Source organism: Nannobrachium achirus, assembly GCF_963921795.1.
Source record: "Nannobrachium achirus genome assembly, chromosome: 12".
Classification (NCBI taxonomy): domain Eukaryota; kingdom Metazoa; phylum Chordata; class Actinopteri; order Myctophiformes; family Myctophidae; genus Nannobrachium; species Nannobrachium achirus.
Window position 1 is genome coordinate 12,266,035 of NC_137832.1, and position 72,089 is coordinate 12,338,123.

The window sequence follows — 72,089 nt, forward strand, 5'->3', positions numbered from 1 at the left end:
ACGTGAACTGAACGTAATTGTTTTCGCTTGATGAACGATATTGTCGAACGCGGTCATTCTGACGCCCGTGAACGACGTTCGTCGGCGTTCGTCGGCGTTCGTCGGCCGTTCATGCGGCGGTCCGCGCCTCCGCGGTCGTCTGTCCTCTGCTCCTCTCGTCTCTCTTTTCATTCACATGCTCCAATAGTAGGCACTGCACGATGCTCCTCGTGAACATTCCTCCGTTGATATGCGGTGCTGTCTGCACTCTGCTGCTGCACTGTTAATCTCCTCCTCGTCTCGCAAGCCTGACTGACTATACGTTGTCCTATGTGTGTTGCACGGCGAAAATAGCTGATCTGCAAGCTCACAACGCGTCGCATCCACGAGACAACGTGAGCTTGTAGATCAGCTACTTTAACCAACGCGGAAACATGCTGTGCACGAGAAACGTCTGCCTTCTAGTGGGGTTCCTTGTACATGTAATTTTTTGTTTTTTTTCTAGTGGGGTTCCTTGTACATGTAATTTTTTGTTTTTATTTCAAATGTGTGTTAAAGTTTCTTTCACTTCCAATTTGTAGGTTATGGTCTATAGAACAATTTTGGTTAGAGTGTCAAGACAGTAGATTGAAGAAAAATATATTTTTTGCCCTATTTCCAAAATGACCAAAATCGGAATTGTGTTTTTTGAACAATGTCTTAGTTTTCCCACAACTGCTGTGTAATATATATATATTTGTATTGCTATATCAAGTCAATACTGTGTGGGGAATCAATTGGAGTCAAATATTTGTTTTGAATATTATGATATTTCACACAATGAGACAATAACATGGTTATTACATTCAGCCCTTCACAATAAGACTGGGAACTAGGCAGTGGGCACATAAATATTGTGGGCACCTCAATGTTAAGTTGGATGAAATTATTGCTGTGTGTGGTTCTATATGGGCTGAGTCAATAATTTTGACAAATAATAGCATGCAGCAACGTCTAAACATTTATATATATATAGACCTTTATATATATATATTTTCCTTTTTTTTTTTCTTTTTTTTTGAATAGCCAAAACCATGAACTTTAGTTCATAATGGGGAATTATGAACTAAAAATGAACTAGTTCATTTTAGAAGTTCTGAACTTGAACTTGAACTAGTTCGTTTTTAAAGTGAACTTTCCCAACACTGGAAGTGGAGCTGTGTGTGTGTGTGTGTGTGTGTGTGTGTGTGTGTGTGTGTGTGTGTGTGTGTGTGTGTGTGTGTGTGTGTGTGTGTGTGTGTGTGTGTAGATCATGTGTACCGATTTTTGTGACATTTGAAGAAAATATGTAGGAAAAGGAGCAAAAAGTGTGTTTTGGAGAAAATTCAAGATGGCGGAAAATCTATCCAGGCGCAAATGGGCGTGGCCTATATGGGGAGATGCGTCTTGACCCAAGGAATCCAGGGAAAAAAGAATTTTAATTTTCCGATCTACGGTTCAAGAGTTACGGGGCAAAACGTAAAGTGGGCCGTTATAGCGCCACCATGAGGCCGAGTGATGTAATTATTTTTCGATTCATTCTTAAAATCATTATGAATCTCCTCTCCGAGGTTTGAAACTGTAGCTCCTATGGTTTACGAGAGAAAAATACTTGAAAGTGATTTCTTGCATTGTCCCATTATAAGTCAATGGGGACAATTAAGCGTCGTTTTTTGCCGATTACGTCGGCATGGTAAGGCGGATCGGAACGAAAGGTAATAGAACACCATTCCCGGCCGAGCCGCACATTTTGATGTATATATTGCGCGAGTGGCGTAAATGGTGCGGCACTAGTTACGCGCCGAAGTCAGGCTACATACACACAGACACACAGACACACAGACAGACACACACACAGACCCACACAGCCACGTATAGGGAGCTGCACACAGCTCCAAAAATATGATTTTTCGTAGTAGTGGGAACTGCTACAGTACGTGACCAATGTGAACAAATGTTCATTAGTGTGGCTGCCCAATAGGGCAACACACTATAGTACCAGTAAGACGCCCTAAGGGTGAGAGGCGACCGGCAGGACGCGTGTTATTGCCCTATTACGCTTATTACACTATTACACATATTGGCCTATTACACAATTCAACTAATGGAGCGCAGGAAGGATGACGTAGCTAGTTCAAGGGGCAGATCTCAGAGGTTGGCGGCGCGCCCCAGGTGGGCGGAGTCCTATATTCCGCCCCCCCTATATATCAGGGTTCTAACCTGTCCCAGGGTTCAGTTGCCAGACTCGGCGCTGCAGGATGCACACAGGTGCCACCTTGTTGCTGCAGGTAGCCGTGCTGCTGGCAAACCGCTCGGAGTGGGTGCCTAACTGGCTGAGTATTTCTGGCTGTTTCTGCTATTTACTATCGCCTAATTCATGTTTTTAGCTGCCAAACCTAGAAGCTGTGATCTTGGCCAGGTTGTATGGGAAGTTTGAGATTGTTATTCTGGTAATCGCTGAATTTTAAACTACTGTTTCAAGGTTCATATTGAATTGCTAACGTTGTTGGTGCCCAGCTGAATTCTGTACTTCAGTCGTTTGTTGCTAAAGCTAATTTAAAGGTGCTACGGGTTTTGCTAACGTGCTAAAAGTAAACTCAGGATCATAGAAAGTTGGCTGTGGCTACGGGCTAAATGCCAACTTATTTTTGCCCTGGTGGGCCTTTGCTGGGCGACCATGAGTTAAGGTAATCTCAGTCGTTGGGTTTGTCGATAATAGCGACAGTGCTTTGCAGCGGCGCGGGCCGTATCGGCTAGCGTGGAGCAACAGGTTTAATGTATAGTCAGCTAGGTGCTAGCTGGTGGCTATTGTTAGCCGGCTACTTCGGTAAGGATGCTGTTAGCTAGTAAAACTACGTGCTAGCCATGTCAAGGCATAGAGCGGCGGCCCGCGTGAAAACGTGGCCCCCGTAGCAAGTAATGAATCACGCCAGGAGGATTCAGTTTGTAGGTTGCGGGTGTCTGTAACGGCAGCATTTACCTAGCATCCGAGCTAGCCGAGTTCACGTCAAGCGGTGGTTTACGGCAGGACACTCGTCAGTGCATGCTAAGCATTGGGGATGGGAAATGTAGTTCTCTAGCATGTCATGCTTCGGGTGCTAGTGGTTGCACATACACAACATGTAGGCAACATGTGTTTAGAGGAGCGCTAATAAACATCAACCTCTGTAGTTAAAGTACGTTGTCAAGAGCGACCTATTGCATCGGTCATAACCGGCACACCGCTCATGAGACACGGCGACGGATATGTACCGCGCTCCGCGGGAGGTTTCAGTAAAAGACGTGAGTCGCCTCTCTTGAGAAGCTGATAAGGGTGTATCTCTGCTCGACCGGTGGGTAACCGCGAGGCTGAAAAACGTTTCACTGGTACATATTTTGTTCTGATAGTAGCATATTGGGCACACTTCTGCTGGTATGGAGCAGAGCAGTAGAATCAGAGAGTGGTGTCACCGCGGGGTCAGAAACAGCGCTGGTCACGTGGTTCATTGTCACTTTACACCTCATAGACTTCAATGCATTTTGTAAACTTTCGGTTGGCCGTTTGTCACTATACGCCAAATAGATGTGTGCGTAGAAGACCTGGCCCCATGAAGTGAACGGGAGTGACGCAACTCTCCATTCTAGGGCCCTGGTATGGAGCAGACACGTGTTATTACTGGAATTTGTTTGTCACTCAGCCCCCTTGCTGGGGCACTCTGGGCTTCTCTTTCAGTTTCAGCATCCATCAGCTGCAGCTTTTTCCTCGCATCGCAGGCTGTTAGCTGGGGTTTGATAAGTTCTAAGTTGTCAGTGGCACTGCTTTACTAAATGCTAATAAAAATAGGCCAATTGTAGCTGCTGCCGCAGTCGGATAATGTCACGTCTCCGTGGTTTCGGCTGAGGCTAGCTCAACTCAAGCTGCTAAGGCTGCTGTTATGGCTGCTAATAATTACAACGGATGCTACTGCTGTAGGATGCTGACATCATGTTTATCTGGGCAGTTCGTGCTCAGCTGCCACGTGGCCAGGTTATAGGGACATTTGGGATTGTGGATTCTGGTAAAATTTGCGGTGTTCTAGTACTGCTTCATCAAGGTTGTGGGTCTCCGTTTCGTTGCTAATTCCCAGCTGATTTCTGCAGCGCAGTACTGCTGATCCAAGGCGACAGTTGTTGCTGCTAAGCTATTTAATGTGTTTGTGCCGCTGTTGTCGCTAAGCTAACTTTATGGTGCCTTCGTGGGCCATTGCTTGCTACCGTTCGCTAAGGTAATCTCAGTTGGTGGTGCTCGTACCGTGTACTGAGCGGGTTAAAGCGGTCGTGTCATTAGTAGCAATTAGCTGGTAAAACAGCTCGCTATTCATATTCAGCTGCTGTAATGGCTGCTAATAATTACAACTGATGCGACTGCTCGTAGGATGCTGACATCATGTTTATCTGGGCAGTTCGTGCTCAGCTGCCACGTGTCTGATACTAACATTATTCGTATCTTTACAGCTCCCGGCTAAAGCACTTCGGGTCAGCTGCTTCACCAGCAAGTTATCGTTTCTACGGCATGTTAAGCTGCTACCAGTGTTTCAGAAGTTAAAGGGATTTAAGTCAACTAAGGTTATAGTACTGGGTCACATAGCACACCGTACGTTCTAGTGGTGTTTCCGTAGCCGCTGCACTTGGCTACAGTATTGTTTTCCTTCAGCTCATGCTAAAGCTAATACATGCTGGTTGCTATTCATCCTGTTTATTATTTCAGCTTCAGGCCGGAGCGGCTGCAGGCCCACGGCTATGACAGCGGGTTATCATGGCAGCTTTGGCTGCAGGTTCCACTAATCATGTCATGTAGGTTGTGTTTCTAGCTTTGTCTACTGCTGTGTGTGGCTGGGAGTCCAGTCGGGAGTTGGTCGGCACCACGGAGGGCATGGCTGCGACGGCCGCAGCTGCTTCCGCTGCTGCCTTGGGCCAACCGGCCCGCCAGCCTTCCTGACTTCCCGGCGGCCCGCGAGCCCACGACGGAGGCGCGTAGGGCACAGGTTCGTCTTCCGGGGGGAGCAGCACACCGACACCGCCGTCATGCCGCGAAAGAGCCAAGGAACGCCAGTTCTAGCGCCAGCTCTCTCTCTCGCCAGCGACGGCTGCCCTGGAAGCACGGTGGAGCCAGACTCTAGCAGGTAAATAGCAGCGCATTTGCTTGTTCGGTTCCGCCAGGGTGCAGTCGCTCTAAGCTGGGGAATTTACGCATATCGGTTGGGCCACGTTTTGGCATGGCTTGACTTTAAAAGTCAAGAGGTGGGTTGTAGCGTTTCTTATGTGTGCGTCAGCGGACTCTGCAGCAGAACTAACTCACTTTTCCGTCCTGTATTTCCATGCCGAAACACCTGGCTGTCCACCCGATGTCTGCCCCAACGACCCTCTGTTCCATGACGCACGCCTGGTTCGCCGCGAGACTGAGGGAGCAGGGCCAGAGTCAAGGCGTCGCGCTATCTCTCTACACGCCGCATTCCCTGGCGCGGAGCAGCTTCGGCGGCGGCGCTCTGGCGCGGAGCACCTTCGGCGGCAGCTCTCCTGGCGCGGAGCACCTTCGGCGGCGGCGGAGCTCCCGGCGCAGAGCACCTTCGGCAGCGGCGCACCCGGCGCGGAGCAGCTTCGGCGGCGGCACTCTTGGCGTTGGAGCAGCGGCGGCGCTCCGGGCGCCCTCGGGCCTCAGCTGGTCGTCAGCAGCAGGCGCCCGCTGCATCGGGTTCAGCAGGCTGGGATCCTCCGTGTGCAGCGGCGGAGGAGCAATCAAGCGGCGTGGGAACGATATAAAGCAGCCCCGTGGTTAATGGACTGATGGGGCCGAGGTACTCAATCAGTCACGCGTCCCGCGGAGGACGCTCAGGTTCAGAAGGTTACACTATGCGGTTCTGTTTCGGCCGTGTGTTTTATGGCTGCCTCTCACATGTATTTTAATATACAAGGCAAGGGGTCTTTAAGGTTATACCAGTATAGTTTGCTGTTCTGTCTCGGCGTATACCTGATATATTTGTGTGTTTTATGTGCTGCCTCTGCTACGCTTCACAGGTCTTTAATTAGCGTTATATTTAGTTTGCTCCTGCCCACTATAGCATCGCTAAAAGTACACTAGAGCTACCTTTCTTATCATTGGTTGGCTTTAGGCAAGCTGCTAATATTTAATACTTTTGGTACTACTGCGTATTTCCTTGCTTGCTCGTTCTAGTATACAATAGCGCTCTAGAGTTCCACACAAATCGGCCTGTTATAGCGCCACCATGAGGCTGATTTAAAAAATGTGGGGCAGAGGTTCTGAATTAGCATCCAGGGAGTGTGTGTGCTCAGTTTGGCAGCGATCGGGCCAACGGCGCCGGAGATTAGCTGGTAACAACCAGGCCACACAAATCGGCCTGTTATAGCGCCACCATGAGGCTGATTTGAAAAATGTGGGGCAGAGGTTCTAGATTGGCATCCAGGGAGTGTGTGTGCTCAGTTTGGCAGCGATCGGGCCAACGGTGACTGAGATTAGCTGCTCACAAACTGCGAGGACGCACGGACGCACGCACGCACGCACGCACGCACGCACGCACGCACGGACGGACGCACGGACGGACGGACGGACGGACGGACGGACGGAGGGGAAAACATACTCTCCCTCAGCCTTCGGCTGGTGGAGACAATTATCTCTGTATAATGACCACTCTATAACGGACCGATGCCTAATCAAAGGCTCAGAACACCTGCTGCACTCAGGCTGCACTGCGTGAGTCTTGTGCTGTATTCAACATGTCAGCCATGTAAACAAACACACAGATTTACTAAGCGTTGCTCTCAAGAATGTTTTTGGAGCGGTGAAAGCGCTCCCAATAGACAGGTATGTCCGTGGGTATGTGGGTGGCTGGGTGGCTGGCTGGCCGTGTCCGTCCGTAGCCTGGCAATACCTTGAGTGGCCACACACAACACACTAGTTAAAGGAGGGGCGCTGTTTTGTGCAGGCCAGGCACACTCACCACTCACTCACAGGCACAGTTTACACTCACTCACTCACTCACTCACATAGGGTACAGCTGCTCAAATTCACCGCTCCACTTCGAACCGAGGTTCGATTTTTGAAAAACATTTGAAGTGAGAAATAGACAATGCAGTAACCAAATATGGTTACTACAGGGGGTCCTCCAAATTCTTGCGCGAGGCGTTGTGAGCTTGTAGATCTGCTATTTTAGGCAAAGAGGTTTGGTGTAGAGGGGTAAAAGAGCAGACTAAGTACAGAGTGAAAGGTCAAGTTTATGAAGTATTATCGGTTCAAGTTGTTAAATATCTGAAAACACAAATTGACATGAATCCAAAATACACTGATGCCAAACGATGAAACTATATGGAATCTATGGAAAGGTTGTGGTGGTCCCTGCTTCATCTCTCTCTCAACTAAGGGGTCCTTGGCCTGAAAATGTTGAAGACCCCTGGTGTAAAGAGTTTTGTGAGCGCCCTATAGTGACCCGCGGTTCTCCCTTCTCCCCTCCCTGTGCAGGCGTTCGGCCAGGCCTACTCCAACCAGCGCAAGATGGCCGAGGACGGGGAGAGCAACGAGGAGACGCTGCTGAGGGAGTCTGCCTCCAAGGAGGCCTTCTACATGGGCCGCCTGCTGGAGCTGCAGTCCGAGGTGAAGCTGAGCCGCTCCGTGGCCTCCAACACGCAGGCGGAGAACGACAGGCTCAACGCCGTCCTGCAGGAGCTCAGAGAGGTACAGTACACAGTCTGGACGCGATCACAACCATCTTTATTGTCACATCACAGGTTTATACGTTTGTTTGTGTGCAAGCTCCACCGCTTTGTTGTTTCCAGAAAGGGAACGAAAACAATCACACCTGTCCACTCAGTCACTCTGTCTCGACACTTTATGTATATAATATATATTTTAACCTAATTGCTCTGTATGGCTGATTCTCCTGTATTGTTGATTCTTCTTTCTTGTTTGTTTTTGTCGCTCGGCTGTACACAACAGTCCTTTTCTTTTTTTCTTACTGTCCTGTAACCTTTAACTGCTGTACCTTCTGGGTAACTGAATTTCCCCCTTGGGATAATAAAGGTATCTATCTATCTTCACATCAGAAAAAACTATTCCAGGAGTAGCACACAGTATGATGATGATGTATGACGGCATACATATCGTAGTCGGTTGGAAACCTTGTATGTCCAAAACCTTCCGTTTTTGTTATTTTAAAAACGATTTAAAATGGTGAAAATGGCAGATCTACAAGCACACAACGCATCACATCGCGAGGCGCTGTGTGCTTGTAGATCTGTTATTTTCACTACTTTTGTGCAACACTTTTGTATGATAAAGCAGGGCTTTAATTTTCAAAAAAACTAAAATTAATTTGAAACTTGGAGATACACTGTTTCTGCCTGACAAGGATTATGTGCTCATCATTATACTGTCCAGGGGGAACACCCACGTTGTACATGCAGAGTATCTGCTGTGTGGTTCAACCACATACAGTACAGTAGTCCATAAAAGTTGCTTTATCCACAGGTAGGTCCATGAGGGTCATCATACCTGTGAAAGTGACCTTGTGTGGACCTTTATTCCACGTCTTTTTTCATTTTCTTGGATTGTATCGATTGTGTTGAGTTCAATGGACCAGGAAGAAATATAATAGTAGTAATCAGGGCTGGACAATATATCAATGTTATCATTGTCATGATACAGGACTAGATATCGTTTGGGATTTTGGATATTGTAATATTGTGATATGATATGCGTAACCGTGAATGTTGTCTTTTCCTGGTTTATAATCACTTAAGCTCTATTTTATGCTCTCAAAAGTGGTCAAAGGTAACGATAATTGTGAGCTTGTAGATCAACTATCTTTGCTATTGACAATTTCTGAAAAATATACTGTAGATGAAAAAAGGGAAAAAAATAAGAACCACTGGTCTTTGCACATACATGCGGCAGTGAGACTGAGAGGTAAAAGCAGATCCATTAATCCAAAGAAAAAACAAACTGCCATGTCATGAGCGTCTATAAATAAACCTGTCATGTGTATATCGTCTCTGTCGGGTGGAAACGTCATACGTCCAAAAGTGTTCTCGAGCTTGTAGATCTGCTACTTTTGATGCTTTCGTGTGATGCTGTAGGTATGATCAAGCAGGGCTTTCATTTATGAAAAAACACAGAAAGTTAGAAATATGGAGATAAGAGTTTTCTGCCCGGACAGTGACGATACGTGAGCTGATGTCCTCCTGACTCCCGGGTGAACTGCGGTTCGGTGTGAGGGTTCGATCCGGGGTCAGACACGGCGGCGGCCACGACCCCATTGTGGAGGACAAATCCAGAGCTAAGCTGGAGAATAAGAGAAATGCCCTGAGCTCGGCACATGTGTGCAGAGAGAGAGAGAGAGAGAGAGAGAGAGAGAGAGAGAGAGAGAGAGAGAGAGAGAGAGAGAGCCTGGCTGCTGCTCTCTCTCATCACAGCACAGCATCACGTTTGGAGGGAGTTTTCAAATCACCACAAAACATGACACTAGTAACGTTGACCTACTGTAGGAGCCGTTCTGACTTTTTGAACCTAGTGTGCCTTTACACTAGTTCGGGCGTGCTATCATAGGTAAACATTTTCAAAACATTTTCTAAATGCTACATTTTTGGGGAAAAGAAACCATTAATAGTTCAAGATATCACTCTCATATGTGTAAACATTGGTACGAGTGTCTTTTATAGATGTTTTTATCTGTGTTTTTTAGATTTTCTTTAATGATTTTATATTGTAGTGCTAAAACCGAACAATTTCGGTTCTTTTTTTCAATCCAATACAATATTTTTTTTTGCTATTTTACTTACCCTGAGCTGCTTGTAGAGACGTGGGTGGTCCTGGCTCGTCCATTGCTTTCCAACGAGCCATTCTACAAGTTCCGACGATTTATTCCATTGAAAATGGTTTAGAATAAAGTTTAGAGCCCCCCCAAAAAAAACTCTATTTTTGCGCGACGTATCCGAGGTACCAAAACCGAACAATTCCGGTTTCTTTAATAAAATGAATTAAATAATCGGAGGCCTTGACGAAGCCTGACTCTAAATTTTCATCCTGGCCGCCGACCGCAAGCTCTTTCCACCGGCCCGTAATCGGGTAACGCCGCCGCATCACGCCGCCTAATCCAATACATTCTCACATCTTTAGAGACCTTTTTCTCTGAACTGTGTTCCTAGGGCAGCGAAATAGCCTCAAATCGGGCTTCTAAAAAAAAGAAAAGCCGATAGTTAACTGTTAGCTCTGAAAACCCAATGCACTTCTGCCTGGGTACCCGGATGTTATAGCGAAGGCTTATGGAGAAATGTCTGGCACTTTAGCGGCCTCTTGTGGCCCCTGGCAGTTAACAAGTTAACTGTTTGTATGTCTACCTTTGGCTTCGGCTGTAATAAAGTTTGATTGATTGATTGAAATAGCCGATGTACAATCTCAGTCACAACACGTCACACCACATATTCTGAACCTTTTAGATCTGCTATTTTTGCTGCACATTGGCCATCGTGTGATGGAGTATAAATGATTGAATATATACTGTAAACTGAGGCTACAGTAATAATGTTGACCTTGGAGCATTGTTGTGTTTTGTGAGATGATAATTAACCACTTTCAGCCTGGAACACCTACAGTATTGTCGTCATGTCATTAGTGAAAATGTATGTATTTGTATTTTTTTCTCACAATTCTTATACATTTTTTCAAAATGTTTGAAAATCTTTCAATAATAGCTGATCGACTATTTCTTCTTTATTTATTTATTGTAGATTACCTATGTTTGCTTGTAGATGGACTAGATTTTTGCTGTGCGTGTGCGACACCCGTCGTATGGCAAAGTATAAAACTGGGCTTATCTGTGATAGGCTGTGAAGTGTAGTCATTCATGTTCACCAGTTTGCAAGGATCTTTCATTGTTACACACATTAATCACCTCCTCATTACAGTAGCTGCATGTCGCCTCTCATTTGCATATTGGCATTTGCATAACTGTTGCATATTAACGAGGAGATGTCTCCTTTAACTGTGGAGGAGGACAGATGCTGCAGCCTCACCAGGGGATTCAAAGCCACCTTTCATAATAAGCGTTTAATAAGCGTTCCCCGGAGAAAAAAGTCTCCGGGGAAATGTACCTTTTTTTGTTTTCCTTTTCTTTTTTCCTTTTTTTAGAAGGTTTACTTTGTTTGAGTGATTCACAAAGTCACCCTTTCAGTCAAATGATGTTAAACTATAAAAGCTAGGCGCCATTTTGTTTCTCTTCTGATGTCAGTATTTCCAACGGATAGCTTCTTGGTACAAGATATTCATAAAATAAAGTATATTTATTTATTCAGTTGCTGCAGTAATCACTTAAGCCCTATATATTTTGTTACACAAAAACTGCAGCTCTACAATCTCAGATCTGTTTTTGTTGCTGTTTTGCCTATAATTATATGCCCTATATAAGTATGCAAAGTTTAAACAGTTTAAAGAAAAACTGTGTTTTTTTACAACAAGGGTTCATATTTTAGATTGTAATTAGAGAAAAGAAAAGACAAGTGTTAAAATGTTTTCATTTACTGCTTTCCTATTGTTTTGGCGATTTTGATTTCAGTGGGTGGGGGCATGCATACAAGTGGCTAAATATATCATTTTAAACACAATAAGCCGGCATTTCTTTATAACTATTCACAGTACTGTAACACACAACTAGCCCCCATAAGTCACATCTGCCCATAAAAGATTGCAGTGCATCTTGGGAATGGGCTTATTGTGTCTAAAATACATTTAGGCACTTGTATGCATGCACACACTGAAATCAAAATTGTTAAACCACTAAAACGATAGAAAGCCGTAAATGAAAACATTTTAACACTCATCTTTTATTTTCTCTAACTACAATCTAAAATATGAACCCTTGTTGTAAAAAAAACACAGTTGCACACTGCAATGTACAGCAACAACAGTGCAGTCCAACCATAGATTACTTGTCTCTCTGGTGTGTTCAGCTCTATTAGAGCCTCATTGATCCGCTTCAGTTCATACACAGCTCTGCCCTAATTCCCCGCCCCCTCATGAATATGTAATGCCCCCCTTGGACCTGTCCTGTCAATCACTACACGTCAGGGCTCGTACAGCCGAGTTTATCTTGGCGCTACGCCGATGTGACGTTCCTGTGAAATGCTACTGGCTGGCTGCTACTGTATGCTGGCTAAACAGTCAGGGAGTCTGGTGCGTGCACCGTTGAAAGTCAACACTGGGAGGACTGGTGAAGATGAGACTGTGTACTCTTTGCATTAACACAAAGACAAATAGATAGAATCCAGGAGCAACCATTTTTATTTCACTGTCACTCGTGCTCTGTGTTGTTCATTTATGTATGTTCATGTATCGCTCCATGAAGTCTGCTCTCACCTCTGGCCAAGTTCATGTCCCTCATACTTGACAACGATGCTAAAATCTGCAGTCCCTGCTGGTGCCAATGTTTAATGACCGTGTGCAATTTCAGATTGACTAGCCAAACCGTTGAAGAGAAAAAATAATGCAGACAAATAGACAGACAGACAGACAAGAGGCTGATTTGTGGCCCCAGGGTTGCCTGGTCTTGTTTGTGTGTTTGCTGCAGTGTTAGGATCCCTGCTTCTATGTGTAAACAACACCTTGCAAATCTAGAAGCTGTTGTCTGCCGCCCGTCAGACAGTCTAAAGATGCTCTGTTTCCTAATCAAGAATCAAGATGGGTTTATTTGTCACTCACTCATACAGGTACAAGCAGTTAAATGTCAGTGGGACATGTTCCACTAGACTGTGCTGCTAACAACCTAAGTCATTTAGACCTGAGGGGCTATTCTAAAAAATGCCTCCTTAAAACTGAGCATTTGGCCAACATTCACTATAAACAATGTATTGCTCTGCCTCCGTTGCAGATAGAAACATGGAAACAATACATTTGCGAGCATAAACCTTTGGCTATTACTGAATATTACTTGAATTGTACTTTGTGTTAAAAGTAATATTCAGTAATAGCCAAAGGTTTAAGCTCTCAAATATATTGTTATTAAACTTTTCTTTCTCCTTCTCCTTCCCTCCCTCCCTCCCTCCCTCTCTCTCCCTCTCTCTCTCTCTCTCTCTCTCTCTCTCTCTCTCTCTCTCTCTCTCTCCCTCTCTCCCTCTCTCTCTCTCTCCCTCTCTCCCCCTCTCTCTCTCTCTCTCTCTCTCTCTCTCTCTCTCTCTCTCTCTCTCTCCCTCTCCCCCTCTCTCTCTCATGGACCATATGTGTTCCCCTGTGTGTTTCCTGCAATAGGAGCGAGATCGACCTACAAGCTACAACCGGGTCGCGACGTGGTCGTTAGTTTTCAGCGACCGGGTCGCTAAATCGAGCGACCGGGTCGCTAAATCGAGCGACCAGGTCGTTAAATCACCGACCGCGCCGCTAAACCGACCGACCCGGTCGCTAAATCTACCGCGGTCGGTGATTTAGCGACACGGTCGGTGATTTAGCGACCCGGTCTGGAGGTTGCGTGGCAGGTTAGCCTAACTGAGGTAAGGTTACTGAGGTTAGGGTTAGGGTTAGGGTTAGGGTTAGGGTTAGTAGCCCGGTGGTCGGTGGAAGCGACCACCGGTCGGTGGATTTACCTACCCAGTCGCTGGATTAACGTCCCGGTCGGTGGTTCTAGCGTCCCGGTCGGTGGTTTTACCGTCCCAGTCGGTCGATTTAGCGACCCAGTCGGTGGTTTTAGTGACCCGGTTGGTACATCTAGTGACCCGGTCGGAAGATTTTGCGCCCCAGACGGTCGATTTAGCGACCCCGTCGCTCGCTTTAGCGGCGCGGTCGGTGATTTAGCGACGCGGTCGGTCGATTTAGCGACCCAGTCGCTGAAAATTACCGACCACGTCGCGACCCGGTTGTAGGTCGCTAAATGATCTCGCCCTCTCTCGTTTCCTGTGCCAGTAGCAGCAGCAGGAGGCTGCAGGCGGCTTGTGTCAGTGTGGCTCAGCACTTATGATGTGAGGATCCCTCCTCCATTATTATCCCTCCTCCAGGCCTCTGAGCAGCCATTCAGCAGCTTCTCTGACCACATGAACCCCAACAACAGCCCCTAAGCTGTGGGGAACTTTAGGACAGAAATTGCCGATTTATAAGCTCACAACTTCAACTTTATTTTCCTTTCAGAACTTCATCTGTGCAGTAGTTAAAAGCCCGAACGCCCGCTCTACCTGACGCCATCACAGCGACGGCTCTTTCAAAAACACATCACAACATGTCGCAACGAGCTTGCAGATCAGCTATTTCTATAATAATAATAATTACTTTATATTGCGTTTGGGGGATGGAGAACACAACAAAAAAAATAATCAACGCAGTTAACTGGGGAATATTAAAGAGGTGGGTTTTGAGAGAGGCTTGAAGGATGGGAGGGTGGGGGGCTTCTTTGATAGTGTTGGGGAGTGCATTCCACAGGGAGAGAGGGGGCAGTAACAGAAAAAGCCCTGTCGCCCCAGTTTGGGCGCTTGGTCTTGGGGACCACCAGGAGGTTGGTGCTGGTCACCAGACCTGAGGGAGCGGGAGGGGACATGAGGTTGGGGGAGCAAGGTTGTTCAGTGCCTTGTAGGCGGTTATTAATAGGCAAGACAAGTTGAAAGTGGTGCCATCCTCGTTAGCTACATGGTTTGTAAATGTAGAGACCAGATGTCTCTCTCTGTCTCTCTGTCTCTCTGTCTCTCTGTCTCTCTCTCTCTCTGTATCATTTCTATACTTCTTGTCAGTCTCTGATTTAGTCATTGACGATACGCAAACTCTTAAATTAACACTCATATCACACTACCATCGCAGCCAGTAGAGATGAGATCATATTAATAAAGGGGGATTCATTTGAGGGTAGTTGAAAGAAGGTGTTCCTGTTAAAGTGCAACGTGTCAGTCACGTTAGTCATTCTCCAGTCACTCTGAGTCACACAGCATTGTTCTTTATTGTGTGCTGAGGCCCACTCTATGTTGGCAGTCTCAACATGGAGTAACATCATCATACTGTAGATCAGGGGTTTTCAAACGTTTTTGACTCAGGGCACCCCTGTAAATATCTTTTTCATCCACGGCACCCCTGAATTGCACTGTTAATTTTTAGAATCTTACATCCTATTGGAGAACTATCCGTTTCCATCAGAACTGACTGAAAATAAAGTTATACTTGACGTTTAACCACTTGAACCTCAGCATGCCTATTCTGGTGGGAAGGTTCGCCAAAAATAGACGATCTACAAGCTCACAACGCTTGTAGATTGGCTATTTTTGGTGAAGAGAGTTGCCGTAGAAGGAAAAACAACTCATCAAGTACAGTGCAAATCAGGTCTGTTTTACTAAGCATAGTGAAGTGATATTGATGTAGTGATATTAATGAATTCCAAATACCTTATTATCAAATTATCTCGCGGCACCCATGGACTGGCATCACGGCACAATAGGGTGCCCCGTCACCCACTTTGAAAACCCCTGCTGTAGGTTGTGTTGCTGTCAGGTGGAATGTCCATTTTCAGGAATTAGGTGAAAAGAACCCGCGTTCCGTCGGATCCGATATAGTTGTCAATTAGTCACACAAGTTCTTCTTAATACTTTTCACTGTATGTATAAAATCCACACAATTTTCCAAAATGGTAGATACAGTATGTAGCCTACAAGCTCACAACAACACTGTTACTGTATGTATGATGAAGTAGGGCATTCACCCCCCGCCGCCCACCACACACACACACACACACACACACACACACACACACACACACACACACACACACACACACACACAGTGGTCACACACACACACAAACGCACACACACATAAAAATAGTTTTCTAGCCAACAGTGATTATATGCTCAGGTTTCTGTGGCTGTCTCATTGCAGCAGATCAGAAATAAATAAATAAAAGCTGTAGCTGGGAGTTGGACAGTAGTGCTGACTCCTGGCTTTTTTTAACTGAGGTGAGACACTTTGTTCCAGGGAAGATGTGCACTTCCATCCTCCCTGTAACGGCCATGGTTTCAACGTCCTGTAACAGCCCTGGTTTGGGCATGGTTATTATAGGAGAATTAGTGAATTGTCAACAATAATAGTCAAAGTATTTTTAACACATTGTGAAAATAGCGGATCTACAAGCTCGAGCTTGTAGATCTGATATTTCCATGGAACACTGTCGTACAACAAAGTATAAAATACACCATGGAGGGAAGTGTGTGTGTGTGTGTGTGTGTGTGTGTGTGTGTGTGCATGCGTGTGTGCGTGCGTGCGTGCGTGTGTGTGTGAGATTTGCATTAATGACTATGTTGCCTTTGTTTTTTTTGCGACCGAAATTGTGAAGTGGTCAAATTAGCAATATCATATGTTCAGAGGCATCTTTCATAAAATCTTAACAGTCTGGGATATTTCATATAAAAGCAAGGGTTAAAAGCCTCAGTCTGTGAGTTCTTCATCTGTAGAACATCCATCCATCCATCCATCCATCCATCTTCAACAGCTGATCCGGAATCAGGTCGCAGGGGTAACAGTTCCAACTGAGATTTCCAGTGTTCCCTCTCCTGAGCAACCCTATCCACTTCCTCTGGGAGGGGGGGGGGGTTTGTCCATGGGGGTGTTTTTGAGACTGTATGTAGAAGGGCAGGGACAATACTAGAGATACTGTTCCTACGAAACCGCGTGGGCTCGCTCGTACTATATTCTGCAGCGTGCTAACTGTCATGTGAAGCTCAACCAAAACTCCAGCTAACACCACTCCCACATTTTACATAATGTGTTCATTGCTAGTGTGGTGCGGGGGCTCCTTTCACACCGTCATTTTCAGTCGTGAGATTTGAATTTTGCTTTAATGTTGTTGTGTTGTCCATGTGCTTTCAGAGCAACGAGATGCTGGAGCTGCAGAGGATGAGAGAGGAGATCAGAGAGCTGAAGTTCCGAGAGGCCCGTCTGCTGCAGGACTACACTGAGCTGGAGGAGGAGAACATCACGCTGCAGGAGCTGGTGTCCACGCTCAAACAGAACCAGGTCTGTCTGCACCGCCCACAGCACCTCTATTCCAGTGGCATAGTGAAAATAGGCGATCTATTAGGAGTAGATTGGCTATTTTCTGCAAAGATAATTTGCTGTACAGCGGGGGAAAGGAGGGAGCCTTAATAAAGGGCAGTCCACACCATCTAGTCGCAACTCCCTGCAACAACAACATCTAGGCTAATTTTCCTACTTATATTGATCCCAAATGACTGTCCATGGGGTCTATTAGGCAGGAATGTCCCTGTTGTCAAGTTTCCCCAGCAGAACCCAGCAATCCTCATAGCATAGAGTGGAGCCCTTAAGCCTATAGCTTTTACACTATTTGTTGCGAACTATTTTCTTTTTTCATTTTTTTCATTTTTTTTTATGAATGTGTAACTAGTTGCCATTACAAAAACATCCATGCCTTGGTTGTCCCACACGAGCCACCACATTCTCATAAATCATGTTCTGGTGTGAGCATTCGGCACAACTGCCAATCAAAGAGACTGTACTAGTCAATCACGGTGCGTCTTTTCTGGGACAAAACACATAACAGCAGAGTGTGGTGGCTCGTGTGGGAAAACGATGGCATGGGAGCATGTGTAATGACAACTTATAACAGATTGATTAAAAAAACACTTTCGACTGCAACAAATAGTATAAAAGCCATAGGCTTAAGAGCTACACTCTATGCTATGAGGGCTGCTGGGTTCTGCTGGGTAAACTGGACGACAGGGGCATTTCTGCCATGGACAGTCATTTGAGATCAATAATATACGAAGGAAAGCCTAGAAGCTATTTAGTCTGGAGTTGTTGTTTAAGCCCAGTCCACACCAATGCAACTACTTGCAACTGCCATTGGGGATAATGGTTGCAAGTATAGTTGCATGCAACGGTTTTGTTGCAAAGAGTTGTGACTAGTGGCAATCGGTGCAGTCTGGCCTTAAACTTAAATTACCACACAGGATGGTACAGTGTAGATTGGGTCCCAGGGATAAAACAATGGTATGAAATGGGAGTCTAACACATATCAAACTCGGAATCTTTGAAAGATGAGAATTACTGGTCTACGGTAACACAGTTGGACGTGTACGGGGGATGGGAAGCCGGGCAGGGAGGGTGATATTTGGTCACTGCACGACAGCACACACACTCCTACAGGCTGTTATGTAATAACTGTGATGGGCCTAACCATGATGCACACGTTTTCATTGCTCATTGCCTCCATGACGCACACATTCTCAGTGCATCAGGCAGCAGTGGTGGAAAAAGTACCAGGAGAATAGGTGAATTGTCAAAAATAATAGTCAAAGTATTTTTAAAAACATTGTGATCTGCTATTCTCATGAAAAGTATAAAATACACCATGGAGGGAAGTTTGCGTTTTTTGAGATATTTTTGTATTTCAGAGCATGTACTAGTGATGCGTTTTGCATCATATGATGCAAAACGCATCACTGATGATGCAAAATGCATCTCTAGTCATGCTGAAATACTAAAAATAAAAACACAGATTGAACACAAAAAATAACTGAGGATTGTGTTGATCGTGTCCCAAACAACAATAACATAAGATCTGGTTGTCCCAGAGGTGAAGTGGCCCTTTAATTTAATGGGACCCCAACTTTCAGCAGCTGTCACGGATTCTCCTAGGGAAACTTTTACAAACACACCTTTACAAACACATTGGTGAAGAAATGTTTTGGTAAGGAATTTATTCCAGGACTTTTTAAGATATCCCCTGACTATTAGGCGTCTTACTAGTTACTTTACAGCACTGTCAGACAGTGCTACCGTGTCTGTAACACAAAGATTATCATTGCTTCAGGCAGGGCTGTGATGACACACACATTGTCATTGCTTCTTTGAAGGACTACTGTGTACTGTCCATTTCATTGAGTTATCCTGCCATAACACTCCAGGTTCAAAGTCATTGTGAGTGTTATTGCTTTCAGCTCAACCCCTCCTTGTATCCTCCAATTGTGACACACACTGCTGTGTCACAAAAAACAATGTCATCACTCTCTAATACACTTATTCCTGTACGGATTCACGGTGTTGTCAGCCCTCATACATTTATTCCTGTATTCAGTGTGAGTCATGCCTATAAAAGGCTGAAATTACATTTTGTCACCACTCCCATAGTGGACACATATACACGGGAAATGGAAGGAAAAGGTGCTAGGAAAAGAAAGATGATGGTTTACTGCTCCTTGGGGGAGGGGCATTACCTTTACTGCTTCACACAGCAGATGGCTGCTTTACTATTTTTACAGTTTGGTAGGAGAACGAGAACAAGAACAATCTCGCGATTATACATGTTGAGTTGTACTTGAAATTAATGAATGACAAAGAAATGAGAGCATCTTGTGATTTACTGTACATTTTTTAATACTGTGGCTAATATGCTGCCTGTTTAATGTGCTTAAGGTGCTTAATACGTTGGTTCTCTGGAACTCTTTTTTACAATGAATAACAAACCTGAACATTTGATTTACATTGTTTGAATAGCTTCTTGTAAAATATGTACTTTAATACAACTACGTGTTACGGCAAGACGAAAAACATCTTATTTGTAGGCTACCTTATTATCCATTATAAACTTTTGTAAGAGATCATGCTGGCTAGAACAGTGGTTCTCAACATAGGTCAGGACCCCCAGGGGGGTCACCACATGATTTCTGGGGGGTCCCCAGGTGACGATTTAAAGAAGTTTAAGAACTTGTAATTCCCCTCCAAAAAAGAAATAGACCATTACTGCATCAAAAGTAATCAACAAACTATACTATAAAAACTGGTCAAACATTGGCTAAATTGTCAAATAATATAAGAAAATAGTATAATATAAATAGATAAATAGTATAATAATATATTGAAAATAGACAATCTACAAGCTCACAACGCCTACAAGCTCACACCGCCTTGCAGCGCGAGGTGTTGGGAGCTCGTAGATTTGCTATTTTTTAAATGTTGATCTGTGGAACCGAGTCAAACTAAATGTGATGCCTCAACTCAAACAAGTCCAAGTGCTTGTCAGGGTACAGTATATGACAAGGACTATGATATGATTATCTTGGGGGGTCACGGCCTGAAAATACTTGATACTTATGGTACCCACCACTGTATTTTATATAACAAGGTTGGATGGTCCTCATTGACTGAAAGACGAGAGCTGCATCTGCATCTGTATTTATATAAAGCCATACTTTGAGATTGCCCTAAATATATTTCAGCATTTTTGGAACGGGCCCCCACTGGACCCTACCACACCCGATCGAGTGGTTTCCCTACTTTTAAAGTACCCACGGTCAACTCAGACTTTGGTAGAACTGCTTTCAGCTTCTGTGGCCCGACCATATGGAATGATTTGAAGGCAACATTGAAGCGGACCACTCTGATACCCTTAAATCATTTTAGATCTCTGGTGACCAAACCAAACCTATGTAATTGTTTCTAAATTGGTCTTAGTTTCTATTATAACTTTGATATGCCACATATGCCTTTTACTATTTACTATATCTAAATTTCTAAATGTAATGTGTTTCTGTTTTTTTTCTTTTATCAACAGTGATGTTGTTCTAATGTACTACTCGACGACACTGTAAATGAGTCTAACGACTCTGTTGTAATTTCCAGAATAAATAAATATTGAATGAATGAATGAATGAATGAATGAAAAGGTTGAGAACCAGTGGGCTTGAACTAAACAAAACATTATAAACCGCTCCTCTCCTCTCAGGTGGAGTATGAAGGCTTGAAGCATGAGATCAAGGTCCTGGAGGAGGAGACGGTTCTCCTAACCAGCCAGCTGGAGGACGCGCTGCGTCTGAAGGACATCTCGAAGGGCCAGCTGGAGGAGGCTCTGGACGCGCTGAAGAACGAGCGCGAGCAGAAGAACAACCTGAGGAAGGAGCTGGCTCACCACCTCAGCCTGAGCGACAGCGTCTACGGAGCCGGAGCCCACCTGGCGCTCACCGTCACCGGAGTGGAGGGACTCAAGTTCCCCGACGACGCCAGCAACCAAGGTTAGTGTCGTTTTAGCATTTATTTTGTTGTCTTTTTGTATGTAGATATATTTTTTTTACTTCTTGGTTTCTGTTTCCCCCTAGGCCTAGGAGAGTTATTACTGGGGGGCCGCCAAATCTTTGTGTGATAGGAACATTTTTTTTTGTTTTAGTTTCTGCATTCCTATTCTGAGGGGAACATTAGGTGCAAATAGCCGATCTACAGAGAAAAAAAAGAGCAGACCAAGTACAGGGTCAAATGTCAGATTTGAAGGTTTAAGTGGGCAAATGTCTGAAAATATGAATCCAACATATTAACAGAAAATATAGGGTGTAAATTTAACAAAAACATGTATGAATTTACACAACACTGATGATAGTGCTATCAAACAAGTCTATGAAATTATCTATGGAAAGGTTTAATCTGCACACTTCTTATACAATATGTTGGAGGGGTAATGGGGTGCCCTGCTTCAACTCTCTCACCTAAGGGGTCCTTGGCCTGAAAAAACTTTGAAGACCCCTGGTTTATTTTTTGAAAAAGCATAGTTTTAGTTTGGTTACTATTAGTGTTGATGATGTTAAGGTTTGTTCCCACCACAAGATAAAATATTTGTTGGAGCCGCGCCGATTACATACTGTACAAAGTCAATGCAAAGACAGGACTCGGCGTGTCTCTTTGAACGGGCCGATTTGTCACCTCTGTAACTTCGCTCCAGATGGAAAATCCCAACTGAGGCGACGTTCGCCTCAAAAAGAAGCGATGGAAAGATATTGTATTGTATCTTGCAGCGGGTTTTTAATTATAATAACCCCGCCTCCAACATAGGAACCAATGGCGCCGTTGCCAACGGCAACGAGGACTGCAACCGCTGCAAGGGCCACCTCCACGGAGGCGCCGGATTGGCCAGGCAGGGGAGCAAGGGGGAGGGGCTTCATCCCGTGTCGGACCTGTTCAGCGAGCTCAACCTGTCCGAAGTGAAGAAGGTCAAACAGCAGCTCCTACAGGTGGGTAGGTGACACTGCAACGTTCTGAACACATGCAGTGAGCTGCTTCCAGTGGTGGAAGAAGTACTTTGTTGTTGACACGATGCATAAGCAAGGGATAATCAATGGGAAGCGGGACATTATTGAGAAATAAACCCCACACAGGGTGTTTAGACCGCGAAGTGAAGCCACTTATTACAAGATATTACCATATTAAATACATTTATAAATGGACTCAACAACAAAACAAGATCCACACTTTATGCCAGGTGCGTCCAGTGCAATGCAGTTGGCTCGGAAGGAAGCGGTGATCAAATAGAATCAATATTCTGCTACTGCATTGTCTATTTCTCCAGCCGATATCCCCGTTGTCATCCCTTATGGGTCTGTTGTTATCACCGTTCTCATCCCTTAGTATGGGTCTGTTGTTATCACCGTTGTCATCACTTAGTATGGGTCTGTTATCACCGTTGTCATCCCTTAGTATGGGTCTGTTGTTATCACCGCTGTCATCACTTAGTATGGGTCTGTTATCACCGTTGTCATCACTTAGCTAAGGCTCAGTAGTCTGTCTACTGGCTACCAGGAGGCTGGTAGACCCGTTATCACCCATGGTCTTGTCATTGCAATGCGCATGCATGCGCCAACACGCGTTCAGAGGAATAATTCATTAGTCGTTCCCTCAGGGGGAATCGAACCCGGGCCTTTGGATTCCCTGCTAACCATCACTGGAACTCGGCGGTTCCAGCGATTATTATTGTGTTTTGTTTACATGGCTGCGATGTTGGACACTCCAGAAATCAATCAACGAAGATTGACATGAGCCAGGTGCTCTAGAGTCTTTGATTAGACAACGGTCTGTTATTGAGTTCAGCGGTCATTATTCAAAAATAACAGACAGGTGAATTCAGTGACGATTGACTGATCAGAGCAAGCATGTGTAACTAATAACCAAGTATAACTCAGGATTCTAATTTGACTACTGGCCTCATTCAGAGACAATCAATACTGGTTAAAGTCTCATTAGAGAAAGCAGTGTTCTGTACTCTGCATTACGTGTGTGTGCGTGCGTGCATTTGCATGTAATTATGGCCTGTTTCCTGGCTGGTGAAAACAGGCCTGTGTGCAGTGTGGTGCAGCTAGCAGGCAGGAAATAACCGGGCGATGACTGATTTAAATGACAAGGTGATGGCATTTAGTGGGTGGCAAGACAATGCGATGAAATGTTATGGGTCTCCATCAACCAGTTTTTATGCTAAATAAATAACTATTGACATTTTGCTAATAAGGTTTTGCGCTTGAGGGAGGTGGATTTTACCAGCTTTATTGAAAATGAATTGCGCAAACAGGAGATGAAACACTGAATAAGCTCTGATGTAGTGAGCATTTAACTCAAATGATTCTCAAAATTATAATGATTGTGTTATACGTAGTATTATGAATAGTATGTTTTAATACCTTCCCACGTTTCCAAACCCATGCACATGTTTCCGAATGTACCGGTACATAGCGGTAGGCCTACCAAAGGCCTATGTGCAAAAGAATACATTCTGATGATAAAATGAATGACCGCCAAGGTAACACTTACTATGCATTCCATGTCTATAATGCATTATAAACATACTTATGGCAATATAATCTGATCATGACCCTGTGTAATCATTGAAGAACTCATAAATACTCTTTATAACCATAACCATAACACATTATGAAGCATTTTATAATGACTTATAAGTATCAAGTATCGTAATACTACATAATTTCATAATTCATAATCGCTACAGTACCAATGACAAGATGTTCATGGACACATTCTAGTCTACCGTTTAAGATAAGATCTTGATAATATCACCATCTTTCTGAGCAGCGATTATGTGCAGAAGACAATGTTGAGTATAGTTCCGCAGCTTTGTGTGTGTGTGTGTGTGTGTGTGTGTGTGTGTGTGTGTGTGTGTGTGTGTGTGTGTGTGTGTGTGTGTGTGTGTGTGTGTGCGCGCGCGCGCACCATAGGGAGCCCTGTCACTGTGATAAGCATCCAATAATGCTTGAGGTGAACACACTACCGTAAATGTACAGTATGTACTTTCTATGTATTCCTTCACATTCAACAAATGTCAGAGGCAGAGAGATACGGTGAGGCATGCAGCAAAACAAATAAAACCACTCACGTACAGTAGTACAATACACAGTCAGCTATAGGAAGTAATTAATGTGCTTTTTGTCACCGGAAAGTATTAGTGCTGCGTCTTTCTCTGTAAACACAATCACACACTAATCACATTAACACAGTCCCATTACTGTGGCAAAGAGCTCTGCATCAGCAACACCAAGCCTCTAACCGCTGGTTAAATGGTGTGACCGTCAGACAAGAAGCTTCAAACCACAATCCACAAATGTTTTTAAACAAATTATAGACTATTAGGGTTAATTTGGGGGTTAGCATTTAGGAATGGGCGTCCCTGTGCAACATTTGCTATTTTGGGAAACCTGCCTTATCCCTAAAACACCTGCGCAAGCTGTTACATTATGCATATGTGTGGTTTGGTCGTTACAATAATAGCGTTTAGGGACAGTGCAAGCAGGTAGAGGGTAAGGCTAACAGGTAAGGCAGTGACAAGATTAGGGCCCATAGACTGTAAACTGACCAAACTATCCCTCGAAACCAGAGAACAAAGGAAGACCACTTCAGAGCTTTCATGTTCAATGAATGAATTTAAAACATGCAGAGGCGTTCTGCCAAGGTCTCTAGATGTAAAGGCCCAGGTGAGTGTCCCCATTAACAAACAACAACAGCAGCACAGGAATAGAGACTTTCAGTAGTCGACTGCCTTAGTGTAGCTCAGGCTCAGCCCTTAAAGATAAGCTTTAAAGTTTAAACTGTACTGTCTGGCTGTAATGGGTTGGTTAGATTTACGATGGGGTGAAGAAAGTTCCAATTAGCTCTATCTACAGAACGCCTCTGCATGTTTTAAATTCATTCATTGAACATGAAAGCTCTGAAGTGGTCTTCCTTTTTTCTCTGGTTTCGAGGGATAGTTTGGTCAGTTTACAGTCTATGGGCCCTAATCTTGTCACTGCCTTACCTGTTAGCCTTACCCTCTACCTGCTTGCACTGTCCCTAAACGCTATTATTGTAACGACCAAACCACACATATGCATAATGTAACAGCTTGCGCAGGTGTTTTAGGGATAAGGCAGGTTTCCCAAAATAGCAAATGTTGCACAGGGACGCCCATTCCTAAATGCTAACCCCCAAATTGCGGATTTAGCCAACTTGAGCGAAAATAGAGACCTCTATCTTCACAGTCAGAGTAAAGTAAATATAACACAAACAGTCAATCAATGAGTCATTGTCTATCTGTGTGAGTTTGGATTATATTTATTTATATTATCTATTTATCTCCATCCTCCTCCCCTCTGTAATATCAATATGAAACCTGTCCTCTCTCCTTCTCTTTGTTCCTCTTCTTTATCTCTCCATCATCTGCCTCCCCTCTCACTCTCTCCACTCTCTCCGTCTCTCTTTGTCTCTCTCTCCGTGTCTATGTGTGTGTGTGTGTGTGTGTGTGTGTGTGTGTGTGTGTGTGTGTGTGTGTGTGTGTGTGTGTGTGTGTGTGTGTGTGTGTGTGTGTCTCTCTCACTTTCTCTCTCTCTCTCTCTACACAAGACCCCTGGCGGGTATTTGGTGCCAGGGGGCTATTTTCCCCCGGGCTGCTATTTGGAAATATACATACTGTACATACCGGTATAGATTAGCTTATATAGATTCAGGTTTTCTACGCTGCATATATTTTGTCCATCCACTCGGCTGTGTTCCAGAAGTGAATGGATCCAGTGTCATCATCTCAGCAGCTCTGCATGGGGACACATGGGGTGCAGACAGCATGACTGATCACAAAGCTATCCAACAGTACTTACCTTCAATTATACACTTAGTATACAGTACACTGCAACAGCATGCTGTGGACAGTATTCACTTCATACCACACCCAGAATAACACCCCTGTATATGACAGATCATGTAATCGGTCGGGTGGTTCTTCAAATATGCTGGTGACACACGCAGGAGCGTGCGAGCGCACACACACACACACACACACGCGCAGATATCGCAAATTTATAGGATTATAATATATATATATATATATATATATATATATATATATATATATATATATATATATATATATATATATATATATATATATTCTTTGAATACCCCAAGTATATACCCGATCGAGTCCCGATCCCGACTACCTTGCTCACTCCCCATCTCTCTCCCCATTTCCTTTCAGTCTACTGTCCTATCAATAAAGGCATAAAAGCCACGATGAGTGTTTTTCATCACGATAACCGATAATATCGCTTATCGTCCCATCCCTAAAATGAACTTGGTTATTTTCCATCCCTGACCTCCAGGTGGAGCGAGAGAAGGCGGCGCTGCTGATGACGCTGCAGGAGTCCCAGGCGCAGCTGCAGCACACGCAGGGCGCGCTGAGCGAGCAGCACGACCGCTTCCACCGCGCCCAGGACAGAGTCCACATGCTGGACCAGCAGGTCGGTACGCCTCAGAGAGGAGCACTTCAAACATTTTAAACACGTCCTCCTAGAATTGGTCTTCGCTCATTTTTGTATTGGTTTGAACTGTCTGGGTTCCTTGAGGGGCTTCCCCTGAAGGAACCCAAAATGGAACTGAGGTACAAATGGAAGGTTATGTCAATGTCAAAACTGCATCCATTGCATCCACGTGGTCCGACTTTGTTGAAATATTGATGCTGTTTCATGGGCGAACTAGAAGCAGTGCTCTTCTGAGCACAGGTCTCCACCAGGTCAGGAAGGTTCTGGCCTCCTGGTGGCGTTATAATAGGCCAATGTGAAAATGCCATGGTGCCAGGTCTTCTTTGGCCTTTCACGTCCGCTTCACGGACGCTGCATGCATGATTTTGTTCAATTCTTATTTTTTTTTGCAAAAGTTGACCTGATGATGGCGCTATAACAGGCCAATGTGAAAAGGGTGGCATTTGTTCCTTGACCTAATGGAATGTGCGTGCAAAGTGCAAGCTGCGTTCATGATTTGAGGCATTTTGTTCAAAACGGACCAATCCTACCAATCTTAGCCAATCAGGATGGAATAATCAATAATTAAAAGCATAAAATAATGGTTTAAGTGGGTTAAGACTCATTTCTCGGCCCCACCTCCAGGTGATCCGCTTGGAGCGCAGCGTCCACGAGGCCCGGGACAGGGTGACGTCTCTGGAGGCGGAGCTTCGCGGCGCCACGGGCCTGGCCACAGAGAGCCAGAGCATGCTGAACTCCGCCCAGGACGAGCTGGTCACCTTCAGCGAGGAGCTGGCACAGCTCTACCACCATGTGTGTCTGTGCAACAACGAGACGCCCAACCGTGTCATGCTGGACTACTACCGCCAGAGCAGGTGCGTCATCTGCATCATTCTGTATACGTGTCTCCCTACCGGCCAATCACAGCGCAGATCATACACTGACGGCCAATCACAGTGCATCTTGCGTCTCTTCAGGAAGTAGCTTGCTTCAACAGCTTTGTTTACGCTGGTCTAGAAGTCTAGCCTGTAACTCCCCAACGCCTGTCCGCAGAGGGACACGAGAGACCTATACGGATGCGTGGGGAGGCGGGCGAGGCGGACGCGGTGGTCTGAAGGCCCGGTCCGCGGCGAAAAAAAGCAGACGCGACCGCGGTTTGCTATACCGCTACTGACCACTAGTTGAGCAACTTAGACAGTATAGCTTTAACACATTTACTGCAAGGTATTAATTAATTAATTAATTAATTAATTAGTTAGTTAGTTAATTTAATCCACCTCTGCCAGGTTTTTCCAGTGTTTTACCTCATTAGCCTTTTTTTGTGAAAATAAATGATTATGCGTTCCTTGATTTTTTCATTTTCTATAAACTGTTGCACCCTATGATGTATAGCTAATTGTCATTATGAATTATATTGTGCTAATGAACACAGGACGACCCGCAGCGGCAGCCTGAAGGGTTCTGATGACCCCAGAGCGCTGCTGGCCGCCGTCTCCTCCAACTGCTGCTCGGAATCCCCCCCTCGCAGCCCCTCAGACTCGCCCTCCAAACAAGGTTTGTATAGTTGTTTTTTTCTGCACTTAGTTTTAAATTGGATTTGTTTTCGTTTTTTTTCTTTTGCAAATGCTTAGTTTTTTTTTTCGTTTTTTTTATTCAAAAAAATAGCCAATGACAGCGATGCGACGGTGCCCTCATCAGCTGCAGGGGACAGGGAGTCCCCGGCCTGCCACGGCAGCCCCACGCGGGGCAACCCCACGGGCTCCCCCGCCATCACCGTGTCCCCCTGCCCGCCATCCCCTGTGCTCTCCGAGGCGGGCGGAGACCTGCGCAGAGAGCCCATGAACATCCTCAACGCCATCATCAGAGACCAGGTCAGCTGTAGTGGGAGAACTTAGAAGTAGTCGTAGACTTTTTGTTTTACTTCAAAATGCCCTTAAACAGGAAGTACCCTAATACAGTATGAGTAGGCCTACCGTACCTATAAGCAGTATTAATGTGTTCCATTTTTATCAGACCACAGAATAATGTTATAAACCACCCAGCCAAATTAGAATGATTAAAACTAAAAATGTTACGTACATTATATAATAATCAGTTTCAAAGTGTGTGTGTGTGTGTGTGTGTGTGTGTGTGTGTGTGTGTGTGTGTGTGTGTGTGTGTGTGTGTGTGTGTGTGTGTGTGTGTGGAGGAGGGGTTTAGCGATTGTATTAAATTCCATTCTATTGTAATACATATTTTTCATTTTCCAAAATAATTATATAAAAAGAAAAAACATGGCCAGTTCACCTAGTAGGAGGGCTGTATGAGTCCCCAGAACCAAGCACAGGTGTTTTCAATGAAATCCTTCGTGGTTAAAATGGAGTTTGAAATTGGGTTTGTATATAGGGTTTGTATAGGAAGGGGGGCATGTCTGACAAAATGAATATCAAAATATCTAAATACTGAATCAAGCAACTTAAAAAGTGTCCCGGGTGTCCCTAAAAGCCTGATTAGAGGATAAAATGACCAAGGTACAGTACGTGAGCGAATGCACTCATCAAACTGTACTCTCCTCCTTGGCTGCAGGTGAAGCACCTCCAGCGGGCAGTGGATCGCTCGCTGCAGCTCTCCAGGCAGAGGGCTGCGGCCAGGGAGCTGGCGCCCATGCTGGACAAGGACAAGGAGTCCTGCATGGAGGAGACCCTCAAGCTCAAGTCCCTGCTCAGCGCCAAGAGAGAGCAGATCGCCACGCTCAGGCTGGTGCTCAAAGCCAACAAACAGGTGAGAAGGAGCAGAGTCACTATCAGCTTTGTTTGTCGATGTCACAAATTTTACAGGTGTAAAGAAAGCGTGGTGAAATTATGTTTTATGTGTGCAAGCTTCATCATTTGTATTTTATGTAATTGTTAAAGAGATGGCGTTGTTTTGGCATTGCTATTTAATCCACATGATGCTGCAGATCACATTCAACCCAGATTCCACTCAAAAAATGGGTCAAATTCATTCTCCTGCTATACCGTTAAAATGTGAAACGCCCTACCGAAGGCCTTAAAGGAGTGTAAAGTGAATTTCCCCCTTGGGATAATAAAGGTATCTATCTATCTATCTATCTACTGCTGCGTTTTTCGTTGCGAAATGCGTTTTTCAGGGCAAGGAGAGAGAGAGAGCAGCAGTGTGCAACCACCTTTAATCCCTATCTTCCTTTAAAACCACTTTGAAAAGCCACTTACAGGCGGCTGCTACTCGAAACTGGTAACGGTAAACTTAGCCTAGCCTTACCTGCCCCTGACCCTTCTATTGGATAGTACTGTGTTCTATCTGTCTGTCATTCAATGTCATATGAGCTATAAAAAAAAGGATCTCAATGTAAATAAGCCATGTGCTTAATTCCTATGCAAACTTCTAATAAATACTTCAATCAATCAATCAATCAATCAAACAAACAAACAGTAAATCGTCTCTGTCGGGTGGAAACCAAAACTATTACTTTTCAGGATTAAAAAAAAAAAGAAAATACTTTTTGATACTTTTCTATGACGGTTATATGTCTCCATTCCGACATGTCTCCATTCCGACACTAACCCTATCCCTTACCCTATCCCTTACCCTAACCCTATCCTAACCTCTATGGAAGTGTTGTCGGAATGGAGACATGTCGGAATGGAGAGAGCCCCCCTTCTATGACGCTGTAGAAAAGTATCTACCCGACAACGACTAAATGCTCAGTCCACTTTTCATTGTCCCAGACAGCGGAGGTGGCTCTGGCCAACCTGAAGAGCAAGTATGAGTACGAGAAGTGCATGGTGACAGACACCATGATGAAGCTGAGGAACGAGCTGAAGGCCCAAAAAGAGGACGCCGCCACCTTCTCCTCGCTGCGCGCCATGTTCGCCACCAGGTGAGAGAGAGGCATTCTGGGAAAAACGTGAACCTGCTTTATTCCATTAAGACAGGGAACACATCTGTGTCACATAACCACTTCAACCATTATTTTTTATACTTTGGCTATTAAAAGATAGCAGGTATACAAGCTCATAGCGCGGCACCGAGTGCTGCGCTGCGAGCTTGTAGATCTGCTATTTTTGAAAAATCTTGATATCTTTTTGCAACATTTTTTGAATATATATTATATTCTTTAAAGTCAACATTTGTAACTCAAATGTTTGCTTCTTAGGGGTCCCTGATACACAATATTTCGAGATGGGGGTCCGCGGACATACATATAACTCTTGGGGTCCTTGACATTACTGGGTCACTGATATAGAAACATTTTTCTTTTGTATTTTTCAGGTCTTTAGTGGCCCGCTGTGGATTAGTGGGTAGAGAGGCAGGTCTGGAAATCGAAAGGATTACCAGTTTGACCCCTGGCTCACTCAGTAGGCTTTTACCCTCTCCACGAGCAAGGCACGTAACCCCTAATAGCTCCATATAGCCTGTGCACTCATCAGAGCATTGGAGCATTTGAGCCCCAGAAAATACCCTGTATTAAAGCCAAATCATTAGCTTTGTACAGCAAGAGAAAAGGATTGTTTCTCACCCTTCTCTCTCTCTCTCAGGGGTCATTTGGGCCATCAGGTGATTGTAGTTGCCACCCCCTAGTGTTCACTTAATTTAACCTCACATTCAGTTATTTTATGCATATAGGCTATTGTCTCCAATCTGGTTTCATCGTAATCGATGCCCTACTGTGACACGTGTTATAATTTACACAAGCGTTTTATTGTTTAATGCTGCCATTCATTTATTAACCACTTTCAACGTGGCATCCCAATTTTGGGAATATCATTATAGGCGAACATCTTCAAACTGTTTCTCTTTTCGCCCCCCCCCCAAAAAAAAATTGCGAAAATAGTGGAACTACAGGCTCTCAAAAAAAAGCCTACTTTGAGAGCTTGTAGATCAGCAACCATTTTGCCATATCTTTATTTTCTAGATAGTCAGTGTGCCATGTCAACATACATTTCTATGACACCCCATCAAAAATTCTGACATATTTCGATTGTCAGGACATTGTTAAAACGATCAGTAGACTCAATAACCCACCTATCTCCACGACTCCCTCCCCAGTCAGAGTTCAGAGATTTAATGAAAGTAGAATTATGTGCAGGATGTAATTTGTAAATTATTCTGTAAATTATGTAACTTCCTTTCATTGACCACATTTAAAAAAGTATTTGATTAAAAAAAAAAAAATCCTCTCTCCCACACTTCTGCCATTTTGCCAATCATCACCCTCCCCTGTGCCAATGTTGGCACCCGTGCCAAAGCTTGCCTACCCCTACTGTAGATCCACTATTTTCGCTCTTTTAGAAATAGGGCTTAAGTTGTAACAGATTCTTTGCCACCCTATTTTTCCTTCCAAAATCACACCTCTGCTCTCTCTCCCTCTCCCCGCGCAGGTGTGACGAGTACGTCATCCAGCTGGACGAGATGCAGCGGCAGCTGGCGGCGGCCGAGGACGAGAAGAAGGCGCTGAACTCGCTGGTGCGCATGGCCATCCAGCAGAAGCTGGCGCTGACGCAGCGCCTGGAGGACCTGGATTTCGACCAAGAGCAGGCGCACCGTCTGCTGCGCCGCCGAGCCCCACCGGGGGGCACCACGGTGGGGTGTCCCTTGCCATGGCCGCCGCGGCCCGGCCCTTCAACAGCTCCTCCCTCCTGACGCTCGGTAGCCCTCCCTCCGTAGAGCTAGCGGTGCCGTACGACAGCCCCCTTCCCTCCAACAACCTCCACCACCACAGCTCCACATCCTCCCTGCCCTCCCTGGGCCACTCCTCCTCCCCCTACCCCTCCCAGTGGCCCGTGGGCGCCAACGCGCTCATCCTAGACTCCCAGTCGCTGAGCTCGGAGTTCCGCCGGCTCATCGGCTCCAGACACGACTCGGGTCAGTTCTCCCCATCGGCGTACTCTAGCTCCGCCCCCGTGTCGCCTTTCCGCCGGGGAAGGTGATGAGTTTGTCGTAGAGAAAAGACGCGGCGAGGCGGCGCCTGGCGGCTCCACAACCCCCCCCCCCCCCCCCCACACACACTCACCTTGTGAGTCGCGAGGTCCTGAGTTCGAGTCCGACTCCCGTCCATTCCCCTCTCTCTGACCCCTGTTTCCTGTCTCTCTCTTATATCTAGTAAAGCAAATATCATCTTTAAAGACACAAAGGCTCTTCTTACTTCTCACTGTCTCGCTCCTCACCTATATGAAGCGTTAAAAACGGAGTGGGTCACAGAGTGGAGGGGAAAACTGGTTTCCTTTTATCTTGCCATGTTGGCTTCAGGAAGTCTTTTAGAAGAACGGAGGAGCCCTTTACAGCTTTGCTCCAACCTCAAAACACAGCAACAATTCACTCAACTTTTCAAAGTGTTCCAACCGAAGAATTCAATGTGTTAAATGTTAAGTTGGATCAAAGTTGGACCCCATGAATAATATCCTCTTTAACCACTTAAACCCTATGTACTTCATTGACATTCATGGCTTCATCGCCAAAAATGGCTGATCTTGTTGCGTTGTGAGTCTGTGACACACTGTAAGCTTGTAGATCAGCTATTTTTTGCAAATGTTTGCCTCAGAATATGAACGCTCTTTGGTAGTTTTTCTCAATGAACACAAAGGACATGACAACTAAATCAATTATTTTATGTTGGCTATTAAATATGAATCATTTCACTTCCTCTTGTAACTGTTAATGATTGACTCTATGCAATGAATAGTTGTGCTGTCTCGATCTATTTGTGGTCGATAAAGCAAGCAAAGAAAATACATGGCTGTAGAGTGCGCTTCAGGATTAACCATCCCACAGCGCCTCACAGTGGTATAAAGAGACATTGCATTTTAAACCATAAACCAAATCTATGCTTTGTTGAATGACTGCCGGCTGATACAATTGATGTATTTACAACTAAAAGCTGTTAATATGCCGGCTGTGTCGGCTGGCACAGTCGCTCAATGTTAGTCATTCATTTATTTTATCGTTCATCTCTTTATGAACAAATGAATGTATGCCGTTATATTTTCCTCATACAAGTATCTGATATGTAAAGTTTAATATAGTGCACGATTTAGTGTCACTCAGTGATGCAATGTTTTGGAGCAAAAAGCATTTGACAGGTGGAGCAGCTAAAGTGTGTCTCTATCAGCGTCGGTCCTGAGAGTTTGTTTCACTTTGCGAGGTTAAGGGTCCCTTTGGTTCCACTCGCACCCTCTCAGAGTCAAATGAACACTGAGGATTTGACAGTGTAAGTACATGGAAACCAGTAAGACTCTCTCTCTGTGCCTCTCTTTCTCACTCTGGGTGCGTCTCAAGAATGTATAACACATGTTCTGTAAAGGGATGGAGAAAAGGAAAGAAGGAACCTACAAGAAACTAGGGCCATCCACCACAATCCACAACAGATTTCCCCTTAAAACAGTGCCTTTATTCACCACCAGGTGGCAGTATCTACCAAAATATATGCATGCTATAGGTACATACTCCTGCCAATGAATGACCTTGATCAAGGTACTGGCATTACTGGAGCTGTCTGCCAGGGGGCGCTGCACTGGAGCTGCTCAGTAGTTAGGATGAGTCAAATGACAAAAGACACATTTCCCCGAGGAAATATTAAAAGTATAACTTATACAGTAACTTATCTGATTACCACTCCTGACACGTTCCTGTCAAATGCTTTCTACCCCCTACTCCAGCCTATAATACAGTATAGCTCATAACTGAAACAGAAATATGTCATTGATGAAAACAAACAAAACAACGTCACATGGTAATGTCAAAAGTGTACTTATTGAAGGTCAATATGGAAACACAATAAAGGTGCAGTAAGTTATGTTTTCCTTCTTCAAGTAAGTGTTAAATAGCTCTATATTCTGATAGTAATCAATGCCTTAGAGCAGGAGTTACAAATACTTTTCAAACAGGGGCCATAATTTGAAGATACAGTATGAAAATACCTTTGGGCCGACTGCATCTTCTGTCACACTGTTCCTTTGGACCATAACAAAGTCTACAAATGCATCACATTACAACAGTTTAATTTATAACTACGCTGCAATATCAATTGTCATTTGTTGGCAGTGTAGCCAAATGTACAGTTAGTGCCTATTCAGACCATTATCAGACCTATTACATCCAGTTCTCTTTTAATTCATAAAGGTGTCCCTCAGGGGTCAATATTAGGTCCCCTTTTATTCACACTATATTTGAATAATATTGTGCTTCCCTCCCTGCACTGTGACGCCCACTTCTATGCGGACGACACCATTTTATATAGTATTGGCTCCACCCTTGAAGTGGCCACTGCAAATCTGCAGACTGCCTTTAATAGGTTTCAACAGTCTCTAATTGGTCTTAAATTGGTTTTAAATTCAGAGAAAACTAAATGTATGACATTCACCAGGTCTCCGATTTCAGATACCCCTACTGGGATCTACACACTTAATGGAGAACAAATCGAGCTGGTTACATCTTATAAATATCTAGGAATTTGGTTAGATGACAAATTCTCATTTAAAGTCCATGTGGAGCAACTAACCAAAAAGCTAAGAGGACAGATTGGGTTTCTCTACAGAAACAGATCTTGTTTTTCTCTCTCTAGTAGAAAGGCGATTGTTCATTCTGTAATAATGTCTGTGTTTGATTATGGAGATGTGCTCTACATGCATGCTTCACGCTCCACGCTGAAGCCACTTGATGCGGTATACCACAGTGCCCTGCGGTTTATCACTGGCGATAGTTATCTGACCCATCACTGTGAGTTGTATGAAAAAGTGGGATGGCCATCTCTTGAAGTTCGCAGAGAGCAACATTGTTTGTTATTTATTTATAAGGCCTTGTGTGGTAAACTATACCTCTGTATCTATCCTCACTTTTAGATCTAAAAGTCACAGGACATTCAACACGCGCACAGGCGCACATTAGATATACCTGTCCACGTATGAACAGTGAGCAAGGAAAGACTGCCTTTATGCACTATGCTCCACACAAATGGGAAAAGCTTCAGGATTCGCTCAAACTGTCTCGATTGGTTTCACTAGAGGCATTTAAAGTGATGCTTGAGGACACTCTACATAGGGAGCAGTGTTGGGCAATATTACTTAGGAGAGTAATCGTTACATATTACTTATTACTCCTTGGAAAAAGTAATAATATTATATTACTTATTACTTGGAATCAAGAGTAATATATAATATATTAAGTTATATTACTTTTTCTTTTTTTTTACCCCGCAAAAGAAAAGAGATGCAGGGTACAACGACACAATCTGTTTAGCCAGCTCCTTTTAGAACATAATCCAATTTATTGGAAAAATAAGTCTCCAATCAACCAAAAGCTTTATTTGACAGCTGTGATCAGTCATTAATTTTGACCCATGGTCTTTCCCTAAGAATAAGGGGATATAGTCAGAAAGCAGCCTACTTTATCAGGAGTATATCTGTAAATTGAAAAAATGAAAAACAATCCAGCACCATGGAGATGAAGAGAAACTACTTCTCCCTGTGTGTGAGATACGGGAGCTTGTGTCGTTGTGAGTAAATGAGAAGAGGAGGGGCTCACTGACCCCCCCCCCCCCCCCCCCCCCCCCTCTCTCTCTCTCTCTCTCTCTCTCTCTCTGTGGTGGCGCCACGGGGTGGCGCTTTTTTGAGAGTGAGCAAACTGGGGCATAGACAGAAAAAAGTACTCACATTTTACTAAAGTAATGTCTGCTATAGCGTTGGTAAGGCGCGAGTGCACGTCGCTTACTTGCGTAAAACATCTCTTTAGAAATGTGGGGACCTCTCCATTTTTATTTTTTATTTTATGCATGGTCAATCTGGCTATGGTAACCCTAGATTCCACAGGGAACTAGACTTCTATAAATTGATTCCTACCTGCATGGCCCCAACTAGGACTTTATTAGGCTCTCGAATCAGGATGTGCAAAAAATACATGCAAAGTCAAAACGTATTGTTTAGCTGTGAAGAGAAAACACATAGGAATGTGATTATGGTAGTATTGTGATTTTGATTAACACGTGTAAGATTATTTTCAAATTTCAATTCTGAATGTGAGACTGGGAATATTGCATACAGTAACTGCAACTCCAAATGTTGTCAACTAAATGTTGAAATAACCTGCATAATTGTTAATACATGAATGCACAAGGGAAGAGACAAAATTCCCCATGTTTATTAGAGTGAAACTGCAGATCAGTTTGTATCATTCTCCATCTAACACTCTACATTGGAAGAAATAGTTTAACTTCAGCAGCACTTGCATCAAAAGCCCTCCCTCTTCCTGATTTTTGATCAGGGTTTTAGTTTTTTTTAGTCAAATTCAAAAATATGCTGTAGGTATGAATAAAGGTTATTGAACTTCAGAATTGTTTTTAATAGTTTAAAATGTTCAGCACTGTTGAAACTCTAAAGGGGAACACACACTGGACGCGGACCTCGCCTGCCCCACGATACGCCACTGTTCTATTTTTCCAGCTTTGCCGCGCGGTGAACATGTTCTGGATGGTTCTCCCCACCGGGGAAAATGGATGTGCTGTGTGGCAGCACGACGCATCCAGTTGGGGTTACCGCGGGGCACTTAACGTGCGTCGATACCGTGGCGCGACGCTGCGCAGCCGCCCGCGTCCAGTGTGTGCTCCCCTTAACCCTCACCTTGTGTACTACTACTTAACATAGCAATGACGCTAATTTCATCCCCCCCTTCCCACCCCTCCTCACAGGATCTGTCTCCCACTGACCGTCCCACTGTGGCTACCAATTCATTCAATTCATTCATGTATTTGCATGATTAGATTTAACACACATTTAATTAAGCAAATCTTTTAATAGGAATACCCCCACTGTTACCAAATATAATGATGGGCTCTCCCAACATTTCCTTGCATTTTATAGTGCTGCTAGAATGTTTTTGGATTTAAAATTAGCTTTGATGCATCCTGAACCTATAAAGCCAATTGTAATCATTATGTTGGTGTTATAAACAAAGATATAGCTGCAAGCAGCGATAAAGTGTTCAAGCCATAAAAAGCAGGAAAGCAAAAAAGCATCAAGGGAAAGCAAAGAAGAAATCAAAGAAAAACTAGAAGCAGTGTTCTTCCGAACAGGACTCCGGCAGGTCACATAGTTTTTTTTTGCCTACTGGTGACTCTATTACACTATAATAGGCCAAAGTGAAAAGGGTGCCATGCGTTCTTCTTGGGCCTTTCACGGCAATCGGATGCTGCATGCAGGATTTGAGGCATTTTGTTCCAAAAATGTGTTTTGCAAAAGTTGACCCGCTGGTGGCACTATAACAGGCCAATGTGAGAAGGGTGGCATCTGTTCCTTGGCCTAGTGGGAATGTGTGTGCAAAATCTCACACACATAGCAGGCTGCGTTCATGATTTGAAACATTTTGTTCAAAAAGGAGAAATCCTGCAAAACCTTGGAATTCAATGTTAGCCAATTAGATATAATATGCAACACAATATGATATCGGACAAATCTGTCATGATTACATCACTGTAGAGATACTGTGTACTGATTTGTGTGATTTTCTGATAAAATCTGAAGGAGTAATATCGAAGAATGTGTTTTCAGCCTTCTGGTGGTGCTATAAATGGCAGATGTGAAAAATGCAGAGTGGGAGTGCCATCTACTGGAGGCACACACATCCCTTGACTTCTAACACCTACATTTGTGTTTATTATGTCTAAGTTGACACACAATTGTTGATATACGAGTTCTAAATTTAGAGACACAATTTTTCACCCTGAACCTAAATATATATTGGTGTTATTTAGTGTTTCAAACAAAACGAGATGACTTCAGTAATAATACTGATGCAATTCCAATGATTAATTTCTTCTGAATAAAGTTATTTTATTTGTATTTATTTATGTTTTTTCCATTATTTTAGTTTTTTATTCTTGTGCTGTTGCTATTTTATTTATTCATTAGGCCTGCATTGTCAAAAAAAGGGTTTTAATGTTTAAATCTTTTTAAAGTAGGATATATTTTATTCAACTGTTACCAAATATAATGATGTGCTCTCCCAACATTTTCCTTGCATTTTATAATGCCACTTTAAATGTGAAACCCATTTAGATTGAAATTGTGTGGGTCAATGAATATTGAAATGGAGCAAAAGCTGGGACAAGCTCAGAGATCTGCTATTTTCAAATAGCCTGGCTAGGTATAAAATAGGGCTAGTGGATGTTTTATGATATAATAATTTATATCTGCAAAGTAACTAGTAATTAATGTTTTCAAATGTATTGGAGTAAAAGTACAATGATTGGATGCCAGATGTATGGAGTAGATGTAAGTATTGGAAATTGGAATTACTCAAGTAAAGTACTAAAATAGGGCTAGTGGATGTTTTATGATATAATAATTTATATCTGCAAAGTAACTAGTAATTAATGTTTTCAAATGTATTGGAGTAAAAGTACAATGATTGGATCCCAGATGTAGTGGAGTAGATGTAAGTATTGGAAATTGGAATTACTCAAGTAAAGTACACATACTTAAGTACAGTACTTAAGTAATGTATTTAGTTACTTTACACCACTGCATGATATATACGTTTAGACCTAGGTACATTTGCTTTAATCAAACAAATCCTTTCATGGCCATACATGGAGATCCCTGATGTTATCAATATTAGGCCCATATCTAACTTCATATGGGAATGCCATATCTCTGTGGCTGGTTCAGACAGGGATCTCCATGTATAGGCATAAAGGGATTTACCATATACAGTACATGGATCTCCATAAATGGGTACCAGGGGTCTCCAAATGGGTAACAGGTCCAATATAAATCACTTCTAATATATATAAAGCCTTCTTCAGAGCAGGTTTAAAACGTTTTAAACCTGCTCTGAAGAAGGCTTTATGCCGAAACGCGTCAGCGTTCAGAATAAAATGGAACTTAATATCTGAGCCTGTCTTGTATTTTCACTCTGGTGTCTTACTAGTTCTTTTTAACCTTTTTTGGTAGCACTTTACAATAATGACCTGTTATAAATAATTTATAAACATTTATAAGCAGTTTATAGGTGAGTAATAAAACATGAACAAACTGTTTATTGACATTTGTAAATGTTTAACTAAACATTTATAACTATTTTAAACATCATTTACATGTTATTAGTAAGGTATTAGTAAGTATATAGCTAACTAATCATGAATAAACTATTTATATACATTTGTAAATGCTTACTAAATCATTTATAACCAATGCTAAAATTCACATAATGTGTAGGTAGGAATGCATTTACAAATGTCTGTCAAGGTGACCTCCATGTGTTGTTCATGTTTAATATACGCTTTGTAGATGTTATCAAGAGCCCTAATGTAAAGTGAAGACTATTCATTGCGACCATCAGGTTGCAAGTTACTATGAAAACCTCCCCCGGCTGTCTGTCAGTCCCTCCGTCAGTCTGTCCGTCACGTCACATCACGTCACGTCACACTTTTGGCCCTACTCTTATCTCCGGCACCGTTTCCCCTATCCATGCCAAACTTGCCAAACTGCTAAACATGAACAAACATGGAGGCCACATTAACAGACAGTTGTAAATAATGAATAGTCTTCACTTTACATTAGGGCTCTTGATAACATCTACTAATGATTTATAGATATTTAAGGAATGTTTTACAAAGCATAACCATGAACAAACAAGGAGGCCACATTAACAGACAGATATAAATAACCAGTAAGGAGATAAGCAACCTCATGGTGGCGCTAGAAGAGGGGCATGTGAGAAATCAGGGGTGGAGGTTGTGGTTTGGCAGCCAAGGAGTGTGTGCAAAGTTTGGCATGGATAGGGGCAACGGTGCCAGAGATAAGAGTAGGGCCAAAAGTGTGGCGTGACGTGACGTGACGTGATGTGACATGACGGACATCCGGTGGAGGTTTGTATAGTAACTTGCGACCTCACGGTCGCAATGAATAGCCTTCACTTTACATTAGGGCTCTTGATAACATCTACAAAGCGTATATTAAACATGAACAACACATGGAGGTCACCTTAACAGACATTTGTAAATGCATTCCTACCTACACATTATGTGAATTTTAGCATTGGTTATAAATGATTTAGTAAGCATTTACAAATGTATATAAATGGTTTATTCATGATTAGTTTACTACTTACTAACTTGTAAATGATTGCAACCGTCAGGTCGCAGTTTAGTATGAAAACCTCCACCGGCCGTCCGTCCGTCCCTGAGTCCGTCCCTGAGTCACACGTGTGACGTGACACGTGTGACGTCACACTTTTGCCCTGCTCATATCTCCGCATCAGTATGACATCACACTGCTGACATCACTCTGACATCACAGAGTCCACAGCTGATATCACTCTGACATCACAGAGTCCACAGCTGATGATGTGGCGTGATGTCATACAATGTCATACAATACACAAACAAGCCCTATAAAGGGGCAATTCTCACCAGGGAAGAGAGCATTCCTCGACTCAGACCTTATCGCCAGGATCAACTAAGCTTATTTATAGCTTATCATCACATCCAAGATGTGATAAGATACTCAGCTAGTGGGGAATGCTTGTTTGTGTATTGTATGACATCACGCCACATCATCAGCTGTGGACTCTGTGATGTCATCGTATCTCCATATATGGCCATCTCCGTATATGGAGATATAAGTCGTCCATGCCCAAGTGGGCTGGTGAGGTCAGACTTTGTGTGATGCGTAGGTTATCTCCATATATGGAGATTCAACATTCCAGGTGTAACTATGGCTGCCCGTATGACGTGAGAGGTGGAGGCTGTGATATAAGACCGGCATTATCTACCGACAGATTAGTAACAAGATGTCAAAATCGTTGAAGGTTGAATCTCCAGATATGGAGATAACCAACACATCCCTCCATATATGGAGATAACCGATGCAGTGGTGTCAGGTAAGAACTTAACCGAGATGCCTTGAATCGTCACACTCCAGTGATGTCACAACTCGCTGACATCACCGTCAGGTCCACAGTGTGACCGTCAGGTCACGCTGTGACCTGACGGTCGCTTATCTCCCGATTCGGGAGTCTTACTGGTGTTTAAAACAGTTATAAATGTTTAGTTAAACATTTACAAATGTCAATAAACAGTTTGTTCATGTTTTATTACTCATCTATAAACTGCTTATAAATGTTTATAAATGATTTATAACAGGTCATTATTGTAAAGTGCTACCTATTTGGGTAATTGTATTCAAATTATTATTATTGTATTTCCATTTCCCCCTTTTTTTATAAATGAAAAAAGTTAGCGAAAAGAAAAACACAGTCGGCTCATGTATTAGGAGGGTAGTATGAGTCACCAGAAGAAGAAAAAACAGGTGTTTTTGAGGATTTTATCGTGGTTAAAATGGAGTTTGAAGTTATGGAATGGGCCCTGGAGTGTCTGATAAAATATCGAAATACTGAATCAATCAAATTATTTTTCTTTTAAAGTGGAATATCCCTTTAAACTACAAGCAGTGCTTAAAGGACAACTCCGCCCTAAATCACTTCTAGGCTCATTCTCCTACTTATTTTGATCCCAAAAGACTGTCCATGGGGTCTATTAGGCAGAAATGGCCCTGTTGTCCAGTTTCCCCTTCAGAACCCAGCAGCTCTCATAGCGTGGAGCCTATGAGCCTATCGCTTTTACACTATTTGTTGTGTTCAAAAGTGATTTTCTTTTTTATGAATGTGTTACCAGTTGTCATTAAAAACACATCCGTGGTGGTTGTCCCACACAAGCCACCACGATCTCATAAATAATGTTTTGGGGTGAGCATTCTGCACAAGTGCCAATCAAAGTGACTGCACTGGCCAATCCCAGGGCATATTTTCCGGGACTTGGCAAAAGACATAAAAGCATAACATCTGTTTAGCAGAGTGTGGTGGCTTGTGTGGGACAACTATGACATGGATGTGTTTGTAATGACAACTAAACTAGTAACACATTCATGAAAAATAAAAACACAACAAATATTGTAAAAGCGATAGGCTTACATGCTCCACTCTATGCTATGAGGGCTGCTGGCTTCTGCTGGGGAAACTGGACAACAGGGGCATTTCTGCCTAATAGACCCCATGGACAGTTTTTTTGGATCAATATAGGCCTAAGTAGGAAAATTAGCCTATAAGTGATTTAGGGCGGAGTTGTCCTTTAAGTAAATCTACTCAGTTACTTTACGCCACTGGTTGTAACTCTCCAGATAAATGTACATTTGATGCTTAGTATGCTGAGCTCATAGTGTACACTGTTATACAATCAAATACATGGGACTCTCTGAGTTACCATCAAAAAGAAAGAGTCTGCACGACAGCATTATGCTCAAAAATATATTTTACTGTAAAATAATAATGATAACGGTGATGTGACACTTTGAGAGATCTGCTGTTTCAGCTGTTTGACGTACAGTACATGGCAGGGGTTTTCAAAGTGGGTGACGGGGCACCCTGGGGTGCCGTGATGCCAGTCCAGGGGTGCCGCCAGATAATTTGATAAGATTTGGAATTCATCAATATCATCACATCAGTATCACTTCACTATGCTTAGTAAAACTGACCTGATTTGCACTGCACTTGAGTTCTTTTTCCATCTACGACAAATCTCTTCACCAAAAGTAGCAGATCTACAAGCTCACAACGCGTCACGTTGTGGCACGTTGTGAGCTTGTAGATCGGCTATTTTTGGTGAACTTTCCCCCCAGAATAGGCATGCTGGGGTTCAAGTGGTTAAACGTCAAGTATAACGTTATTTTCAGTCAGTTCTGATGGAAACGGATATTTCTCCAATATGATGTAAGATTCTAAAAATGAACAGTGTAACTCAGGGGTGCCGTGAATGAAAAAAGTTATTTACAGGGGTGCCCTGAGTCAAAAAAGTTTGAAAATCCCTGGTATGTAGGTTCAAGTAGCTTGTCAAGGATTTACTTATTTTTAACCTTGCTAATCAAAAATCCCTTCATTCATTATTTGACACAGGGGTTTTCAACAGGGTGGGGTGCCAAATCTTTGAGTGGTATACGATAATGTTTTTACATTAACCGCTTGAACCCTATAGCGTCCCTATTCTGAAGAGAACTTTAGCCCGGAAATGGCAGATCTGCAAGATCAAGATCATCTATTTTCGGCAGAGAGGTTTGCTGTAGATGGACAAAGGAGCAGACTAAATACAGAGTGAAAGGTCAGGTGTGCAACGCTTTAATGCATTGATGCTTTAAGACGTTTAAGTGGTCAAAATGTCTAAAAATACACATTCACGTGAATCTGTCAAGCAAATCTATGAATCTATTTATAAATGTTATGTTATACAATAAAGTATTGGGGAAGACCCTTAGCCCTGAAACATACAACCTACACAAACATTCAGATTTCACAAACAAAGTGCTTTATAAAGTCTCACCTGTCTAAATACTGGCCGGCATTGTATAATTACCCGGATCCTCTGTGTTCTTTAATAGGGCACCTTTTTAACCGATCATGTGTTTTTCCATGTGTTTCCAGACCGATTTTTTGTGAGGCCACGCCCACATCTCAGTGTCCATAGATGGGGTTGGTGTGCATGGGGAACACCAGGAAAAACAAGGAAACCCAGAAAACGATCGGATAAAAAGGCTTCTTATTAAAGAACACAGAGGATCCGGGTAATAATACAATACCGGCCAGTATTTAGACAGGTGTGAGACCTTATAAAGCACTTTGTTTGTGAAATCTGAATGTTTGTGAAGTTTGTATGACAAAGTGGCTTGTGCAAACCCATGTGAAACCTCACCCATGACGGTCGCACGTCATCTTATCAGCGACCGCCATGTTTCAGGTCTAGGAAGGACCCCCTGATTTAGCGACATCCACACTTGGTCGCCACTATGAATCTCTTAGTAATGACTTTAGTTTGCGTTTGCGGCTCCATATCCAGCATATCCATGGCATCGTAGGCTACGGGCACGCAGCACAGGGGACGTCCCGCAGAGTTGAGGAGGACGGCGTGGTCCACAACGTTGTCCAGCAGGGGGAAGGAGCACAGCCCCTCGCAGTTCCTGATGTCGTAGCTGTCCGGTTCCAAAACGAACTTGGTGATGTCCACCGTCAGGCTGTGCAGACTGCAGTGCTGCTGCTGCGCCGCTGACCTCTTCCGCCGCGGCCCTTTCTCCGCCTCGCGCAAGTGCACCGCCGTGTGCACGGCCTTCAGCAGCAGAAAAGCGCGGTACTGGCTCTCTCCTATGGGTTACACAGCGACAGCGCACACACATAAACACACACACACACGCGCCCACACACACACACACACACACACACACACACACACACACACACACACACACACACACACGCACACACGCACACATAGATGGTTACAGGGTTCCCACAGTCATGAAATTCTTGGAAATATTTTGAAATTAGAAAAATATTTTTCGACTACAATTGGACTAAAACTAAAACTTTTCAGGTGACTAAATTAGGACTAAAACGAAATGAAATTTTATTCAAAAGACTGTAGATGACTAAAACAAAATCAAAATATGCTGTCAAAAACGACACTGTGTGCTAATTCATCATATAATGGGCACTAAATATGTAAAATAATAATATACATAAGATCAGGGGTTTTCAATAGTGGGCTCCCTGGGGTGCCGCGACGGCAGTCCAGGGGTGCCGCGAGATCATTTGATAATATTTGGATTTTATTTGGACACTTGAAAAAATATTTAGTATCATTTTAAACTTGAAGTACAAAGTTATTTTCAGTCAGTTCTAACCAAAATGGCTATTATCTCAACGTTTTCCTCGCAACATAATCACTAGAATATCGTCACTGTCGGGCAGAAACCTCGTATCGCCAAGTTTCAAATGTGTGCGTCTACAAGCACACAACGCCTTGCGATGCGAGGCGTTGTGTGCTTGTAGATCTTCTGTTTTCACTAGTTAGTACATTTTATAGATGATAAATACGAACGGTTTTGGACATACAAGGTTTCCACTCGACAACGACGATATGCTATAAATATAAGGTGCTGGGAGTGAAAATTATAATGTATGGGTGCCTCGGATTAAAACAAATATTTATGGGGTGCCCTGAGACAAAAAGGTTTGGGAACCCCTGCATAAGATAACTGAAGGCAGTGTAGAATGCAGCTGACCTGTCGCTGGTCCATCCGTAGGAAAACCACTGAGAGCTTTGAGCCTGAGTAGTTTCTGTATCATCATGGGACCTGCTCCGTCCTCCTTCAGCACCTGTGATCCCCACCGCACACAAGAATCGGAAATTATGCATTTTGAAGAATGTTATTACACATTATGGTGTATTATTATTTTATACTTTAACTATTAAAAAAATGGCAGATATACAAGCTCACGAGCTTGTAGATCTGCTATTTTTGAAAAATCGTGAACATTTGAATTTTGACCCGATTCTATAAGTGTCTTTTGAATCCTTCGAAGGTTTTTTGAAAAAACAATGTTTCTGTGTCAGCAATCTGGCCAAACGTCGTCAAAGAAAAGGTCCTTTTAACTTAGTTCTTTTAACTGTAGTTCAGGGGTTTTCAAAGTGGGTGACGGGGCACCCTGTGGTGCCGTGATGCCAGTCCAGGGGTGCCGCGAGATAATTTGATAAAGATTTGGAATTCATCAATATCGCTACATCAATATCCCTTCACTATGCTTAGTAAAACAGACCTGATTTGCACTGTACTTCTTTTACACATTGTGACACGTTGTGAGCTTGTAGATTGGCTATTTTTGGTGGACTAGGCATGCTGGGGTTCAAGTGGTTAAACGTCAAGTATAACGTTATTTTCAGTTTTGATGGAAACAGATATTTCTCCAATAGGATGTAAGATTCTAAAAAATAACAGTGTAATCAGGGGTGCCGTGGATGAAAACGTTATTTACAGGGGTGCCCTATTTCTTTTGCAATTTATGTCTCACAAAATTATGTTTAAGCAATACTGTATTACTAGGGGAGATTTCATCCTGGCATTTGCCACGGCACCAAGGCAGAAATGCCAGTCAAAGCGAAGCCAATCACAGAGTGGCATCGCTGGACATGCTTGCAAAGACTTGTGGTTAATGAAGTCAAAGACTTTAGCTGCCATGTTGATATTTGTGTCCAAAGTGGCCACACACTGATACCCCAAACTGCATACAGTCATGCTGCTTTAACTGAACTCAAGTATGAGTGTAGAGCAGGGTTCCCAATTAGTTTTCCCCAAGGGCCAAATCATGTCTAGGGTACCAAGCCGAGGGCCACAACATTGCGGAGGGCGACGGTGGCGTTCCCGCTACTCCAGCGACAGTTCAGATATCATCGTTGTCGGGTGAAAACCTTGTATGTTCAAAACCATTAGTTTTGCATTTATCATTTTAAAAATGATTTAATCTAGTGAAAACAGCCGATCTACAAGCACACAACGCCTCGCACCGCGAAGCGTTGTGTGCTTGTAGATCTGCTGTTTTCACTATTTTTGTGAAACGGCCTGGTACGATGAAGCAGGTTTTTACTTTGCGAAAGAACGTACACATTTGAAACTTGGAGATACGAGGTTTCCACTCGACAACGACGGTATACTAGTGTTGTTGGTGCTCTTATACCACCATTATTACTGGTTTTGGTGGGGGCCAGACAGTAGCCCCCCACGTACTTATGCGTCATTACCAAGGCCACACCATTAAAGGACAACTCCGCCCTGGGCTCATTTTCCTACTTATATTGATCCCAAAAGACTGTTCATGGGGTCTATTAGGCAGAAATGCCCCTGTTGTTGGAGCCTATGAGCCTATCGCGAGTTTGATGTCCATTCTAAACAACTTTTGCAGTGGGCGGCCCCCTAGCCTAGCGGCCCACCGGGCAAATGCCCGGTATGCCAGATGGCCAGTCCGCCCCTAACGTTAAGTGTTAGTTAGTGTTAACGTTTTTCACCTGTGTCATTTGGTCCATGGCCTCCACCAGTCTGTGTCTTAGCAGCACCAGCAGAACCACAGGCAAGGCCAGTTCCACCCGCCGCACCTTCTGAACCACATGTGTATTCATACATTATTCATATTCATAATCATACTATTTTATCATCATCCCTTGAATGGTAATACGTATGCATGCATAATACATTAATACTATTCGTCGTTGTCGAGTGGAAACCTTTTATGTCCAAAAAACGTTTGTTTTGTATTTATCATTTTAAAAATGATTTAAACTAATGAAAACAGCCGATCTACAAGCACACAACGCCTCGATTGGCTGTTTTCACTACTTTTGTGCGACGGCCTTGCATGATGAAGCAGGGCTTATGCTTTGCGAAAGAAATTACAAATTTGAAACTTGGAGATACAAGGATTTGGCCTGACAGTGACCTATTGTTATAATTATCACCTTGAAATAATGAAAATTATCTATTTACAGTCTCAATCTGAAATAGGTTAATCTTCCCCCTACCCTATATTAAAATAAAAACAAAACAAACACTAAAACTAACAAAACAGAATGAAACAGAAACCAAAGCTTTTAAAAAATATACAAAACCTAAACTGTGAATCCACTTAGAAAAAGAAGAAAGAATTGAAACTATTCAAATCAATCAATCAATCAATCAATCAATCAATCAATCAATCAATCAATCAATCAATCAATCAATCAATCAATCAATCAATCAATCAATCAATCAACCAATCAATTAATCAATAATAAAGAAAGGGGCAAACAGTGTATTGTAGAGCAATGGTTCCCAAACGTTTTACCCCGTGACCCAAAAGATAAATCAGAGGTCTGGGACCCAAACTATTGAGAACAGCAGATCTACAAGCTCACAACATATTGTTTCGCTAGTTCGCAACGCATTGTGTACTTGTACATTAGATTGTCTATTTTCTCTAGCCTACTAACTTTGTTCTGACTTCTGAATTTCTAGCGTTTTTCTTTGATTTCTTCATGAAATTACTGGAAAAAAGAAAAAACTACTTTTAATTCATGAAAAAAAAATGTGTCTTTTGAAAATATTTGGAATAATAATAGGCCTAATAAAAATAAAAATAAACCAAAAAAACAAGGGAATCCAAAAAAATCTGTTTGCGACCCACAAATGGATCCCGATCCAATGTTTGGGACACAGTGGTGTAGAACACTGGTTCTCAACCTGTGGGTCGGGACCCCCAGGGGGGTCCCCAAATTATTTTGGGGTGTCCCCAGATGATTAACTAATGTGCACTCAACAGTAAACCTAACCAACCAACATAACGTTTAAGCGTATAGAGGGTGTCTGAACATTTCTAAAGTGACAATCTAAGGACTTTTTAATACCTCTAAAATGACAATTTAAACATTGACCAAATTGTCAAATATTAGAGGCAGAAATTGTGAAAACTTTCACAATAGAACCGTGATATATAAAATGTAATGCCTCAACTCTTAGTGCTCGTCAGGGTGGTGTGGTCCCCAGTTAAAATATGATTATTTTAGGGGGTCACGACCTGAAAAGGTTGAGAACCACTGGTGTAGAGTGCTACTAACCAGAGGTTTGGACATGAACATTGGGGTGGAGGAGTTCATGAATGGTACCAGGGTCTCACTGGTCAGGGTGAGGGGAGGGACTCCAGACTCAAACTGACATGGGCCTCCCTCTGAGGCAAGGCATCGCGCTGCAGCAACTCCTGTGCAAACGTTCAAGTTCGAATGTATCATCCAGTGATGGAAATAGTACTACATTCTAGTAAAGTAAAAGTATCAATATTGCAATATAGAAACACTCTGTTACAAGTAAAAGTCCGGAATTCAAAATGTACTTTGTTTGTACTAAAAGTACCAAAAGTAAAAGTACAAAATGTTGCTGATCTACAAGCTCACAACGGATTCAGGATTAACCTCCTAGCCAATAGGGTGACAAACACACACACACACACGCACGCACGCGCACACACACACACACACACACACACACACACACACACACACACACACACACACACACACACACACACACACACACACACACACACACACACACACACACACACACACATCCAACAGACGGCACCAGAGCAGCATTATGAAGAATTCCAGTCACTATAGCTAGTGTCTGTGTCTCTGTGTGTGTGTGTGTGTGTGTGTGTGTGTGTGTGTGTGTGTGTGTGTGTGTGTGTGTGTGTGTGTGTGTGTGTGTGAATCCAGAAATGACCCCCCCGCCAGGCCCCCACACAAGATTTTCACCAAGGTGTTTTTTTTTACTCAGAAGAACGTCTTCATGTTTGTGTTCCGTCAGCAACACTATAAGGGGCCTAACCTGACTTTCGCCAGATGGTGGCAGCATTGCGTTGCATTGCTTCGCAATGCTGTCACCCTCTGGTGAAAGTCAGGTTATAAGGGGCCCAATAGAGCTTCCTGTCATACCAGTGGGCATTTCAAAACAACAAGTCATTGTATTGGATATTTGTAATGTGATCATTCAACACATGTTTTGAAATGGTAGCAGCCTACTACAGGAAATGGAAGCAGCAGCCACAAGATATAACAGCGGCTCCGTCTGAATACATTATTATTAGATTTTACCGACAGCACGGGTCGGCCTGACTCGGACACTGGGCCCGGAATGACTCTCGGCCCCCACGCAATAGTCTGCCGCTCACTCTCCCTCCCATGCATACGCATTGGATGAGAGATATTCTCTACTTTCTTAAATTGGAGAAAATTAGACTTTCCTTGAATGGCTCGAGCGAAAGGTTCTGGAAGATCTGCAGTCCTTTCTTCCTATATATACAGAGGATAAACTTTCCTTTCATTCCAGATTTAAATATTGTGTGAGGTCTGGTGGTGTAAATACATTAAGGTGTTGTGACGGGAATGCTGTTTTGCATATTATGGTTATGTGGACTGTTTTTTTTTTTTTTTTTCGTTCTTGTAAGTGTCTTCTGTGTTGCACTTGGGTGGGGGGGGGGGGGACAACAACACATGAGTAAAATGTAATCTGTGATAATGGGGATCTATACGAGGCACTGTAAGAATACTTCTGTCAAAAACCCAATAAACAAATGTTTTAAAAAGAGACTACTACTGAAGCTCAATGGAAATTCGTTCAAAAGACTATGACTACAACGTGATGAATGTTTGCTTTCAAGATGAACACTGCTGCCACTAAATCTTACCTGGAGCTCATAAAGGAAGGACAAAGTGTCCGATGATCCTGGGAGTGCTTCCGGCTCAGCTGCTCCACCTGTAAGCAGTGGAAAAAGTACTCAGATGTTGTACTTAAGTAAAAGAATCAATTCTGCAATGTAGAGAGTGCTGTTACAAGTAAAAGTACAGAATTCAAAATGTACTTGAGTAAAAGTGTGAAAGTGTTGGCATCAAAATGTACTTAATCTACCTAAAAGTAAATGACAAAACCGTTGAAAATAGCAGATACTCGAAAACAAAGGTGAAACACTAATTTGCGCACGGACGCCCCCCTCAGCCATTGAGTCCTGCCGCCGGGCCTGCTCTCGTATTGTGTGTGTGTGTGTGTGTGTGTGTGTGTGTGTGTGTGTGTGTGTGTGTGTGTGTGTGTGTGTGTGTGTGTGTGTGTGTGTGTGTGTGTGTGTGTGTGTGCGTGTGTGTGTGTGTGTGTGTGTGTCAGAGAAGTGAAAAGTAACTACCGGGTAAGCACATGTAATTAGTTAGACATGCATGAATGCACAATGGAACAAATAAAGAAAACCTCAAGGGTCTATTAATGTGGTAAATCCGTTTTACTGACAAGAGGTTTTAGGTATGTGGTTTACAATGAGGGCTGGGACTTTAACTGATTTAATTTAGATCGTGCTTAATTTTTGCACCATCGCCGCCGATCAGACTGCTTATTTGCTCGGCCCAGTGGATGGGAAATTTTGATTTAAAAAAAAAAAACTCACTCATATAGGCTAGGCCTACTAAAATGCGAATATGCTATTAAATATGCGGTTTAGGCCTAATTCATTACAACGCCTCTAATTAATTAGATTAGATTAATTAGATTATTATTAATCAAGTCCCAGTTTTTTGCACCATCGCCGCCGATCAGACTGCTTATTTGCTCGGCCCAGTGGATGGGAAATTTTGATTTAAAAAAAAAACTCACTCATATAGGCTAGGCCTACTAAAATGCGAATATGCTATTAAATATGCGGTTTAGGCCTAATTCATTACAACGCCTCTAATTAATTAGATTAGATTAATTAGATTATTATTAATCAAGTCCCAGCCCTAATTACAATATTTATTTATTTATTTATGTATTTATTTATTTTGAAGGAAAAGCCAGCAGAACAACACAACACCCGATCGAGATGGACGGACGGACAGACGCATGGACGGAGAGAGCGACCCGCCCGCTACTGATTTGCAACTTAAATTGCACGGCAATATTATTTCACAATGACCGTCCTAAACATGGTCTTTGGTCTGGTCTTAATAAATGTCCTGCCATTTGATTTTGAAATAGAAGCTTTAGCTTTGTCGTTTGTTATTATGATATCTTTATCCTTTCTAATTAGTTCATATCAAGATCAGTCGTTTCAAATTTCATCCTGGCGCTGTGTATAAATTGGTCAAATTATGCTAAATATCTAATTGTTATATTATTGTGTGGGGAAAAATATAGATAGATAGATAGATAGATAGATAGATAGATAGATAGATAGATAGATAGATAGATAGATAGATAGATAGATAGATAAAACCAGCACAAAAAGAAAGGAAACACATTAATAATTTTTTTCTCCCCTTTAATAATACCGCCGACCAGAATTTTCCCAAAATGGCTTGCAGTGCTGCTGGACATTTTGGCGAAATTCTGGTCGGTGCTACCCACACGTTTGTAGCTCCTGCCTCGAATGCCCAATGCTTACAAGCTGTACCTCGTTGTAAAGGTGACAAATCAACAATAAAAATGATATAAAACACAACACAATTTGGTACTATTAAAGGGGAGATACAATTAATTATTGTTACCTTTCCTTTCTTTTTGTGCTGATAGATAGATTGATTTTGGGGAGCATTTAGACAGTGTGCGGACCTTCTTCTTTTCTATTTTCCCCAGTAAAGAACTTCTATAAAGATCAATCAAATCAATCAATGAATGTGTGCAGTATATAGGCTGACCTGTGGTTGGTCCATCCATGGACTGTCCCTCCTCTGTCCCCCTGGGGAGGGACAGTAGGCCTACAACACAGCAGCACACCAGGAGAACTTGGACAAGATGCATGTCTTATGTCCCTCTGCAGTCTTTGTAAGCTATATACATTAAACTGGTCTGGAGGATTTTAATATGAACAGTCCAAAAAGTCCCCTCCCCTCAAAACCTATATTGTGTCTTTGTGTGCCTATATATGGTATACTATTCAGGCACGGACGAATCAATGGACCATTTTTAAGCGCCTTGAGTTCGCAACTTGCTTGAAAAGTGCTTTAAAATGTCAATCCATTATAGTTATGCTAAATATTATTACTAGACTATTTGTGTTGTGTAATTACTTTTTTTGCATGGGGGGGCTTCAGCACTTTTGTGGTTCTCGACACACACACACACACATATATATATATATATATATATATATATATATATATATATATATATATATATATATATATATATATATATATACACACATATATATACACATATATATATATATATATATATATATATATTATGTTTTTATTGTATTAATTTGTTTTAATTTAGGCTCAGAGCTACCAGGATAAGGTAGCAGAGGGTCATTTGTAAAATAATCGGGGAAAAAAACAACGACATTGCTTGGTGAGCTATGTTTGGGACGTCATTTAGAGTTTTTTTATTCTTTTTTTATATATATAATAACGAGTATACTTGCAGTAATAATGCGGGCAAAAAACTAACAACATAATGTGTGCACGAAAATCATGAAATAAGTAATATATTATGTGCCTATATTGTATATTTCAACTCAATTTTAGTATAGCCTACAATCACACTATTCTTGCCAGAGTTTTGAGTTTTAAACATGTCATGGACCAAAAGCCTTGTTTCTCACCCTCCTCATCCAATCTGTTCTCTTTCTTTCTTTCTTTCTTTCTTTCTTTCTTTCTTTCTTTCTTTCCTTCTTTCTTTCTTTCTTTCTTTCTTTCTCTGTTTTTCTGCCCTTTCCCTTTTCGCTTGGTTAGGAAAAAATATATAGGCCTATGTAGCGTCTATTTTGAGGCAGTTGCTTTAAAAGGGTAAACGGGGTAAAGCGTCAGATTTTATGTATGTATTTATTTTTAATCTGTGGTTCTCAAACATTTTCATGTCAATATGAACAGAGAGCAGAGACACATGCAGACAATACGATGTGTGATTTGTGTTGAAACGTTTTTTCCACATTTTCTGAAGATCTTTGTTGGAAGTTGGAACAAGCTCATGATTGGATATTTGAGTAAAATTATGCAAACTATTTCAATTCTTCAATTAATTGAGTAGGCCTAGCCTACTGAGGGTTTAAAATCCTCTCACTGTATTTTTTTTTTACTTTATTAGTTGTTATAGGCTATTCAATCAATCAATCAATCAATCAATCAATCAATCAATCAATCAAAATTGTACATCGGCTATTTTTCGGCTATATAGTTCAGTGCGTGTGTGCCGTATGTCAGCCTGTTCTGTTCAGAATTTCTTTCTATGGATTTTCTTTAATTAGTATACAACTACTACTACTACTACTACTACTACTACCAGTGGTGCTTTGGGATTTTTTTTTCGGACGGACGGTCATTTATTGACGTCACGTGCACGCGCGTGCACGCGCCTCTAGAGGCTATTTAGATAGAAAGGATGTGAGCAGATCTAATGGTGGGAAAACAATAGTTTTCTAGTCTTAATTACATTTGCATTGTTATGTTTGCCTTGAACGAATCTCAAACACTAAATACCACAGTAATGGATGAGGACACACACACATCGACACATGCACATGCAGTCACAGCTGGAAACCTAAGTAGGCTATGAATAGAGGCTTGAGGACGCTCACACATTCACCACTAGAAACCTGTTATGCATAGTAGTAGCCACTGATTAAAGTATTGCTTGTAGTTATCGCGGATTCGCGGGGTGGGGGGTTGTCGCGGCTCTCGCGTATGGAAGGCCAAAGGTGCTGACGGGACAGGGCGTCCCGTCAACACGGCGTAAATAGCGTGCACCCGGCGTAAAATGCGTGGACACGCCGTCAAGAGTAGGTGTTGCACTATTATGAACACTGTGGGTATCTTGAATGCTCTTTACTTATGACGTCATTATTGCCTGTCAATCACAATCAATGTGGGTGTGTGTGTGACAATGCTTATTCAATAAAGTGTTCACGGCTGTGCCACTCATCAGTTACGCCAGTCGGGATGTGAACCCCAAGAAGTGCGTTTGTCTCCTCATTCTCCGTATTAGTCCAAGGCTTAGCCAGACCTTTGCTAGAAATATGGCTGCACCGCCAACAGTAGGCTACAGGCCAAAATTGACCAATGATTAAGCCAGGACAAAAGGACCACTTGGTGGCAGTGTTTCCCCATTTTGGTCAATTATTGTGCATATTTGCAAGATGGTGGATTCCCAAAATAGAGCTTTAACATAATTTCTACCATGATTGTTGACTGCTTTTGCAAATACAAGCAATATGAATCCATTTGCTAAGATTTATGGCACAGAAGGGACTTATACCTGTATTATTCTTGAGTTTGCATGTTGTCAAAATGGCTCCCACTGAGCATTTTGAGGTTTATTAGTTGCCTAATAGTGGTGTTTTTATCTTCTACACCACGCGTTGAAAATCAGTGTTGTAAAGGTCTAGATTTGCAATTTTTTGCTAGTTGTTTAGTCGGCTATATTTACACGGGGTGCTACACTAGACCACTATTAGTCGGATACAAAAAGTCTACATTTCGCCGTTAGCGGCCGTCGAAAGTAGGGCGATGGTGAGATTCGATCCACTGATATCTTGCACTCAAGTCGACGACACTATCCACTCGGCCATCAATGCTGATATGATAGTATAGACTTTCTGGCCGTATTAAAAGGTGACATTGCCCACCTGTGTTCATTTTAGGGTAGTGCGCATTGTTGAGGAAACTAAATGTATTGGGCGCCTAATAAGCCTAGCGATTACAATTATTTTTGTTTAATCAATACGTATTGAATGATGTGGCGGAGGCGGCGCCGCGGCTGTGTTTGACTGTGTGTGTTGCTGCTTTCAGAAATGTAATTCAGAGTAGACTGCTGTCTGGACGTTTCCACTTTACAGTGAGTGACTACACACAATCACGGTAATTAATTAACACTCTACCGGCTTACCGCGCCTTAGTACCAAGGAGAACTTTTACATGGTCTAAAGATAGTCGTTGAAATGCTGTATTTAAAACGACTACACCCAGACCGTCCAGACGTATACCTTATAGTGATGAATGGCTATTAAAATAATTTTACACCAATATTTGGCTATCAGTTCTGCAACGTGCAGTTGTTTTTTTAAATAAATATTTATTAAAACAGGGATTAACTTCAATTGTCTAAATTCGGAATATAAGCGTAGATACGCTGACTATACTTAGTCGGCTAAATCTCGGCTAGATCTAAACTATACTTAATAATGATCAACGGATATTATAATTATGTTAGTCCAATATTAGGAGATCAGTTAAGCACCTTACTGTTGTTTTTTTAATAAATAGTTATCGAATTATGGAATAAATTGCAAAGTATATTTTCGGTGTGAATATAACCGGATTCTAGCTGGTTGAAATGATGGCTAAAAAATAACTAGTCGTGTAATATCCGACTATTGCTCAGTGGGCTGTAAACGAGATATTATATTTCCTGTCAGATTCTACTGTATGTAGTTGTAGCAATGACTTCAGATACAATTAGAGACCAAAACAATGTATCTTAGAAATTATTTTTTTATTTAAAAAATTAATAAAAAAAGAGAGAGATTATCTCAATGAAATGAATGCAACTGCCTTTTTGGGTCTTTCACACAGACATGCACATGCTTTCCAACAACTTCAGCTTCAGGGAAATTATAATGAACACATGATTAAAACAGGCTGCATTATAATGCAAATAATTGCTAGTCACTATCACTGTCATGTGTACCTATCCTGCTGCATCTTGTCTCCAGTCCTTGGCAACGACACCCCAAGTAGCATGAAATTCCCTTCTTCGCACATGAAGTTCAATCACCCGAGAGAGACTTGGAGTAGAACCGCTGCTCCTTCACTTGGAAAGGAGTCAGCTTAGGTGGTTCGGGCATCTAGTACGGATGCCCCCCGAGCGCCTTCCTAGGAAGGTCCTCGATGCACGTCCCACTGGGAGGAGACCCCGTGGCAGACCTAAGACCAGATGGAAGGATTATATCTCCAGACTGGCCTGGGAACGCCTCGGTATACTCCCAGAGGGAGTGGAGGAAGTTACGCAGGATAAGGAAATCCGGATGTCTCAGTTGGAACCGTTACCCCCGCGACCCGATTCCGGATAAGCGGTTGAAGATGGATGGATGGATGGATGGCACATGAACAGTTTTTCTGGCAGCCTTTGATACAGCTACATGATATTGCCTTGTCCATTGATATAGGCCAGGCTGGCTCTGTAGATGGACAGGGGACTGCCTTCCCATCACTGAGAGACCATCCATATTCAGTGAAGCAAGGGATGTCTGGCTTCGCGATGTGTGCAGTTTGCCAGAAAAACTGTTCATGTGCGAAGAAGGGAATTGCATGCTACTTGGGGTGTCGTTGCCAAGGACTGGAGACAAGATGCAGCAGGATAGGTACACATGAACAGTGATAGTGACTAGCAATTATTTGCATTTTAATGCAGCCTGTTTTAATCATGTGTTCATTATAATTTCCCTGAAGCTGAAGTTGTTGGAAAGCATGTGCATGTCTATGTGTGAAAGACCCAAAAAGGCAGTTGCATTCATTTCATTGAGATAATCTCTCTCTTTTTTATTATTTTTTTAAATAAAAAAATTATTTCTAAGATACATTGTTTTGGTCTCTGATTTTATCTGAAGTCATTGCTACAACTACATACAGTAGAATCGGACAGGAAATATAATATCTCGTTTACAGCCATTTTGACAACATGCAAACTCAAGAATAATACAGGTATAAGTCCCTTCTGTGCCATAAATCTTAGCAAATGGATTCATATTGCTTGTATTTGCAAAAGCAGTCAACAATCATGGTAGAAATTATGTTAAAGCTCTATTTTGGGAGTCCACCATCTTGTATATATAGGTCCAGACACACCCAATAATAAAATTAGCTATTCCATTGAGTCTCCCATGGTCAGACACCATGAAATAGACACCAAGTTTGCGTTTCTAGCTCATCTGGTTCAGAAGTTAGAGGCAAAACCTATTTTCTGGGTCCTTACATTATGGCGGCCATATTGTGTCGGCCATATTGGATTTCATGGAAACTTGCAATACAAAAAATGTTCATATGTATACCATTGATCAACCTGTGAAGTTTCGTGGAAATATCCCTCAGTTTAAAACTTTTCCCTATTCACCCCCCATTAAAACTAATAGGGGCTAATATTGAGGCGGCCATATTGGAACTTTGCCGTACAAATTGACCGGGTTGTCCATATTGTGATCCTACTGGGTCATAGATAATATTTCTGGTGGACAACCTTTTATGTCGGGGCAAATGCAGCACACCTTCCTTTGCCCCCTGGGTACAACAGGTGTTACTAAATATATAAAGTTTAACACTACCAACTACCAGTTGGAATTCACCAACAAGCCAATTAAAGCTTTTAAAAGCCGAGAAAAATGTGGTTCTTTTACAGAGCTTTAAAATTGAGTTGTGGAGCTTAGTGAAGACACCATGAATTGTGAAAATATAACTACGGCTATTTATTCACATTAAATATATACAACTTAGGCCACAACCAACATTGACTGATTATTTTATTAGACAAAAATGGAGAACAGTACAAGTATAGTCAATACAATAGAAATGTAGTACAGTACAAGTACAGTTAAACACCCTGCCTAAAAGGAACATCCCAAATAAGTCCTTTTACTGTCTTTTTACATTGGAAGTTCTTGACACTGGTCTTTAAACACAATCACATCTCTGCCTCAATACTGTGCATATTAAGAGCAGGTAGAACAACACACAGCACAGCAGGGCCTCTTAAGTCTGACGGAGGAGAAATTCTGGTGCCAACGAGGCACCAGCGCCCGTCAATCTTTTTACTATAAGCTAATTGTTCTTCTCTTTCTTGTTGACAGGAAAGTGGTAGAATTACTTTAGTTGTTATTTTTGTCTGGGATCTGTTGAAATAGCGAGGGACACAGCACTGCTCATATTGACAATAACAATAACCTGACTACAAAATGATGTCACAGCTTAAGAAGCCCTGAAAACAAACGCAATGAGTAGGCTATAAAAACACTCAATGCTCTGACATGGCATCAAGGTGACCAGTTTGAGGACCAATACATTAATTAATACAGTGGGTAAAACATATATTACAAACTAAAAATTAAATTCTTAACTCTTTTACTGCCACAGAATTGAACAAAAAGCTCAATCCACTGCCAGCTAAATTGAGAATTGTCGCTCATCTTTGAAGGCCTACTGGAGAAATTTGGTTTCGACTATAAAGACAACAATTATATGGCAACGTAGAATAGAATGTCTACTTTGCAACAGAAAAAGATTTCGAGTTTTTATCTTGTTCTGTTCATTAGCTAGAAGCTGCAGAATGTGGCCTAAAAACAGCTCTTTGAGAACATAAAGCTGAGAAAAATGCATTTTTGTGAAGAATACATTTTCAGGCAGAAATCTCTCTTTAGCCTTTTATTGTTGGCTTCAGTAACATCACACCTATGATCAGTGGTTGTTTACAAACAAATTCAAAAAAATAAAAACAAGAAAAAGTGTCTTTTTACACACTTTTAGTGTGTAAGAGAAGTAAGAGCAGTAGTAAGAGCAGTGCAGAACATTGACACAGTGACATGAGCTTCAGCCTGAATCCTGCTTCAGCTTTCAGGGTTCTCTTTATCTCACTGTGACACTACATGTCTACAGAGTGTATATGTGTGTGTGCGTGCGTGCGTGCGTGCGTGCGTGTCATTCAGCCTGCACAGGGCCTGGGGCTCCATTCTGTTTCACTCCAGCCAGGCTCCTCCGGAAGGGCTCCACCGGGTCTGCTGAACTCGTACACGAGCCCATGGTCGATCTGTAAATTATACAAATACATAATTACTATAAAATACATGAAAAATAGTACACCTTCAAGCTCACAACGCGTCACAGCAGAATGCGTGGAGGTTGGGGGCCTACTATTTTCATCAAAAGGCCGTTTTAGAAATGTCAACCCCTGCCTCTCTAACATTCTATGCACTTCCTGCTTACCACACAAATATATATATATATATATATATATATATATATATATATATATATATATATAGTAATTATGTAAAAACAGCATTCATGGTCTGGAGAGGGCACTTTTTACAGATGGATAAAAGGGCAGGGGCTCAAGCCCCCTTTGATGTCTATGTGAGCATGTGCATGGTGCTAAGTCTGATTTACAGAAAAAAGTTTGTTTTTTCTTTACCTATCCTTGTCCTTGGACGACCACGATGTGGAAATGAAGAAGTAGGCTCATCATCATCGTCGACTCATCATCTAAAATCATAGCCAGGAAAATATCAAATAGTTTATATCTAAACAAATCAATTTACAATTTTGACATTTAGCAAATGACTTACAATAAGTTCATATGTAATACATAAAATGCAGATATAGTAAATAGTTACCATGCATTTACTGTCACAGTGAAATGCCCTTTATACCCTGTATGTATAATATATAAAATGTCACAATGCAACATAGCTCTGTTTACACAAAGCTGTACTCCCTCCAACTGTATATATGTTCCCCATTTTCAACAGTTTTTATTTGTAACACTTGCTTTGGCAATGTAAACGTATGTTTTCTCATGCCAATAAAGCTCCTTTGAATTGAACTGAAAAGCTACATCATCAGCTACTGATGATGATGATGATGATGATGATGATGATGATGATGACGATAAAAAGAAACCTCTCCCTCTCTCACACACACACGCATCGTACGCACGCACACACAAACTAAGCCAATAAATCCTAAATTCCCATCAAATAATCCTAGTAGCTGTGCAGTGCACGTACACTACACGCGGTACGTGCACGCGCGTGATAGGAACTCCACGTGTGTCCTGTCTGTGTAGCGACAAAAACAAACGCAAGCACGTGGATCCTAACTGCTTGGATCAAGTTACAGATCCGGTCCGGATACGGAAACATTTCTTGCATGTATGTGTACGTGTAAATAGCCGGATGCAGTAGGCGGGCTCTAGACCGGATCCCACTGGTTTATTCGCAATACTCACTCAGACTAGGCTCGAGGCTTGTCACTCAAACCTAGGCTTCCTCGCGGATGCGAGGATGCGATGGAAAGAAAGCCTGAAGCGATCTTTCACATACAGTATACATGCATGCACTGGATTTACGTCTTACCACTTTCGACAGTAGAATCATGGCCTCTGTTCTCCAAGGGGTCTCTACGCGGAAGCCATTCTTCGTCGGCCAAATCGTCCAGTTAGTCTCTGCCTCTGTAGGCTACGTCTGGTGGTCTCTGCTGCGGTGGAGATGTGTGTCCACTGTGTCGTGCGGGGATCCATTCAACACGGGCGGGGGTATCACTCTCAGGGACGGCGGGGGTCTCCGAGTCCATATCGGGATATCAGGAGGCTCTTGATCCACTTTTTGACCCGGTTCTTCGCGACCAACGGCACCAAGAAATGGAATAATGTTTCTCTTCAAAGCCAACGGCTACAGGGATCTTTTTCTCTTCTTCTTCATCATCATCATCATCATCATCACGACCACCGTGGGCGCTGGTCACCAACGCGGGTAGGTTGTAATCCTAATTCTAACTAAAGTTTGTTGTCGAAACTTTCCTTCCGTGGATCAGAGGCGTCAATTGGGTATGGCAAGCTATGGCAGCTGCCATACCTTGGCTACAAGGGGAAATAATAAAATGTACTTTTCATCGTGCCTGTTGCTAAGGTATGGCAACATGACTGGTGTCTTTCACGCGCGCAAGGGCGCACGTGAAAGACACCAGTCATGTTGCCATACCTTAGCTTTTTCTGAACTGACACCACTGCCGTGGATCTGCTGCTGCTGGTTGTGCGACCCCAGCCCCCGGAGCCCCGAGCCGTGGGGTGGAGGGGGATGGTCGCTTGCGCTTCAGCGGAGTGATACAAACAAGCTGAGGCTGAGCAGGGCCTACTACTTGTCCTAATACATCTCAATATTCTAGTACTGCTAAATACTAATTACTACCTACTACAATTACAATACTACTAATACTATAAAACAACTGATTTCCGACAAAATGATCGCTTTTACCAACGTGTCTCTCTCTCTCTGTCTCTACTAACAGTCCGATGCAAAAAACAATATAGTCCCTCAAGGCTAGCAGAGGCAGGCGGAGCCAGGACAGTCTGTTTACTTTTTTTTTTATGACGCGGTTTCCGGCTGTCCTCAAAACGACCCGACGACCAATTATACATTGAAAAGTTGCGCAAGGACGTCTTTTATCATAATCCATAAAAAACATCAAACGAACGAACGGCCGTATTGGCACAGAGGTCTCTGGAGGATTGGGGCGAACAGGAACGTTCAAAGCAGTATAAGAGTTAATGTGGAAATCCAGGTGAGTGTTGCACCCACTGCACATGACCTGGTCACATGATAGGAACCAGGAAGTATAAAAGCCTGGTTCCTCCTATCAGAAAGCTTTTTGACTCTGGTGCAGAGAATGGCATTCCCCTCTCATAGTGTGAAGGAGATTGAGAACACATGGTGGTAGGCTAATGCTACTGCTGGCCTTTTGGTTGTTTGTTGAGCACATGGATTGAGCACTCGTTTCCTACAGAGGATCGGCCCAATGGTCAATTTCAACACACTGAAGACCATAGCTGGTGCAATAATCCAGCCCCTCTTTGACTACGGAGTCCACGTATGGTATTGTGACGCCCCATAAGCCCTGAAAACTAAACTCCAAACAGCCCAAAATAAACTAGGGTCCTGCTTGGCCTTCCCTATCAGACTCACCTCACCGCTACTCACCAGCTAAGAGTGGGGTGGCTCAGAGTAGATGACAGAGTACAGCAACTTGCAATGGGCCTGGTGTACAAGATACACTACACCACTATGATACCCAAGTACCTATCAAAATACTTTATAAACATTAAGGATGTCCATAATTACAACACCAGAGGCAGCGCCACAGATCACTTTCAACCCAGAGTCAAAACCAACAAAGGGTCAAATTCTTTTTTCTGCTATACCACCAAAATGTGGAAAGCCTTACCGAAGGCCATAAAGGAGTGTGGATCACTAGCATCCTTTAAAATTGCCCTGAAAAACCACTTACAGGCAGCAGCCGTTCGCAACTGGTAAAAAAAACTAACCTAGCCCAACCCTACCCTCCCCTGCCCCTTCTTATACTTACTTATACTGTTTAGACTCTTTTTTTTGTTCTCTCATTTTTCTTTTCTTTACATATCTACTGCATAGTACTGTGTTCTATTCGTCTGTCATTCAATGTTATATGAGATACTTAAATGGTTTCCTGTGGAAATAAGCTTAGTCTTTTCATGGATCTCCTTTTAGTAGACCTTGTACCAGTGAACTGTACCGTCATGAAACTGTACCTTTTCCAATGCAAACTTCTAATAAAGTCTTCATCAATCAATCAATCAATGGATGCACTGTGTTTTATCCTATTTTAATTGTATTTATTATTTCAGTTTACATATAAATCAACCTCCAGTGCTGTGTGGAATTCACCCTTTGTTAGCCTCCTGGTTGGTCCCTGACTGACCAACCAGCAGGCTCTATCTGCCTTGTCCCACCCTGGTTCCGCCTTTTTTATGTTGAATTAGCTAAAACATAATTTTTGGAGAAATAAAAACATTTAAAAACATGCTGATTCACTATGCTGCCACTGAGCAGCTCCAATTGACTGAAACAAAGTTTGAAATTAGAATTGAGCACACAGAATAAAAATATGAAGCAACTGAATTAACATGGCAGTGGATGGAATGTCCCACTGAATGTCCCTCCATGTCAAAGCAACCAATGGGTGTGGAGAGGGGCAGGACAATGGGCGGGACTTGACAAAGGGTGAATTGACCGGTGTCCTGTGAGATCTGGATAAAGGCCTACCGGTAAAACAGTATACATTCAATGTGTTGCCTCTTCTGTATTTGAATGCATGTTTAGTTTGTAACAACAATGTCTTCTTTTACACAGTAGCTGTTGGTGCTGATGGTTCCCTCCCTGCCTTTGTCCTTGCATTATGTATGCATTCACTGCAACATGAAGTAAGTTTTAAGCTGTTTGTTCTTTGTATGATTTGAATACAGTGTTTGCATTTTATTGAGATACTAGGGCTGGCAACTAATGTGTTTTCTGTTTCCTTGATTGATTGATTGATTGAAGACTTTATTAGAAGTTTGCATAGGAAAAGGTACAGTTTCATGACAGTACAGTTCACTGGTACACGGTCTACTAAAAGGAGATCCTAGAAAAGACTAAGCTTCCATAGGAAACCATTGAAGTATCTCATATAACATTGAAAGTCAGACGGATAGGAACACAGTACTATGCAGTAGATATAGTCAGGAAAAAAGGGAAAACATTTTCAAAAACAATTAAAGAAAAAGAAAAACCTACAGTAGGTAAATACAAAGAAGGGGGAGGGTAGGGCTTTGTTTTTACCAGTTGTGAACGGCTGCTGCCTGTAAGTGGTTTTTCAGGGCGATTTTAAAGAGGCCAGTCCAGCCACTGTCTTCCCCACTGTTATTTTACCATTTTGATTAGTTTGGTTTATTAGTTGTTTATTTGAGGTACAGTAGTTTGGCATGATTCTAGGTTGTATCTACAGTGAAATGTTTTAATTGGTTTTCTCTCCTTCTGTTACAGTGTAGCCTTTGTTCAAGGCGGGTCCGCCCTGTTGCACATGGCTCGTCCTCTCTCCTGGGACTGCACTGTGGGACCTTTGGGTTTTATTGGTGTGTATGTTTAATCCATGGCACTGCATGGTTTTGTATAACCTCGCCCTTCTGAGGGAAAGCCTGGTGATCGCTAACAACGGGCGGTTTGATCCGGTCTAGGCGGAAACCACAAGCCGAAGAAGCGGCGCCGCTTTGATTTGGTTCCCTCGTTTGTTTCCCCAATCCCTATTCAAATGCTCCAGTAGCCTAGTGTAGTCTTGCCAGTCGCTAACAGTTGGACTAAAAGATGCATATCCCAAACGAATTTTTCAAAAGTAAAACTATGCCGCATCAAGTTTATTAGGTAGGCCCTAAAAGTATGTCCTTGAGCGCAAGGGAATTATTTTGGGTTAAAACTGAATCCGGTTTGATAGTTCCGGCAAATTGTAGTCCTTTGAGTACTACAACATGATGTAAAGTGGTTTCCTCTCCCGACCGGATCAAACCTCGAAAAGTGAAGTGATCCCAGACTAGTTTTGTATTGAATCTTTTATTATTGGTGCCAGGCCTGTCCCCTCTTCTTTCCCTAGCATAGTGGTGTTACGTGTGTCAGTAGAAAGGTTGTGGAAATGGTGTGTGTGTGTGTGTGTGTGTGCTAGTGAGTGGGTCTGAGTGATTTCCAGGTGCTGCCGATCTGCTGATTACTGGGTGCCAATCCTCAGCCCTTCCTGTGATTGGTTGGGCTTGCCTACTTAAAGAATCCAAACACCTGAAGACTTTGGCAGTACTTGTTGTAGTGCTGTCCCCTGCTCGCCTGCCACTCCTTAGTTCTGCTTATATTCTTTATCATGTTCAGCTCAACCTTCATTAAGCTTGCTGGTGCACTGTGCAAGTATTTCTGAAGGCCGTTAATGGTTCAGATATAGTTGGTGGTTTGAAATGGTGTGTGTGTGTGTGTGTGTGCTAGTGAGTGGGTCTGAGTGATTTCCAGGTGCTGCCGATCTGCTGATTACTGGGTGCCAATCCTCAGCCCTTCCTGTGATTGGTTGGGCTTGCCTACTTAAAGAAGCCAAACACCTGAAGACTTTGGCAGTACTTGTTGTAGTGCTGTCCCCTGCTCGCCTGCCACTCCTTAGTTCTGCTTATATTCTTTATCATGTTCAGCTCAACCTTCATTAAGCTTGCTGGTGCACTGTGCAAGTATTTCTGAAGGCCGTTAATGGTTCAGATATAGTTGGTGGTTTGGGTCCACCTTTTGAATGTTTTGAACCTGCTATGTTAAAAGTCCTCAGAGCAGCTCTTGGCTGGCTTTGTGGTTGCTAATGCTAAAGCAGTTTGAGAAACTAGTATTGTGGCGCCTGCTTTTTGTAACAGCCAATTTTTGTATTCAGGGTAAGAGTAGAGTACTAAGTCTAGATTAGCTTTCCCCTCATGTCATGTTTATTTTATGTTAGCATAGTTTGTGTATAAAATGTAAGTATAGGTTTAGGTTGTTTTATTCATTTCTTTGGTTTGCGCCAGGTGCTATTTACTAATGTTTAAAACTCTTTTAAAACCCCATGTCTAAAAATAACTGTCCTATCATGAAAATTAACAAGGAATATAGAAAACAAGTGGTCAATAAAAACAGACTTCACTTTCCAACCTGCATGTGACAATCCTTTATTCCCCTAGCTTTTAGGATTGTAACAAGTGGTATAAATGTCCCGCCTCCCCGCGGCGTCTTTTGGCTAGATGGTAGTGTCAGCCTGTCTCTGATAGATCAGAGGCAGGAACGTAGCCAACCACACCGCGGGGAGGCGGGACATGGAAGCGAGATACAGTTTGGAAAAAAGAAACTAAATTTTCACAGTTAAATTAATGATACTTAACGGCATCTCCGATTTGCGGCGCTTCGCACACGTTTCCGCGCTCTCCTAGTGCAGTTCTGGGTATTTTTAAAGAATCTCAACAACATCTGAGCGACGCTGTATTCGTCCGAGACCAGACAGTGGTAGCGTTGCGTATCAGAGAGAGTGAATTAAGGAGCAAGGGCCTCCATAATCACCGACGTCAAAATATAAAAAGAGGTGATTTTGGGGTCCTGAGAGGGGCTAAGTGGTATAACGCATAGTGGTATAGCATAGTGGTATAGCATAGTGGTATAACGCATAGTGGTATAAAGCATAGTGGTATAAAGCATTAAGCATAGTGGTATAAAGCATAGTGGTATAAAGCATAGTGGTATAAAGCATAGTGGTATAAAGCATAGTGGTATAAAGCATAGTGGTATAAAACATAGTGGTATAAAGCATAGTGGTATAAAGCATAGTGGTATAAAGCATTGTGGTATAAAGCATTGTGGTATAAAGCATTGTGGTATAAAGCATAGTGTGCACAGGCCGACCCACCCTTCCCTAGTAGAGGAGAGTTCTCCGCCAACGTGTCACTTTATTAATTACATCTTGCCTCACTTGATACCCTGATACTTTTACTATTAAGATATGTTATAGCAAAGTAATGTATAAAGTAATGTGTTTGCTAGTTAATTTGTAATAAAGATTCTATACTATTTTTCATCACAAAGTGCCTGTTATTCAATTGGGAAGTTATATCCCCCTACACAGTGTTGCATATTTGAAGGTCTAAACTTTAAGGGTTTTCCTCCTGTCCCCTCTATAAATGGGAGGTGGCGTTGTTGTCAGGCTTATTACGCCGTTACTACATTAACATTACACTGAGATGATAACATTATGGGCACATAATAAAATGCCTTACCAGGGTGAGCAGAGTGAAGAGCACCTAAATGCAGAAACCTGTCTACTGCACATACATGACTGTGCAACATCATTAGTGACACTCAAATCAGTATCCTTCAAATTACAGAAAGCATTAAAAACATCTGTGGCACTGGAGCACACTCTACTCAAAAAAAAAAAAAAGAAAAAGGTTTCCCACTTGTCAACTTCCTGCTTTTAAAAGCAGGCCCGATCATGATTGGTTGATCTCCACATGTACCCCTGCAGTCAATGACACAATAAAACCACAATCAATTGGTGTCCAAGACATGTGTAACCTACCTGGTTACACATGCTTCAGAGGTTTTCACCTGCTTCAAGTCCTCTGTGTCCTTTCAGGCGGCAGCCAGACGAAAACTAATTTGGGTGATTCTGCAATCTGCACTAGTTCTTTGGGTGCCTGAAGACGCACATCTTTGAAAGCGGCTCCCAGAGTGAATCGATCTGAAGACGGCGCCGCCGCGTCTCCGTAGCCTATGTACAGCCGAAAACGCATAATGTTGCACTACAACCTCTCCCTAACCCACATGTGCCGGTTTCTTTGTATGACACTCATTTACTACGACACTATGGCACATTAGGAGTCTCTTTGTATAGTGGTTCTCAAACCTTTTATTTTCAGGAACCAACATATAACTCAGTTGGCTCCATATGTTCAATAACATGACTGTCTGAGACTGTCAGTGTCATTTCAAAAGTCTGAGTCGACCAATAACCTTCAAGTGGTGCTTGTTTCATCCATTCATTCTGGTTGATGTTGCTAACAGTGTCCACTAGATGTCACTAGATGCCAATTTATGAACTCAAAGTGCTGCTATATGCCTTGCAGTGAACTTACATGAACTAAGTTTTACGGCTTTTTGGGTGGTTGTTTGATTTAATAGTTTGCTATGTTGCCACAGTATATAGACTAATGCTGCATTCACACTGAGAGAAGCCAAGCTAATGGTTTGCTTGGTAATTCAATGTATTCTCTATGCAAACCAGCTTTAAAAATGTCCAAGCTTTTTTTCCAGCTTGGAAATTTTAAAAGCTGGTTTGCATAGAGAATACATTGAATTACCAAGCAAACCATTAGCTTGGCTTTTCTGTATGTGAATGAGGCATAACTATTTAAAATTCCTCCAATCCGAGTCAGTCTCTTCCTGCATAACTACTTAGTTTGGCCCAGGTTGTCTACACATAATTTGTTTCCATGGAGTAAAAGTATAAAAGTATACATAAACCATGTAAATGTGTTAGGCCTACTTGTGAATAAAATAGACCAGGCAAAATGTAAACATGTTTTACACTCAGTTCATTTAAAACTGAACAAATAGTTTATATTTAAAGTAAATATTCTGTCAAACCACAAATACATTTACATTCAGGTCAAGTAAATAACAGTCTAATATCAGCATGGCTTTTAAGCACCTGCTTTACAGGATAAATCCAATGTATAATTTTAAAACCAATGTTCTCTGGTTTTGTTGGTAACACATTTTGTCTTATACAAATTCCACACTGACTTCCATCTACAGTATCGTGTTAGCAGGCAGTGACATCAGAGTGAGTCAGAGCAGTAACAGGGAGGAGCCTTGCAGATTAGACCAGAAGCATGTGAAACAATCATTTACACTCGACAGGCTGAACGATAAAGGTATATGGGACAAAAAAAAAGTTGTTGCCCAAACCTTTGTCAAACGATAATATAATGCCGTGGTTTGGAAAAACACCGGAGAAGGGGTGAGTGGAAATCATTATTGTTTTGCAAGTAGACTTTTTGTTCTTCTAGGAAACTGCATCAATTTTGATTGACTGACTGACTGACTGACTGACTGACTGACTGACTGACTGATTGATTTAATTCTTTGAAAACAGTTTGCAAAAACAACAGTGGTGCAATTATACAATAATGCTAAAAGGATAACACAAAAAGCCCTGTGTGCTTGTTTCCATTATGGTCATGAAGAATCACTTGCCTTTGAAATGCTGCTAAATTACATTATCATAACATAACTAGAAAAATATTGTTCCTTCGAAACAATTGTGGGCTCGCTTCAAGCCGGAAAACAATGGCTATAAAAGCACAAAATGTCAAGATCGCAGGCAGTGCTCTCTTTGACGTTACTGACGTCAAAGATTGGTCCATTTTGTTCCAAAAATGTGTTGTGCAAAAGTTGACCCGCTGGTGGCGCTATAACAGGCCAATGTGAGAAGGTTGGTATCTGTTCCTTGACCTATTGGGAATGTGCTTGCAAGATTTCACGCACATCCCAGGCTGTGTTCATGATTTGAGGTGTTTTTGGCTTTGGACACTTTATCGCTGCTTGCAGCTATATTTATTATTATTATTTTATAATTTTTTTGTGTGCACTTCATAGGCATGTTAGATAAAGGTCCTTAGATTGCGTGTAGAATGTTTCATGCAAATTGCAAAAAAAATCCTAGAATAAAAACGGGTTTAAGCATTTTACAAACTGCTCAAATTTATATAGCGCCCCCCTTTGGCCATTTGGGGTAAGATTGGTTTCAGTGATATTTGAACTAACCCTCTACACTATTTTGTCATGAAAATGTGACTTTGCTTGTATGTTTTAGAGGCAGAAGAATAATTTGCATAAAAATGCAATATTGTTTGAATTATTTAAAAAAGCATGTTTCAATGTTAAAGAAATCCGATCTGACAGATCTTTAGATATCGGTCCAAAGTTCACGTAAAAAAAGTTTTGTGCACGTGACGCGAAAATTCCAGAATAAAAGCGGGTTTACGCGTTTTACAAACTGCTCAAAGTGGCGGAAAATCGAAGGGCGGAGCTTACTTAACAACGACACAGATGTCTTCCGCTTGAGTCAAAGCACGCGTGTAACAAGTTGCATGTCTTCAAACGAAACGAGTCATGACTTATGCCCGTTTGAAGTTTGAATTTTCAGACGCTTCGTATAGCGCCCCCCTTTGGCCGATTGGAATAAAATTGGTTTCAGTGATACTTTGACTAACCCTCCACATCTTTGCCAAATGCCATGAACGTGTAACTTTGCATGTATGATTTAGAGGCAGAAGAATAATTTGCATAAAACCGCAATATTGATAGAATTATTAAAAAATTATATTTCACTTTAAAAGAAATCCGCCGAGATTAGTTTGACCGTATTGGTCCAAAGTTCATGTGAAAAAAGTTTCGTGCGCGTAACGCGAAAATCCCAGGAGGAGATAGATTTTTACTGTTTTTCATATAATTCCAAATTGTGGGAGACCTAAAGGTCAGAGGTCAAAAGTCAGAGGGTAAAAGTTGTTCGGCATGAGGAGACGCATACGTGTATACAGGTTTCATGACTGTAACTCAAACACAGCATGAGCTATACCTGTTCAAAGTTCGCACTTTCGAAGGCTTCCTACAGCGCCACCATTTGGCCGATTGCTATAGAAAATAATAGCACACTTCGCCACTGTAAACTGAACACATTGATGTTTTTATTTTCATTTTCTCACTAAGTATGTAGGAGTAGAAAGGAACCGAAGTTTTTTGAAACTTGATATGACTGCCTGCCTGATAGATAAATAAATAATGACAATATCTAAAGTGTGCTCGCCTTATAGGCGAGCCCACAATAATTTACTATGGTGAAACAGTGAATGCTATTAGAGCACTCGAGAGCAGTGTTTTGCTCCTGGACACTTCGACCATAGTCAGGACATGAACCAGTGACTTAATTTATGTTTACCAAACAGCCTCTTTACCACTCCTTATGGTCGTTCCCAAAGCTGACTGTCAATGGATATCTTTCTAGACGGACATGCATGAACTCATTGAGCTGACATCTGTAATGATCTGCTAGGGTAGGCCTATAATGACCATCAGAAAAAAAGAAGAAAAAAATGTTCAACCTTATTTTGATAGCCTACTCATTATTTTAGACCTGTGTCACTTGGTAATGAATAATATAGGTTGTACTTTGATGTCCATGGCTGTGCTATAGCATTTAGTGAAAACAGCCTGCACTCAGGGGAGGTCCATTTATAGCTGGTCCATTTATCCATAAAGTCTTTTTATGCACATTTTGGCTTTTGCACATAAATCTTTGAATGGAAACACCTGAAAATTCAAAAACACTTTTTACGCTTGGAGGAGGCGGACTTAATAATAATAACAAAAAAACGTAATGTGCCAAAGGGCAATGGAAACACTAAGCGAATAGGTTTTGAATTAAAATGCATTGAACTCGCGTGAAGGGGTGCCTGGGGGAAGCAGCCTCAAACTCCCACTGCCCCAGCCCCTGCTTATGTTCAAAGCAGTTCTCCTCAAAACCATTCCTCATTATTCTCTGTCCCGCAGGGACGTGCAGGCCATTGGGAAAGGAGGGACAACTCCCGACCGGCCAGTCCATTTGCCAGTTCCAGGCCATTCCTGGTCATTTAAAAAGAGGGAAAAAAAAGGAAAAAAAAAAATGTAATTACGGTAACCGCCTTCGTTCCATTTTGGGAGCTGTTTTGATTCAGTGCAATGGTAACATGCTTATACAAAGTTATGAGGCAGGTGTTGATGGTCTACATACAACATCATTAGACTCTGTTTATACCACAAAAACGATGAGACCTAAAATCACAATCACCGCTCATCGGTTAGTATTTGCGGCCTCGTGGCGCATGCGGAAGGCAAAATATTTGGCACGTGGCCGATGGCTGTGTGCAATTACAGTAGGGCCTCTATACTCCAACTCCTTTTACCAGGCTGAATCCGGGGCCCAATACGTCCCTGCTGTCCCTCAACGGTGTCGCCTGCACAGAACGCCCGAGAACAGCAGACCTCCAAGTCCAAGCTCACAACAGTATGCATCT

General features: G+C 42.5%; 2 protein-coding genes across 2 annotated transcripts in view; both read left to right on the top strand.

Annotated features, from left to right (window-relative positions):
* Positions 1–7,492: 7,492 nt before the first annotated feature.
* LOC308295397 (protein bicaudal D homolog 1-like) lies at positions 7,493–32,456 on the top strand (the record flags this gene model as incomplete). The annotated part of the gene is made up of 12 exons (XM_080738452.1): positions 7,493–7,702; positions 16,847–16,993; positions 20,721–21,006; positions 21,815–21,993; positions 26,392–26,529; positions 27,175–27,404; positions 27,962–28,083; positions 28,195–28,400; positions 29,095–29,289; positions 30,255–30,406; positions 31,908–32,109; positions 32,196–32,456. Exons 1-12 carry the CDS (start codon positions 7,523–7,525, stop codon positions 32,454–32,456), a joined length of 2,298 nt encoding a protein of 765 aa, XP_080594578.1. The 5' UTR covers positions 7,493–7,522.
* A 36,471-nt stretch (positions 32,457–68,927) lies between these two features.
* LOC308295398 (uncharacterized protein) overlaps positions 68,928–72,089 on the top strand; it is a gene marked incomplete at its 3' end in the record, with an annotated part of 218,864 nt that continues 215,702 nt past the window's right edge. The window contains exon 1 of the mRNA XM_080738453.1: positions 68,928–68,995. Coding sequence (XP_080594579.1) covers positions 68,964–68,995 — 32 coding nt within the window. The 5' untranslated portion in view covers positions 68,928–68,963. The remainder of the gene's footprint in view (positions 68,996–72,089) is intronic.